Raw genomic sequence first — 72,089 nt, forward strand, 5'->3', positions numbered from 1 at the left:
CATGATACAGATGTTGGAATTCAAAGACAAAGCCTCTAAAACAGATACTATAAACACATGCCAAGATTTAAAGCAAAAGTTGTGCATAATAAATAAACAGATGGACTTTCTCCAAGGAAAAATAGAGATTATATTAAAAAGGAAATTATGGAACTAAGAAATGCAATTTCTGAAATAAAAATGACACTAAATAGGCTTAACAGAAGCTTTGACATCGCAAAAGACTAGGTAAGTGAAGAAGAAAAGAGTCCAGTCAAATTATCAATGCTGAAGCATAAAGAGTGAAAGAAGACGAGGGAAGGACCTCACTGAACTTTCTGAGACATCAAGAAGTCTAATAAGCAAATAACTGAAGTCACAGATGGAAAAAAAGAGAAAGATTTGGACAGAACAAATATTTGCATAATGGCCATTTTCCAAATTTGATTGAAAATTTATCTAATAAGTTCAGAAAGCCCCAAATAAGAAAAAAAACAGGAAAATTACACCCAAAAATATGATAATTAGTTGTTAAAAACCAAAAGTAAAGAAAAATGGCTTAAAAGCAAGCAGAGTTTAAAAATACATTATATATTGAGCTTACTGACTAGTTACTTGAAATAATGTAGGCCAAGAGACAATGGGACCATATTTTTTTATGCTGAATGGGGAAACCAAAATACCTTCAACCTAAAATTCTATATCCTTCACAAATGTTCTACAAAATAACCTTCAACGTATTGTGCAAAAATCCTTCAAAAATATTCCTTAAAAAATTCAATGAAATGAAAACATTTTTAAGTAGAAACAGCTGACAAGCAGCTGTGTTAAACATTAAAGAAAGTTTCTCATCTTAAAGAAAATGATACTAGACAGGAGCTTTGAGTCATATAAAGGTGTGAATAGTGCCAGAAATTCTAAATATGTGAGTATACTTATTTTTTAAATTTGTTTCTTGTATCTTTATTTAAAAGAACAGATTGTTAAAAACTAATATGATATCAATGTATTTGTGGGGTTATAATATATTTAACAAATATATATGAGAAAAATAGTACCAAAAGAGGGAGGGAATAAATGGAAGTGTTATATTGTAAGATTAGCATGTTACATTTGAAGTGATATAATACCAATGCACTATTGACTATGATGATCTAAGGCAAAATATCATTAATCCTAGAGCAACCATTATAAGAATAAAACAAAGAGGTGTAGCTAAAAATCAGATAGATATATATGAAACACTAAGTATCCTTAATTGAGAAAGGAGAGCAAATGATATAAATACTAAATGGGACAAGGAGAAAACAAGTAGCAAGATAGTAGACGCAAATTCAACCATATCAATATTTAGAGTTAATGTAAATAATCTATGTTCCAATGAAAAGATATTTCACTTTGGGTTTTTAAATTTTTTTTTTCAACGTTTATTTATTTTTGGGACAGAGAGAGACAGAGCATGAATGGGGGAGGGGCAGAGAGAGAGGGAGACACAGAATCGGAAACAGGCTCCAGGCTCTGAGCCATCAGCCCAGAGCCCGACGCGGGGCTCGAACTCACGGAGTGTGAGATCGTGACCTGGCTGAAGTCGGACGCTTAACCGACTGCACCACCCAGGCGCCCCCTTTTTTTTTTTTAATTTTTTTTTTCAACGTTTATTTATTTTTGGGACAGAGAGAGACAGAGCATGAACGGGGGAGGGGCAGAGAGAGAGGGAGACACAGAATCGGAAACAGGCTCCAGGCTCTGAGCCATCAGTCCAGAGCCCGACTACTTTGGGTTTTTAATAAAGCAAAAGTCATTATATGCTGTCTCATTAGAAATACACTTGAAATATAGAAAATGACTGGTTTTATGTAAAAGGATAGAAAAAATATATATCAGGCAAACTAATACATGAAAGTTGAATTGTCTTCATTAATATCAGGCAAAATAAACTTCAAGGCAAGGCATATAATTAAACAAAAATAAAAATATTCCATTATGGCAAATAAATCAATTCTTCAAGAACACATAACCCACCTAAATGTATACACATCATATAACTGAGCTTTAAAATATATGAACAAAAACTGAAAGAAGTAAAAGGAGAAATAGAAAAATAAACAGATAGAATTAGATTTTAAAGTGTCAAGATTTCTGGAGTGCCTGGGTGGCTCAGTCAGTTGAGCTTCTGACTTTGGCTCAGGTCATGATCTCACTGTTGGTGGGTTTGAGCCCTGTGTCGGGCTCTGTGCTAATTGCTTGGAGTCTGGAGCCTGCTTTGGATTCTCTCTCTCCCCACCCTCTCTCTCTCTGCCCCTCCCCTGCTGTGCTCTCTCTCTTTCTCAAAAATAAATAAACATTTACAAAATAAAAAAATTAAATTTCAAGATTTCAAATGACAGAATCATTCATACATTTAGCCTAATTCGCATTTATTATTATAATAATTTTTAATGTTTATTTACTTTTGACAGAGAGAGAGAGAGAGAGAGACATAGCATGAGTGGGGGAGGCGCAGAGAGAGAGGGAGATACAGAATCTGAAGCAGGCTCCAGGCTGTCAGCACAGAGCTTGACGCAGGGCTCGAACTCATGGACCGCGAGATCATGACCTGAGCTGAAGTCCGATGCTCAACCGATTGAGCCACCCAGGCGCCCCTAATTCACATTTATAGACTGTCTTACCCAGTGATTGTAGAATCCACATTATTTTTGTATGGAGCAATCACCATTGTGTGCTATATGTTGTTCCATAAATAATTTTCAATAAATCTCAGAGTATTGACATAACTCAGAAGATATTCTCTGACTAGAACATAAGAGAGTATTGTTCAGAGCTGCATTCATTACAGCCCCAAACTGGGGGGGAAATGCTCATCGGTAGGAACAGAGACCAGAATGTTGTGGAATATTTACACAGAGGAATACTAGTCAGCAATAAAAATTATTTTTAAATGAATTTCAAATGAATTTCAAAAATATTCTAAGGAAAGAGAAACAGGAGGAGCGAAGAAGAAAAAGAAAGAAATGAAACAGACTGTTATGGACTGACTATGTCTCCCCTTTACCCAAGTTAATATGTTGAAGCCCTAACCTCCAATGTGATATTTGCAGATCAGAACTTTGGGAAGTAATAATAGTTGGATGAAGTCATGGGATGGGTTCCTTACGATAGGATTATAAGAGTAGTTCCCAGAGAGTTCTCTTCCTCTTGGTCCCCTGCCAATCTCTCTCTCCTCTTGTATGTACCAAAGAAAAGCCATGTGAGCACACAGTGAGAAGGCAGACATCTGCAAACCAGGAAGAAAGACCTTACTAGAATTCAAAAATGCTGGCACTGTGATCTTGAAATTTTAGCCTCCAGAAGTATGAGAAAATAAATACCTGCTGTTTAATCCACCTATGATATTTTATAAGTAGACTATAAGTCACAGACAAAAGCGTTGTATATGAGTTCATTAATATAAACTTTTTAAACACTCAAAATATCCTGAAGGAAATGAGTACAATGGTTGTTTCTATTTTGAGGGTGTAGTAGAATTGCCACAGAAAGGGCTTAAGTGGAATTTCAGGGGTAATGGAAATGTTCTGCATCTTGGTGGGGTGTGGTTAGATGGATAGACATATGCATTTGTCAAACCCACTTAACTGCACACATAGCTCTGTGCATTTGACTCTATGAAAATTATACCTCAGTAAATTTAAATATATTCATAGTGAAAACCAATGTACTTTTATTTAATGTTCAACTTTTCTAAAATATTCCCAACTTTATTTCCTTTATTTTTCAGTTTCATGTTTGAACTGTTTTCTGTTCTGAGAAAATGTCTATAGGGTTAACACAAATTTAATACAAATCACAGAAGATCTTCTTTTACAATAGAAATCAACATTCTAAAATGTATGCAGAAATGCAAGGGATTTAGAATGGATAAAACAATCGTGACCAAAAAATTTGAGGATTTATATTAGAGACTTCAGTACTTTGTATAAAGTGACAATAATTAAAAGATAGTATGGTAGAAATCATGGTTGGACTCCATACCATAACAAATCAGCTGAAACAATAATTGTGAGTTATTGAGTTAATCATTATTATATTTCATTTTTGAGAAATATTTAATATATTAGTTTAGGACATGTATATTGGCCTAATGATGTAAGACATAAAAACAGAACACACATTTTGAATATACAATAACGTGATTTATGGACCCCACTTTTATTTTATTGTATTTATTTATTTTTTAAAATGTTTATTTATTTTGAGAGAGAGCATGCACGTGAGTGGAGGAGGGGCAGAGAGAGAAGGACAGAGAGACTAGCAGACCCCGTGTGCTTTCAGTGAAAGACTGATGAGGGGCTCTATCTCACAAACCATGAGATCATGACCAGAACCCTAGTCAAGAGTTGGGCTCTTAACTGACTGAGCTACCCCAGCGCCCCTGGATCCCATTTTTAAAAGGATGAACACAATTAAATGATTGTGGTATATAGCCTTTTTTTTAATTTTCTAATTCATATCTCTCTCAAATACTGCAATTAATTTTCAAAACTTCTTTTTATGGTGATGAACAAAGACACTCGGAGGTATTACAAATATTTAAAAAGAAAATGTATTATTCAAGGCAACCCATTTTCTAGATGTCAGTACAGAATTGTTCTAAGTAAGGTGAAGGAATTTATTTAAATTTCTCAGTAGTAGATATGTTCTTAAAATGCTACAAAAGCATGACATAGATTCCAATGGTAATAAGAGATTCAAACACCTGATGTGAAAGATTCAGGATGTTCTAAGTAAACATTTAAAAAAGCAAATATAAGTAAATGTCTGTATACTACCTGTTCTGTCAAATGACAAATTTTGATCTTTGCTCCGAGAGACCAGAAAATATGACTTTTTCCTAACCTCCGTATCTAAAGTGACAAAATACAGTGCCTATTATCAATTTCTTTCTTCATTCAATTAATAATGATTTATCAGATAACTACTATCTACTGGGCACTTTCAGGCACTGGCATTATTAATTACATAGAATGCACTCAATAAATGGTCTTATTTATGAATAAATAAAGGAGTACATATGCATACTTAACCTAGGCTGAAAAGCTAACCACAGAAACATGGTCAGAACTAAACTTAAAAGGATACAACTGTAGTGAACAGTTTTATTAATGATTACAGTGTCCTCTGATCTCATGCTACAGATCAGCGTAAGCTGAGAAGTAATTTTTAAGTATATTTTTATGTTCAACTTGATTACTTAGTGAGAGGATTGTGGTAGCTTTGAAATTACAGGTTTTTATTTCTTTTTCTATGAATTTTTCTGTTTAATAGGTTTCATTGACATTTATTAACATATAATAAGCTGAACATTTTAAATGTTCTAAGTTTTAATATATCTATATACACCTATAAAAACAGCACCACAATCAAAATAATAAACATATCCATCACACCCAAGAAGTTCCATATCATCCTTTGTCATTCCTTCCTCTTGATTCTTCTTCTTCCTATTCACTCCATTCCCTACCTCATGAAATCTACAAAAATCAATCTGAAATGAATCAGTGACCGCTAAAATGAATCATATGACAGCTAAAATTATAAAGATCTTAAAAAAGAGTAAATTTTCTTAAGCTTAGATTTTTAATAGGTTTTTATTTGACACCAAAACAGAAAAAAAAAGTAGATAAATTGGACTCCATCCAATAAAAAACTTTGCATTATTTGTAAATCAGATATTTAAGACCTAATATTCAAATTTATGAATTTATGAAGCACTATAACTCAACAACAAAAAGACAAATGACCCAATTTAAAAATGGATAAAGGACTTGAACAGATATTTTTTTCAAAGAAAATCTATAGACTGCCAATAAGCAATTTGATAATCTTCGACATCATTGGTCATTAAGGAACTGCCACCATTTTTGAAAGGCATGTTTGCTTGATATAGAATTCTGGTTTGGGAGCTCCACTTCTGGCATAACAATGTGAGGAGTTTTTCAAATACACTGCCATCAAAACTAGAAACGTTTTTTTGAAAAGCAACAATTTGAAGTCTTTGGAAATGGCCTTAAGGGCATGTAACTAATGAAGAAACATTTATTCAAGAAAACCTATTTATTCAAGAAAATATACAACTCAGTAAGAACTGCAAGGCTCTGTGGTATATGAACTAAAGCCCACATGCTACCTCCCATTTTCCTGCTTAAGGTGGCATGTCCACTCCAGATTGGTATGGAAGCACAATTGGAACACAGAAATCCTTCTTCATCCAGCTCCCAGTTAGAAGCTTATCTTCCTAGGGATGGCAGAACATTCTTTCTTATGTTGTCCCTAGCTACCTGTTGCTAAGACTAAGTTCCAATGCAACTGAGAAATAGGGGCTCCCTTCTCTGCCCAGTCCCCTCAGGTGGGACAGAGGTTCTATATTAGATGTGGCACTTAATAATAGACTCCCAGTCACCATTGCTTTGAATCATGGAATTGGAGTACCATCTTAAGAGAAGCAAGACAAAGAGACTTGGGGCTTGTGCTCTCATGTCTACTGAGAGCTTAGCTCCTGAATGGGGGTTATCACTCAAATACATGTACATTATTGACCCATCCCAAGCACCAGAGTGGTGGTTCAAAGATTTTGCCTGGGAGAAGAAAAGGACATAGGAGAGAGACCACCAAATCTCTCTCCAAATTAATTGACTTCATTTGCAGCAGAATTTGGAGAACTTTAAGACCATTCCTCAAAAACAGTGGCTATTTGGATGCAAGGCATTGGAAGGAGATTGACAGATTCATTGGAGATGTCGTCTGAATTGCAGGCTGGCTAGTTTGCCAGAGTGGACTGGGAAAGAGCATCCTAGAGTCACAAAAATCTCAAGCACTGGTTTATGGAACTATCACTTCACTGCTACCTGGATTTGATTGGATTGTATGCTTTGCAGTTTACGTCCCAGTGCATTGTTGAAAACAAGAGAGCAATGGTGAAAATTAGAGAAGTTATCATACAACTGGAAATGGTAATAAAAAGATATGGCCAAAATAAGGTCCTGCTAAAGCCACTGCCATCCCAGTTTGTGTGTGTGTGTGTGTGTGTGTGTGTGTGTGTGTATACCCATGGCTGCTTGCCCTAAGAGTCAACATCATAGTTTTGACACTGTAGGTCAGAGGTGGTGGAGGGAGTAAACTTTGCTAAAGTAATCCAGCCAATCACTAAAGATGTAAATAAAGAAATAACAATAACAAGCTGGGAAAGGGGAGTGCTGTTACTGATATCTACAGTTGCTACAATAACCTAAATATTACCTAAATGTCCAATTCCCAAGAAAATATAAAATCAAGACACATGTAAAGATACAGGAATGTCTGACCCATCCACTGGAAAAAAAAAGCAGATGATAAAAAATTTTCGTGGGAGCAACCAGATACTAGATGGAAGAAGACTTCACAGCAGTCATTAAAAATATAGTCAAAGAATTAAAGTAAATGACACTGGAATGAAATTAAAATCAATAACAGAAAGAAATTTGGAAATCTCCCAAATGTGAAAAATTCAAAACATACTCTTAAAAAACCCATGCATCCAAAAGTAAATCAAAGGGGAAATTTAAAAAACTCTGAGATGCAAGTAAAACTACTTTAAGGTGAATGAAAATAACATAGAGAAACTATTGGATACAGCTAAAGTAGTGCATAGAGGGAAATTCATAGCTGTAAATTCTTCTGACAAAAAAGAAGAAATCTTAAATAATAAGCTAACCTAACCACCATAAGACACCAAGAAGAAAAAGAACAAACGAAACCTAAAGCCAGAACAAAGACAATAATAAAAATGAGAATGAAAATTAATGAAATATAGAACAGAAAATACAATGGGGAAAACACCTATGAAGATAAAACCCTTCTGAGTGATCTTCTGGATACCCCTTGAAGTATGAGCTTTTGTGCAATGGCTGGTGGAAATAGGTACTATTCCCAGCCCTGTGTAAGCTCTAAGAATGGTTACTTCTAATTCTTTCAGGTAGCTCTTTTCCAGCCTGCTGTAATTTCTTCATAGGCATACATGATTAGTAATCAGCTGAAGACTTGAAGGTGACCTTCCTGCAGATCTCTATTCTTTTCTTTCTGTGAGATCTCCTTTTTCTGATATTCTGCCCTTTAGTACTAGCTTCTTTGGTCTCCCCACACTCCAATCTACATCTCCCAAACTGAAGGTGACCACAGGATTCCACTCGAACCTCTCTCCATGTGCCACAACCTGAAAACTTCCTCCAAGACTCAAACTGGGAGCACTATAGGGCTCACTTGTTTCCCATCTCAGGATCACTGTCCTTTGTTACTTTGCGTTCATATATTGTTTCACTTATTTTGTCTGCTCTTTATATTCATATATTTTGTATGGATTTTCAGTTATTTTGTATACTTTGGTTCATTAGTTGTTGTCTCTTTTACGTTATTCTGTGTAGAAGCAGAAACTAATATAAGCCTTTTGATTTCTGGAATTATATTAATTCTTCTTCCTCTATTTTCTACCATAACACATTCATAACTACTATGAGGATTATGCACTTTCCCCAATTCTTTTAATTTTTCTTGTATAGCAGAGTGGTAGCTGAGTCATTGGGAGCACATTTTTTGGTGAGATTTTTAAAGAAAGTCATGCATTGAGGAATTTCGAAATGCCACTTCTTTAACCATCTCCTTTGAGCTTGAAATTTTACCTGAATCTTGAATCCCATAACTTGTTGGGTGTTCTATTTTTAAAACATTTAGGAATTGACATGACACTACCAACTCATTAATACTAATAATCTCTAAGTCAACTCCAGTTTCATGCAATTTTCACTCTTCTTTGAACCCACTGTTCCCCCAGCATGGTTCCTACATTCTGTGTTGTCAGTGTGGCAAATCTTTGACTCTGAACATTCAGCATAAGTGGTATTTTGTCTGTGAGGCTGGTCCTGATCATGGCTAAAGATGGCATTTATAGTTGGAGAATAGAATATGAGTGAGAGAGCATGCTTGCTCTTTTGAATATAAGTGTAGAAGTAACATTACATATCCCTCCTATTGTTTGTAATATTGGAGAACAAGATGGTCATTGCAGAAGACCTTCTTAAGCTTTGCAAGGATTTGGAACTACTGAAAATTTTATGATTAGACATAAGTTTGCACTTGACATACTACTGTCAATAATTTAGATGTATTCTTTCTATAATTAATTCCTTTGATTACTTTTCTATCCTTCAACCCAAACCCAATTTTTATTTTTTAAATGTTTTTATTCATTTTTGAGACAGAGAGAGACAGAGCATGAGCAGGGGAGGGGCAGAGAGAGAGAGAGACACAGAATCGGAAGCAGGCTCCAGGCTCTGAGCCATCAGCACAGAGCCTGACGCGGGGCTCAAACTCACAGACTATGAGATCATGACCTGAGCTAAAGTCGGATGCCCAACCGACTGAGCCACCCAGATGCCACCAAAACCCAATTTTTAAAATTTATTGCCTCAGTTTTCATATTCTGAACTCAAAGAATGTAATTTTGTTTTGGGGCTTAGTTTTCTATTTTATTTTGTTTTATTTTATTTTCCTCTTTCTTTGCATACCATATTCTGGAGTTACAGTAATGTCCAGTAAAACTTACAAATTAATTAAAAATGCTTTTTCTGAACTTAAATGTTAACAATAGCAGACTGATTAGCAAAGTTGTGGTAATCCTTTCAACAGATCAACAAATCATATTTTCTAAAATATTTATAACATGGAAAACTTATCATAATATATTGCTATGTGTGATAATGAGAGAAATATATGATTTGATATTCTATTATTAATATATTTTTCTTTTTTAAATACCATGTGTTTATTTTATAAACAGTAAATTTACAAATTCATAAGAATTCATAAAACAATTTTCAGAAATTGGTAGTGGAAATATTGTTTTCCTATATATCCCCCTGTTATTGTGGGAACATTTATTTGGTATCATGTGTGGAAAAGTGTGAATTTTCAAAATTCATCTGAATTGGTACCTATTCCAAACATTTTCAAGGGGCAGTTAAGTCAATTTGGAAAAATAATAACTGTATTTTAAATCATAATCTTCATTTAGTAATAGGGTGACAGGTTCTGGGAAATTAAATATTTGGAGCTAATGGAGAAGACATTAAAGTCTAAGATTGGTATTCATTAACTAAAATTATCTTACGTGGAATTTGCTTAGCCAATATCATGTTTAATATTCCTTTGAAAAGAAGTTTTAAAAATTAATTTCTATCCTCTGAGCAACACACCTTTACTTATCTTCTACCTGCTTCATATCTTGAGTATTTTAACTGCTATACAACCAATCAGTCTACTGCATTTCAGTATAAGCTCTTTGAGTCTCTTTTCTGCCTTAGTTTCTATAATACTGAACATCACTGATACAACAATGAATAAATTCATCCATGTGATTTAAATCAACAAGTACCAAAGCATTAATGTTGGACAAGCCACAATTATTGAGTTTTAATATAATTTATCTGAAGTTTGTAAAAAGGCACACATAACTGATTTCTTACCCTCAATTCTACAAACCAGAAACACTGGTTTTTTGTTTCAGAGAATTTCACAGAGGATAAAATGAGATTAGAAAAATAAAATTAGAGCTATGGGTTTAGATTTTGGCACTTGATTAAAAAGATGATAGACAATAGCTTAGAATGTATTTATTTTTATAAGAAAAATTTTAGATATTAAAACTGTATGACTGATTGTTAGTTTGTGTTCATTTCATAGTCATGCCGAGTAAGTAACATATTCTTTCCCAGTTTAAACATCAATTCCATCAGAGGCTTAGTAAAATTTTCTTGGTTTCTTCCCCTACATCAATAAGATAGAAATAAATACTTTTGTCAATTGATGCCTGAAAGCTTATTTGGACTAAATGATAAAGTGGGATGTCAATAAGCATTTATCAATATTCTGCCTGGTATTAATAAGCTTTCCTTTAAGCAGAATTCCATCAGTCTGGACTCATTCGATCTTACATGCGAAAAAAGGTAGAAAATTGCTCCCAGGTAGACATATTTGTCTACATTTTAGGTCAAAGGGATTTCAAACTAAACAAGTAATTCCAAAGTTGTAGTTTTCACTGTTTAGGACTTAACAGGTAACATGACAGTGAAGACATGTTCATACATGTTCATACATGACATGTTCATGACATATTCATAATATGAACAGATAACATGACAGCACTTCACCTCTGCCATGGCTTTTTCAAAGTTCTAGAGACTAGCTTGTGAGTTATGGCAGGTGCTCCCTTGGTTATATTCCAGCAATTCCCAAATGGAAGCGTAGCCAGAATGACATTAGATGCAGGTGTTACTCAGAAATATTTGGGGGAAAATTATGAGCATGTGTATCAGGGGCATCCATTTAGATGAGTAGCTTGATGAATATTTGCATTATATTATCTCATAAAACTTTGATTGATGGTTAATTGGAAGAAGTTAAGAGATTCTTTGCAACTTCACATAAATATCTTAAGGCACATCCTGTACAGAATTTCAATATCCTAAATTTTAAAGTAAATTTGGTCTCATTCAAAGCATTTGCTTGTTGTTTTCCTCAGTGAATAATTCCCACAGAAATACTACTTTACTCCAGGGACCTGACTAGAAGCTGTAAACTAGCACAGATAGAATAAATGCCAGCCCTATAAAGCACTTAAATCAGAGAATCAGAATATAACCAAGGTGTGATGGGAGAAGGTTAATTAAGTTGCAGCCCCATTTCATGGATAAGTTAGCAGAAAACTTAACTAAATGAATTCTACAACATCTGATTGTGTGGGTGTGTGTTGAAATCAAAGATTTAAAAGAATAGCAGAGTAGGCCAAATCAATCTCTTTATTTATATGGGAATAAAAATGTAGAGACCATCTTTTAGTGCTTAGTGGGTCTGATTTTAGAAACCATTTTTTTAATGCACTATCCTTATCTGGTCTTGTCCCAATTCAGTGTTGAAAACACAGTGAAGATGACCTATTTAAAGCAGAAGAAACTATTTAGAAATCTATTTGTCTTGTTTGAGCATTACTAATGGCTTTTTTAAATGTTAGTTTTAGTTTCTTTTTTTTTTTAATGTTTATTTATTTGGGGCAGGGGGAGGAACAAGTGGGGGAGGGACCAAGGGGGAAGGAGAGAGAGAATCCCAAGCAGTCTCTATGCTCAACACAGAGCTCAACTTGGGGCTTGATCTCATGACCATGAGAGCTTGACCTGAGCCGGAATCAAGAGTTGGATGCTCAACTGACTGAGCCACGCTGGTGTCCCATTAATTTGCGTTTCTGAAGAACTGCACCAAAACAACTCTCCACCAGAGTAAACAATATGGTAAAAATATCAGTTACTCAGAAGATGAAGCATTCTGATGTTTTTCTTTGAATTTGGGATTAGAAGATAGAACTTAATGTTTTTCAAAATATGAATTCTGCAGATATGAATGCTTACATTCAAGGAAACTATACTTTAGAGACAGATGTCAGAATATTTTCAAATATCTGATATCAGCTTTTGATGTTTTTGATTTTCTTCTAAGAGCAACCCATACCATTGTCTCCTCACCTGCCAACCTGTAACACTTATTGATTATGTTGCTTGTTTGACCTGTGGCAATAAGCAGACTTTTATTACGATCTATGGAAATGCTTATGTTTTATGTGGGCCCTTCTTGATGTCAAGAACAAAGTATTTATTTCTCTGAATCTATCATTGCACAGAATGGTATCTAATGTGCCGCAGTAGATTGTACAACTTGCTTTTTTTCATCTTTAGTATCTTCTTAGAATCAAAAAACACACATTACACAAAGAACCATATTTGAGTCCGAAATTCCAAAGAGCACTTATATTATTTGTTTTAAAAAACAGAGGCTAAAAAATTTTCCTTTTTATCAAACAGTGGGTGGGACTTCTGTCTTTGTGTAACAATTGCTTTCTTTAATTGGTGGACCAGCATCATCCAATGTGCTTACTGTATAAGTAAAGTTCATATCATTCGCAAAAATTGCATTCTTAATCGAAAGTGCTCAAATGTTTCTGACAAAAAGAAGGCTATAATAGTGTATTATTCTGACATGAAGATGGTCAGCTGACAGCATCATGTTTTATTTTAATGGGTGGCAATAGTGCATTAAATGCTATTTTATTAAAAGTTAATATTTATTTCTGAATAAGTGGATTTAGGTAGAAAAAAAATCCTTACTTAGCTATTAAATCACTTTTATATTATCCAAAGCAAAATCTTCACACTAAATGTATGTAAATCACTGATTTTCAGAGCACCAAAGGGAATGTACTTTATACTATAACATAAATACTAATGAAATCAACTGAAAATGATAGTCATTAGTCAGCCATGGCTTGATAGGGCTCCCTGTGGACTGACATAAAGTCACTATTAAAAATGGATTTTTTTCACAGTCTATAGTGTCATTTTTTTCTTCAAAGCAGATTTTAATTTGACATTTATTGCATTTTTTTTAATTTTAGAGGGCATATTTTTGCACTTGCAACTTGTATTTAATCTTCAAATGCTATGAGTCTATGTGAAATGTATAAAATAGATAGTATTAATCATCAATGGAAACATACTAATTATTTATAAAGCTCAGACCAAACCCTAGTGGGAACAAAATATATTCATATATGTAACTTGAATCAGTTTAGAAGATCCTTAGATCAGTTTAGGAAAGTCAGTATGCATAATCTTAGGACACCCTTCAAAGTTAGGAAAGAGGTAAACATTTTTTAGGTTTTGATATTAAAAATGGTGCTAACAGAAGTGGAGATGGGTGGGGAGGGATGAAATAGATAAAGGGTATCAAAAGTACACTTATCTTGATGAACACTGAGTAATGTACAGAATTGTTGAATCACTAAAACTAATAACCTAAAACTAATACAATGCTGTATGTTAACTATATTTCAATTTTAAAAAAAGGAGATAAATGGTGCTAATACTCACAAGTTCATTATGTAATAACTCTATAGCCATGCAAGTATATGAGTATATACATAATATGTTGTTTTGGGTGTGATATGAGATATCAATTTGAAACCCATTTGTTCAAATATATTGAGAGTAGATAAGGACAAGAGAAAAGGTAAAAAAAAACATTTAAAAATTATATATAGTTGTCGTCACAGAAAATAGATTAATTTGAAAAATTAATGTAGCATGTCTTGCTATATAGCTACCAAAGAGTATTCAGTGGCAGTACCCAATCTTTGACATTGTTCAGGAAGTTTAGCTATCAGCATTTCAGTAGAAAAAGTTCACTATGAATTTGTAACAGAGAATGTCAGCAATTGAAATTTAGGGGAAAGTGTTGTATAACATTTTCCCTAATTTTTGCAATATTTGTACTGTTTCTATAAGTTGCTAATGTAAAATAGTCTGTTAAATTTCACCATCAAAGAGCAACAAATAGTGAATTTTTTTTCACAACAAGTTGGAAATAAACACAAAGAGGCAAATAAATCAAAGGGGTGAGAAAGTAACTTATAGACAAAGAGATACAAACATATTTAAAAGATTCATAATTTTAGTTACATATTAATACAAATAAAGTCTTTTTAATTTTTTTTTAATGTTTGCTTAATTTTTGTGACAGAGAGAGAGACAGAGTGCGAGTGGAGGAGGGGCAGAGGGAGAGAGTGGGACACAGAATCTGAAGCAGGCTCCAGGCTCTGAGCTGTCAGCACAGAGCCAGATGCAGGACTTGAACCCACAAGACATGATATCATGACCTGAGCCGAAGTCAGAAGCTCAACCGACTGAGCCACCCAGGTTCCCCTAACACAAATAAACTCTTAAAGAGACAGTAGTTATAACTATTCATTTATACATATTTTTAAATTACTAGTATTTAATTGCTAGGTTGGTTGATGTATATTTAATATGCAAACACATATACATATGAATTTACACATAGAATTGATGACAAGTTTAACTGAATAGACATTTTTTGAAAAGTTATTTTTACTTTTTAATTCCCATGCTTGAGAAGTTTTCCTGAAGAAATAGGAGTTGTCTACTGTCATTGGTTTCCTTACAACATTCTTTATTTTTCAATTTATTTTTCAATTTTTTGAGAGAGATAGCATGAGCAGGGGAGGGACAGAGAGAGAAAGAAAGAGACAGAGAGAGAGAGAGAGAGAGGAGAGAGAAAGAGAATCTTACGCAGGCTCCACACCTAGCACAGAGCCAGACGCAGGACTCCACCGCATGACCTTGGAATCATGACTTGAGCCTAAATCAAGAGTCAGAAGCTTGGAGCACCTGGGTGGTGGCTCAGCTGGTTAAGAGTCAGACTTTGGCTCAGGCCATGCTCTCACATTTGTGAGTTCAAGCTTCGCGTTGGGCTCTGTGCTGGGCTCTGTGCTGAGCCTGGAGTCTGTTCCAGCTTGGAGCCTGGAGTTTGCTTCAGATTCTGTGTCTCCCTCTCTCTTGCCCTCTCCTACTCTCTCTCTCTCTCTCTCTCTCTCTCTCTCTCTCTCAAAAGTAAATAAATGTTAAAAAAACATTAAAAGGTCATATGCTTAACGGACTGAGCCACCATGGTGTCCCTCCTTACATTTTTTTTTCTTACAACATTTTTAAGTCTTTTTTTTTTTATTCTTAACAGAATTACATGAAATTTTTACATGGGGTTGTAATCTTTTAACATAAAACAAGGGGAAAAAAGATAAAATGACAATAAAGAATGTTATATATGTCAAATTTGAAAGCATTATGTCTAGGCACTCTACCCCCAGATAAGGGAAGTGCTTGCTTGGCCCAAATTTCCAAATTCCACACACTTCACCTACAGAAGCCACCTGAAGCCCTCTGAGATCACAGGTAGAAAGCCACATTACTGATGAGAGGCTGTTTTATTCCTTGTGTGTTCTGTGAGGGACAAAAGTAATTAACTCAGATGACAGGTCAGGACACAAGCTTTGTCCACACTGATGCCTTTATCACACAAGACAGAACTTCCGGCAGCTGTTGAAAATCAGAGAGGTCCTGAGTGCACCTCTGTGCTCCCATCCATCCCCCTGAGCACCTCTCTATTTCCTCCTGTGTCTCCTTTCTGAGAAACCTGTTGAGGCATTAAAGTGATATATTTGCGAAAATTAAGAGGAGACCAGGAAAAGGATGAAGTGACCAAAAATATGATCATATATTATGAGGGATAGAGGGGAGACCCCTAGATATTTGACACTGGTTAAAGTTATAATGTCTCAAATATCATAAATTTCATGGTCTATTAATGTCTACTCTGCAGAATCTACACGGAGGAGGCTGTGCACATTCTAATTGTGGTTGTGTACAGGGGAGAGTAGATACAGAAATAAAGGCCACAAAAAAACCCTTAGTTTTAGGACGATGTCTGTATTAGTAAGGAAAACAAGAGAAATATGTTATGAAAATCAGAAGCTTCTCTGCCTGCTGGAGCACAATTCTTGTAGTTCCATTATAATAAGGGATCATTTCTCCCAGGGTTTGAAGATGATTGTATTTCATTTATAGTAGGCGTCCTTTGAATCATCTGGCCTCTGCCCCTGGAAAGCTGCCTGCAAAGGGGAGAATTGAAAAGATGACAAAATTTCAGGAAGAATATTGAATATTTGATAGTCTTATTTTTCTCTCCTCCTCATATTTATAGTTCATTCTAGATTTTCTAGAAGGAAAAGACAAAAACAAAATCCTGCTTGTTAAGTGTCAGAGCAAAAATGCTCAAGTATGGGTTGTGCGATGGTGAATTTCAATTCATATATCATTAAGAGAAAGTTTCTAGTGAATGAATCAAGATGAAATTAATGCTTTTTTTTTTTTTTACAAAATAGAAATCTGATAGATATTAGCATAGTTTAAGTCCCAAATATTCATTGGTTCTTTTGTCTTTCATGAAGCATATTATACTCTGGAAATTCGTAGTGAACCAATATATTTTGTTATCAGCAATACCTCCTTTTTTTACTGCTTATTTTTTTGAGAGAGAGAGAGAGAGTCAGAGAGAGACAGAGAGAGACAGAGTGAGAGCAAGGGAGGGGCAGAGAGAGAGGGAGACACAGAATCTGAAGCAGGCTCCAGGCTCTGAGCTGTCAGCACAGAGCCCGACGCAGGGCTTGAACTCACGGACCGAGAGATCCTGACCTGAGCCGAAGTTGGATGCTTAACTGACTGAGCCACCCGGGCACATCTGAGCTGTTAGCACAGAGCCAGACGGGGGCTCGAAACCACCAACTGTGAGATCATGACCTAAGCTGAAGTCGGACGCTTAACAGACTGAGCCTCCAAGGTGCCCTAGCGATCCCCTTTTTGAGTTAGCTTGTCTACAAATGTGGGACTTGAGTTTCTAATAGCTCTATTTCTGAATTAAGCCTGATACCTGAAGCAGTGGTGCGGGGCTCTGAGGAGAGGTGGGGAGGTGTTTAAAACTCAATGTGAACCATCGCTGATGAGAAGGATACTGAGTAATAACACCCTCAGCTCCTCATCTGACGATTCGTTTGGTCATGACACGAGGCAGAGTGGCGTGCGGGGCACCCTCCCTCCCCAAGCCAAGCAGTCGAGTCCACTGCTCATGTCAGTGAGCTAAGCGGATAAAACTGGGAAGACCCAGCAAAGCAGAGGTGTTGGTACCAGAGCAGCAGTTCCTTTTTGTCTGTGACAACAGTGAAATCTACCTTCCTAAATCTCACACGTGTGTGGCTGCGAACATCCCCATTTCTCCTTCAGTTTACTATCTCTGTGGTTTATGTCCATGCGGCCTTTGACACTTATTTCTGCTGTTGCCAATAGTTACTAAGTCTAGCTGCTTTAAAAAATGCTTTTCTTCTTCCCCGCTTTAAAATATTTCCGTTCACTTTTTTATCAGTAGAGTCAAGTCACGTGACCCTTGGAAGAAGCAGCTTAGGAAAGCTTTCCCTTAGGAAAGCTTTCTGCATTGGCCTGCGGACCACTGTGGTATGTGCAGTGTAATGGAACATAGGAGCCATGCTGGTAACAGGATAGGGGAGAAAACTGCCCTGGGAGCATATGCACAATGTGTAAGAAAGAGACAGAGAGACAGGCACCAGGTCCTGTAGAGCCGCAGCCTTCACTTCCCCACACTTGCTTCAGTAGTCAACTGCATTACCTCCTCAGGACTGTGAGCCACTTAAATCACCTTCTGTTAGTCTCATGTCATAACAAAATTGAAAATGGGGACTTCTGAGTTATAATAGAAATCATGAATTCTCTGAATAGGTCAGAACCTGGCACTAGGCAGGACTTTGCATTTTCTTTTGCAGTAAATTGCCCTGCACCAGAGTGAGAAATCATGTCATATTTTATTACTAAACCTGGGAACTCAAATCAAGAATCAATGAGACTTCAAAAAGTATACTTATGAAGAGTTGGCAACAGCCACAAGGCCACAAGGCTTCAGAAGCTTTACCTTACTTTCTTTGTTTTTCTCAACTTTTTCATTTCAGATTGTCTTTTCAGAAAGTGGTCGCAAATATTAGAAGAGGCAGTTACTAAACCTAGGTGGTCAGATAAAGTCAACCCAACACTCTCTTAAACACAGACTTTCCCAAAGGCCTTTTGAAGAACTCTACTTGAAATGACAATATTTTCATTGGCTGCAGATGAAATGACAATAATTATTTTTTAAATCATTGCACAATGACTGAACACATTTAAAACTATGTAAGTACCACTTAAAGACTTCAAAACATTTCCACAAGACACTCAATTTTGTGATTTGACTCTCTTACTTTGAGTTTTTAATATACGTTAGGCCATTATCAATGTGTTATGAAATCGTAATATAATCCTTTTTTATTCAGATTCCGAAGTTTTGTTTCAGTAATCCAATAGGGTTCAAAATATTAAGGTAATAGTAGAACATCATTCATACTACATGCTGATGAGCTATGGAAAGCAGCGGCCTACTTTTAAGTTTGTCTAATCTGAATGCTTCCATTCCTGTAAGGGTTGATTATACTTTATTCATAGAGAAACGCACAGTTGATTTGGAGAAATCTTATGATCGGTTTCCATATTTACTCATATATATGCACATATATTGGACTATACATACCTGCCTGTGTATATTAATTTATTCCCTTGGTCAAAATAAAGTCTTGATTCTCATACTTGCTTACAGCTTCTAGTATGCAAGAGGAGTGTCAAATACTGTCAGTTAAATTAGCAAGCACATTTTCAGGGAAATTGATTTCTAGAGTCCGAAATCCCTGAAATCACTCAAAGGCCTTGTTGCTTTTCAGGTGCCCCATTAATCTTTATAGCACTCTATTGACGTTGGTGGCAGCTGCTTGGCACGTAGTGCTTCGGGTAGATGTGAGCAGAACAGCACGGCCCAGGGATTCAGGTCTAATTCCGCAGAACTCACATTAGACCAATAAACTAAACAAAAAATGATATAGAAGGGATTTGTAAAGACAGGGGTGTAAATTACAGCAGTGGCGCTGAACCATTCCCTGATGGAGCTGGTTTCAGGGAAGAGCTTGTTTCTTGAATTACCTCCTTTGCCATTTTAGGCAGCTTGAAATTTAATAACAGCATGCCTCAACGCCGAGGAAGTGCTTCTCATTCAAATGCTGCCTCCTCTGCTAGATGTTTCAGAGCTTGGGTAGCAGCTAGGACTGGAATTGTTGGTAGAGGGGAAAAAAAAAAAGAAAAGAAAATGGATTCAAACCCATAGACCCTGAATTTGGAGATAGAAGGAGCTATCAGTGACATTGAAGTTTAAAGTACTATGTAGGGTGAAACCATATAACGTGCTACAGTGTGACAGTGTTCTATTCTCAAACCCAAGGTGGAGCTGCATTGGCTAGTCTGAGCCCTAATTTGATGGTGGTTCTACAAAACAGTCCTCTTCTTTTGAAAGAAAGACAAAGATAAAAAAGTTGCTCTGGAATGTCAGAACTTTTAATAATAGCTGTAGTTCTGTCACAGGTAAGAAGAATAAAAGTAAAATATTGAGTAAGAAGCAGGTTTGAAAATTGTTGGAATTATCTCTAGAAAAACAAAGGCTGTGGCTGGTTTCCTCTCTGGCTTACCACTTTCAAACTGCATGGCCATCGTGGCCTCTCAGATTCAATTCCCAGAGTTTATCAAGTTTTGGCCATCTATTTGCAAATCTAGGACAGCCCAGTGGACTCTTTCTGATTTATACGACAATCTAGATAGTGTGGTTCAAAAATATTGATGATTTACTGAAAATATGAGCAATTCTACAGCAAACATTTAAAAATACCCGAGGCAAGGGGCACACGGGCGGTTCAGTGGGTTAAGCATCCAAATTTGGCTCAGGTATGATTTCGCAGTCCATTGGTTTGAACCCCATGTGGGGCTCTGTGCTGACAGTTTAGAGCCTGGAGCCTTCTTCAGATTCTGTGTCTCCCTCTCTCTCTGCCCCTTCCCGACTTGCGCTCTCTCTCTCTCACACACACAAAAATAAATACACATTAAAAAAATTAAAAATAAAAAAAAAATAATTGAGGCAAAAGTAATGGTTCGGGTGGTGAATAATAAAAGACCATAATGATTGTAGTGATGACATTACCCTGGGACATTATGGCTGGGAAATCAGAATAAGTATGTTAAACCTTGAGATACAATCCTTTTCTCCAAAGCAGCATCCTCTTTCATGTGAAAATGAGAGAAATTAAATATAGACAGACAGATAAAAAGGATTTACTCCATTTTCAAGGTAATTTATTTTCAGTGCTTACTTTCTCAGCTTTATTTTCTGTATTAAACTCTATAAAAGCTCTCTTGATTAAGTTCCCCCAAGCATCTCTGAGTGAAGCAGTCCAAAACATACATGGATTTGGTCATAAAGTGCATTTTATTCGTCTTGTCAAAACAACAAAAAGAGTCAGGAGGATATCTGAAATCACATAAAACAGACTCGAGGGAAGGAGAGATGCATTAAAATCTTCTAATATCTGACACTCCTAGTGAATAACTGTGAGGGTGATTCAGACACTTATGCTTGGAATTAACCTGGAAAAAATATTTACTCTCTGTTTTAAGAATTATGTATAAATAGACTTGATTTACCATTCTTCCTCCGGGTACACGGATAACATAGACAGGACAAAACAATGGAATATTCAAATTTACTCACCATTTTGCCCAAAAGGATGTGGATGTTAACGTGACTTTTATGGCACCGCCACTTTAAGTAAATGCTGGATAAAAGAAAATTTGGATGTATGTTCTTGTTGAAATTTTTTAATATAAAATTTTTTAAATGAAAAAAATTTTAATATAAGCCTTAGGGGCCCCTGGGTGGCTCAGTCGGTTGAGTGTCCCACTTCAGCTCAAGTCACGTTTGAGCCCCACATCGGGCTTGCTGCTGTCAGCCTGTCAGCACAGAGCCCATCTCAGATCCTCTGTCCCCCTCTCTCTGCCCCTCCTCCCCTTGCACTCTCTAAAATAAATAAATATTTAAGAAAATAAAAATAAAAATTGTACCCATTGGCAATGTTTTTTTTAAATTTATTTGTTTAGCGTTTATTCATTTTTGAGAGACAGAGAGAGACATATCGTGGTAGGGGAGGAGCAGAGAGAGGGAGGCACAGAATCCAAACCAGGCTCCAGGCTCTGAGCTGTCAGCACCCACAAACCGTGAGATCATGACCTGAGCCAAAGCCAGACGCTCAACCGACTGAGCCACTCAGGCACCCCAGCAAGGTTTTCTTTTTTTAACAACTGAAACATTGATCTTCATACACCTCCCCCGGTGCTGACCTATGACTATTATGGGCTGTGTGATCACCCTAGATGTGATGGGCAGGGTGTGGATATGATTTAACAGAACTCTACCATAGACAAGAAAGGCCTTATTTAAGTGAGAACCACAGCCTAAGTTCCAACCTTGGATGGATCATAACACTTTCAATGAGCTTTGCAGTACACAAAATAAATGGACTTGAGTTTGTACAATCCTTGTAACAACTCAATGGGGCAGCTTAGATGGTTGGTACTTGTCTTCCTGTTACCAATGAGGAGGAAAAACAATGAGGTTTGGGGATATAGTAAATGTAGCATTTCTTTTGTGGTCTCGAACATGAAACACGTTCATGTGTAAACTTATTATCTCAGGGCACTCTGAGACTCACTGTACCCTAACCATCCCACTTACTTCTGGGAAGACAACCTTCCTTCGCACACCCATGCCAATTTGACAGGTTTTCTTCTGCTGCTTATGATGCCTGGGCAAGGTATTGAATGAAAGTAGAGGGAAACAAATGATTTCAGAGCGACTAGCTGCCTGGTTAAACATTGCTGGGGGCAGGGAGAAGAGTGAGATACTGCATACTTCACAATTTTTCCCAGTGCTGACCTTGCTTCATATACAAAATGAAAAACAACAATGTGACAATGATCATAATTTAATGACTAATGTGACAGTGATCATAATTTAATGACTAAAGTAAATAGTTCACTGTAGGTCAGACAGGCTATTTTTAGCCTTCATAACGAGCAAATGAAATCATTGCCTGATTCATATGGGCAAATGATACATACTTGACCGTAAAAATAACTGAACATGACAGATAATTTGATGCCCAGTTAGCAACTACATGATTTTGTGACAGATTTATAAATCTATCTTGCTATAGACCTGCAATGGCAAACTTCTACATAGATGTCAAAGAAGTAGCAGGCTCAACCCTCAACCAGAACATTCTGAAAATGCAGTATACTTAATAATAATTAGGAACATTAGGAGGTTTTTGACTGATACAATTCTGGTCCTAATATGAAGTTAGGAAATGTAAATATACTTTATTAATCAATTAGGTTTTATGAAACACTGTTATGTCTTTTTTTTAATGAAATTTATTGACAAATTGGTTTCCATACAACACCCAGTGCTCATCCCAAAAGGTGCCCTCCTCAATACCCATCACCCACCCTCTCCTCCCTCCCACCCCCCATCAACCCTCAGTCTGTTCTCAGTTTTTAACAGTCTCTTATGCTTTGGCTCTCTCCCATTCTAACCTCTTTTTTTTTTGTCCTTCCCCTCCCCCATGGGTTCCTGTTAAGTTTCTCAGGATCCACATAAGAACACTGTTATGTCTTAAGTTAGCAATTAAATTCACACAAATAGATCTGATATTCACACACATTGCATACATGTTAGCTTTATGGTTTTTGCATTTTCTTCGGTACTTTTAACAATTTATATTTTATACAATTCAGGTCTTCTATAATGGATTGCCTGATAACCACTATTGTCTCCTTATAAACACCTACTTAGTTTTACAAAATGACATGAGATTCCCTCAGTCTTGCCTTGTCACTTCATGTCATCGCATGTTTTCCATGGGATTGTCCGTCTTCCCTTTAAGTGCATCACATACTTATCAACTTGATGAATCCCTATTTATCATTCATCATCTTCTTTGCAAAGTCTTTCATTATTTCTCCCCTTTCTCTGCACTCCAAGCAGAGTTAGATATGCTCTTTTCTTTAATCCTATGGCATTTTGTTTTTAAATAGAGAGCCTCCTTTATGGTCTTTTCCCTATTTCATTAGCTGTCTACAGACTGTCCCTTCCCCAAATCCAATCTCAGAAGGAAGGAACCATAGTACATTGGTTTCTGAACCCCTGGAGTTTAGTTTAAAACCTGACACAAAGTAGGTGTTCAATAAATATTTGTTGAATAAGTGACTTAGTTCAGATTCCCTAGAAGCAGAGCCTGAGACCGATATTATTTTGCAATGATTAACTGAGGGAGAGCTCTCAGGAGAAACTACAAAAGTAGGAGACGAAGCAGAGAAAGGAACTAGCAAATGTGATTTACTGAGGTCTTACTTTAGCAGCTCTCTGAGGGACACCCCACCATTGTTCTTTCTTGAGGCAATAGGATTGACCCTCTGTATCCTGTACACCTCCGTTATTAACTGGGAAAGGGGGAACATTAAAAATCCTATACATTTCCCAGGAAGACATCTCAGTCCATCCAGCAAGTCTCTGGAGAAGGGGTATAGTTGTGTGAGGTTAGCGCCACTGAGAGCAAGCACGGGGTGGGTGTACTGGCCAGCAGATGAGCCAGGATAGGGTAACAAAAGTGTTACCTAAAAATACAGACTCATTCTCCAGAGCATTGTGGATAATGATTCATGTGGAAGAGAATGATTCATGTAGAATACCAGCAGGAATTCAAGCTTAGGACTCAGCCACCAGGTTCAAATCCTAGTTTTGCTTTATGAACCAGGGGCAGATCACCACATCAATCTGTCTGTTTACTTTTCTGAAAAACAGTGATATCACGATCTGTTTCATGTGATTCCACTAAAGATTAGATGGAATGTATATAAAGGAATTTACAGAGGGCTTAGCAAGGAGTTAGGCTAGGATTATATATCATTTCATTTTATTCATCTACCATTCTCAAAAATGAGTACAGGTTTGCCAGAAAATTCTACTGAGATTTTTTGAAAGCAAGGGTCCTCCTCCATGTGTTAGGAATATTTTTAAGATATAGGGCGTACAGCAGAGAAAAAACTGGCCGATTCTGTTTCTACTAAAAAACCACATCTAACAACCTCAGATAAAGTTTCCCCTTCCTCAAATCACTCGTCATCATTTTTATTCTTTGCTTTCTTCAGAGCAGTATTTGCTATTTAAAATTGTCCAAATTTATTACCTCTTTTGTTTTATCATCTGCTTCTCTCAAGTAAAATCTAATCTCTCTATGGGCAGCTACCTTCTTTCTTGTTTAATGCAGCTTTTTTTTTTTTTGGTGTGAAACCCAGCCTGGCATATTGTTGGTAGTAAATAAATGTCTTACTGCTATTTTAAATTATTTTCTCAAAATATCATGCTTGTTTTAACTTACAGGCAGGACTAAATGTGTTTCCACTTAGCAGAGATCAAAGGCCACACCTGCTATAGCTGTTCTGTGACCTATGTGAGCACACTTGGTCTCAAAGAGATATGTATGTCACTAGTATTATTATTCACTTACTTAGCCGTTAAATATGACAACTTGTAACTGATGCATATTTCAGATTCCCTATTCCAGCGAAGTTTCAGAAGTTCTATGCATTTACAAATACTACTACTGCTCAATGATTATAGTCGAGACAAGACAAAGAATTGTCATATAGTTCTTGATAACATAAAAATGAAACTACATATTTGTATGGCATTTCTAAGTGCATTATGTTACTTCAGCCCTGTGAATGTCTCTGGGTATAGTCATATGTTATTTATATTCATTTCTGTTTCAAAATTTACTTCCAGCCTCTAACCTACTTTTTTCTGACGTCTTTATGTATATATGAATATATGAATTCATATTTTTCTAAATTATGAGATCTTTTTAATGTTGTGGATTCTATTTTTTGAGTTTATTTATTTATTTTGAGAGAGAGGGAGAGGAAGAGAGAGGGCAGAAAGAGAGAATGCCAAGCAGGCTCTGCACCATCAATGCAGAGTCCAACACAGGGCTGCAACTCACAAACTGCAAGAAATCACAAACTGCGAGAAATCACAAACTGCAAGAAATCAAAAGAGTTAGATGCTTAACTGACCGAGCCCTCCAGGCACCTCTAAATGTTGTAAATTCTTAATTTGCTTAACTGTGCTCCAAGTTAGATGTGAATAGCAACCCATCCACTTTTTTTCCTATATTACTTGATGCAGTATACCTGAGCTTGGAACCCTGGATGACTAACGTTTGAGTTGTTACCAATGCCGATATCCATCTAAAGAACAAAGAAAGAAGAGGTTGGAGGTTTTATATAGTAATTACATAAATGCATGCATGGATACGTGAGGACTTCTGATGTTGACTTGTATTTACCACTGACGCAGTCACACATGGGTATAAATATGTCCGTGGTAACACATTCTCATTGCTTTGCCTCCTTCCTCCTCTACCTGCTGATATACCTGCAAAAATTGATTCAACTCTGATGCAAAAGACTATGAAAATCAAAGAATATGGAATAATTTCCTGAGAAATAGAGTTTTTCTGTCATGTTTGATGTTACCATGTTTTTTATAGTAATGTAATATAAAGGGTTATATTCCTTTTAATGTGTTTTAATAATTTTTCGGATACATATGGAAAATCTGGCAAAATTCAAGTATATTAAAGACCAGATCAAATGTGGCATCATGTATTACCAGGTGATTTATCAAATATTTGTTGAGAAAATAAAATGTTTTCAATGATTTAAGGATTCCATGGAGTTAACTCTATTTTCAGTTTAACATCTAAACTTGAAATACGCATGTTGAACAACTAGACTCTATTTCAATTAAAACCTAGAATGTCTGCTCATTGCAGAGTGATGGATAAATTATGTAAAGTATAACTGAGTCCATAATTTTTGAGTGAGAAAATTGTTTCTCCTTATATACCAAATTAGCTCTCAATGACAATTTAATGGGTAAAGGGGGAAAAGAAACACTAAAAAGGAAAGTGAAAGCTTTCTTAGGCTCTCAGAATGAATGAGAAAGGACTTTTGCAGATAAATGTCTTGGACTGTCAATGAAAAAGCACCTGATTTTTAAAAAAATGAATGTTTAATGCTGGAATAAAATTAAATTTCCCAGATCCCTGCTAAAAATTTCATCGTATTTCCAAATTAAACATCTCTTTTAGGGACTGCTCAATGTGTCAGTCACCTTTAATAATTGAATTTGCTCCAAGAAGTAAGCAAATGAGGAGCTTATGATTTTTATTCTATGTCTTCATCACATTGGAAAACTTCAAGTTCTGAAATGTAATTTGATCATTTGCTCCATAGAATCTCTTCTTGGTTTTGTGGGCTTAAAATAGTTACTGAGTTTATCTAACATTGACTTTATCCAATGATGATGGTATAGATCAAACCATAAAAGATTTTGGAATTCTGTACCTGCAGGCATCAGTGACAATTTGTGTTATCCACAGCTTCAGAACACCTCTTTTTACATCCCACCTTTAAATTTTTCTGTGCTGTGTTAGCATGCTAAGTTAGCTTCAGAATGTCCCTTGCATCTCAAAGACAAATACTAAGAAAAATACCACACAAACGGTACACATGTTTGGGGATGGTATTTGTAGTTTTTTAAATATAAATTTCTACCCTCCAAGTAAAACTCATGTAAAGGGATTTCATTAAATTTTCAAAACATGTACCTACTAGATCTTGTGATTTACAAGTTTGTTGGTTTATGTTGAATAGTACATGTTTGGTTAACACTAATCTATATTTACACACCCAGTAAGCATATTATTTTGTAGGCCAAGTAATTTTTTCAATAATGAAAGTTTTTAGTAAATAAGTCACTACACTTAATTTGATTTTCTTTCATTTAACTAATACTACTCCTTGCTTTTCCATTATTAAATGAGATATAGGCAAGAATAACAACAAATTGAAAGGAGAAAAAAGTCACAGATATGAGTGCAAAGGACACTGGCCACACCACATTAAGAGTTTTCTTTTCAGGAACAGCTGGAAAGCTATGTTTCCAACACAGGCACATTTCTAACTCATTTCACTTCCCTTCAAGTTTTTATCAGTCCTACCTAGATTGAAATAGTTCTTCTCTATCTGAAGAAATTTTGCACACTATTCAGACTGACAATTGATTATGTATGTATGAATGTATATATGTATGTATTTTTCTTTGAACTTTTGTTATTATTATTGTTTTTTTTAACTTAAATCCAAGTTAGTTAACATATAGTGTAATAAAAATTTCAGAAATAGAATTTAATGATTCATCACGTACATATAACACCCAGTACTTATACCAACAAGTGTCCTCCCTAACTCCTTTAGAACTTCCCTCCACCCACCATGCTTCCAGAAACTCTGAGTTTGTTCTCTGTATTTAAGTCTCTTATGGTTGGTCACCCTCTCTGTTTTTATATTATTTTTTCTTCCTTTCCTTTATATTCATCTGTTCTGTGTCTTAAATTCCACATATGAGTGAAATCATATGATTTTGTCTTTCTCTGACTTATTTTGCTTAGCATAATATGTTCTAGTACCATCCACATTATTTTGAAAGGCTATATTTCACTCTTTTTTTAAAAAAAAAACGTTTATTTACTTTTGAGAGACAGAGAGAGACAAAGCATGAGTGGGGAAGGGGCAGAGAAAGAGGGAGGCACAGAATCTGAAGCATACTCCAGGCTCTGAGCTATTATTACAGAGCCTGACAAGGGGCTTGAACCCACGAACTGTGAGACCATGACCTGAGCTGAAGTTGGACGTTTAGCCAACTGAGCCACCCAGATGCCCCAAGATTTCATTCTTTTTAATCTCCAAGTAATAGTCCATTGTGTGTGTGTGTGTATATGTGTGTGTGTGTGTGTGTGTGTGTGTGTGTGTGTACTCCATCTTATTTATCTATTCATCTGTTGATGGGCATTTGGGCTCTTTCCATACTTTGGTTACTGTTGATAGTGCTGCTATAAACATTGGGGTGCATGTGCCCCTTCGATTCAGCACTCCTGTATCCTTTGGATAAATATCTAGCAGTGCTATTTCTGGGTCATAGGGTAATTCTATTTTTAATTTTTGAGGAACCTGCATACTGTTTTCCAAAATGGTTGCACCAGTTTGCATCACCACCAGCAGTGCAAAAGGGTTCTTCTTTCTCCATATCTTCACCAACATTTGTTGTTGCCTGAGTTGCTAATTTTAGCCATTCCGACAGGTGTGAGGTGGAATCTTATTGTGGTTCTGATTTGTATTTCCCTGATGATGAGTGATGTTGGGCATTTTTTCATGTATCTGTTAGCCATCTGGATGTCTTATTTGCAAAAGTTTCTATTCATGTCTTTTGCCCATTTCTTCACTGAATTATTTGTTTTTGGGGGTATTGAGTTCAGTAAGTTCTTTATAGACTTTGGATACTAACTCTTTATCTGATATATCATTTGCAAATATCTTCTCCCATTCCATCAGTTGCCTTTTCATGTTGCTGATTGTTTCCTTCTTTGTGCAGAAGCTTTTTATCTTGATGAGGTCCAATAGTTCATTTTTGCTTTTGTTTCTTTTGCCTGTGGAGACATGTCACGTAAGAAGTTGCTGTGGCTGAGGTCAAAGAGGTTGTTGCCTGTTTGATCCACTAGGATTTTGATGACTTCCTATCTTATGTTTGGGTCTTCTACCTTTTTGAGTTTATTTTTGTGAAAGGTGTAAGAAAGTGGTCCAGGTTCATTCTTCTGCATTTTGCTATCCAGTTTTCCCAACACCATTTGCGGAAGAGACCGTCTTTTTTCCACTGGATATTCTTTCCTACTTTGTCAAAGATTAGTTGGCTATATATTTGTGCATCCATTTTTGGGTTCTCTATTCTGTTCCATTGATCTCTGTGTCTGGTCTTGTGCCAGTACCATACTGTCTTGATGATTAAAGCTTTGTAATACAACCTGAAGCCTGGAATTGTGATGCCTCCAGCTTTGCTTTTTCTTTTTCAACATTACTTTGGATTCAGGATTTTTTATGCTTCTTTCAAATTTTCAGATGGTTTCTTCTAGCTCTGTGAAGAATGTTGGTGTTATTTTGTTAGGGATTGAATTGACTGTGTAGATTGATTTGGGTAGTATCAACATTTTAGCAGTATTTGTTCTTCTAATCCACGAGTGTGGAATGTTTCTCCATTTCTTTGTGTGTTCTTCAATTTCTTTCATAAGCTTTCTATAGTTTTCAGTGTATAAATTTTTCACCTCTTTGGTTAGGTTTATTCCTAGGTATTTTATGATTTTTGGTGCCATTATAAATGGGATAGATTCCTTGATTTCTCTTGCTGCTGATTCATTATTGGTGTATAGAAATTCAACTGATTTCTGTACATTGATTTTATGTCCTGTGACTTTGCTGAATTCATGTATCATTTCTAGCAGTTTTTTTGGTGGAGTCTTTTGGGTTTTCCACAAAGAGTATCATGTCATCTGTGAAGAGTGAAAATTTGATTGCCTCCTTGCTGATTGGATGACTTTTTTTTCTTTGTGTTGTCTGATTGTTGAGGCTAGTATTTCCAAGAAAGGTTTTAAATATATCAATTAACCTTACACCTACAAGAGCTGGAAATGAACAGCTAATAAAGCCCCAAATCAGCAGAAGAAAGGAAATAATAAAGATTAGAGCAGAAATCAATGATATCGAAAAAAAACAACAACAGAGCAGATCAATGAAATCAGGAGGTAGCTCTTTGAAAGAATTCTCAAAACTGATAAACCCCTTGGGGAGCCTGGGTGGCTCGGTGGGTTAAGCGTCTGACTTCGCCTCAGGTCATGAGCTCACAGTTCGTGAGTTTGAACCCTGAGTCGGGCTCTGTGCTGACAGCTCAGAGCCTGGAGCCTACTTTAGATTCTGTGTCCACCTCTCTCTCTGTTCCTCCCTTGCTCATGGTCTTTCTCTGTCTCTGTCTCTCAAAAATAAATAAACATTGAAAAAAATTTTTAAAAACAAACAAAAAATGATAAACCCATAGCTGGATTGATCAAAAAGAAAAAAAAGAAAGAGCCCAAATAAATAAAATTACAAATGAAAGAGAAGAGATCACAACAATGCAGACATACCAACAGTAATAAGAGAATATTATGAGCAATTATATGCCAACAAATAAGGCAATCTGGAAGAAATGGAGAAATTCCTAGAAACATATAAACTACCAAAACTGAAATAGGAAGAAATAGAACATTTGAACAGACCCATAACCAGTAAAAAAATTGAATTAGTAATAAAAAATCTCCCAAAAAACAAGAGTCCAGGGCCAGACGGCTTTCCAGGGGAATTCTACCAAACATTTAAAGAAGAGTTAACACTATTTTTTTGAAGCTGTTCCAAAAAGTAGAAATGGAAGGAAAACTTCCAGACTAATTCTATGAGGCCAGCACTACCTGGATTCCCAAACCAGACAAAAACCCCACTAAAAAGGAGAACTATAGACAAATTTCCCTAATGAGCATGGACATAAAAATTCTCAACAAGATACTAGCAAACTGGATTCAACAATACATTAAAATAATTATTTTCCATGATCAAGTGGGATTTATTCTTAGGATGTAGGGCTGCTCCATTATCCACAAATCAATCAATGTGATACATCACATTAATAGAAGAAAGGATAAAAACCATATGATCCTGTCAATAGATGGAGAAAAAGCATTTGACAAAATACAGCATCATTTCTTGATAAAAACCCTCAAAAAAGTGGGAATAGAAGAATCATACCTCGAGATCATAAAGCCCATATATAAAAGGCCCACTGCTAATATCATCCTCAATGGGGACAAACTGAGCACTTTTCCCCTAAGGTCAGGAACATGACAAGGATGTCCACTCTCACCACTATTTTCAACAGACTGACAATTTATTTTAAGATATACTTTTTTTCTTATTACAAATGCAATATGTATTTTGTCAAACATTTAATAAACATAGAAAAGAACAAAATAGGAAAATGTACTCTCATTACTCATTGCCCTAGAAAATCACCATTAATGTTTTCATTGTATCACTTTCTCTTATAAGCACCCATACTTTGTCAGAACAGTATTGTGTGGCATGTTCTGTTTTGTTAACTATCTTTGGAACCAAAACTATTCTGAAGATGTTTTTGATTCAATTAATTGAGTCATTCATCAGTTGGTATTTATTATCACAACTCTGCATGGTCCTATGGTGACTAAATCATCTTTGAAGGAACCCTGGTAGTTCTTTTACCAGCACCTAGATCTTATATTCTTGTTTTTTGCCTGATTTTGTTTGGTACACTTTGTGCCTTTCCACTTGAATTCTCCGATACCTTACCCGCCAGGATATTTGTACTCTATTCTTTTTTGACTATTAATTTGTTTCCATGTATTCTGTATTTTCTTCAGACCAATAGACAATCGGGTGTTGAATCTCTTTTGTCACTTCATTATCACATGCCCTCAGGTCTGTCATTTTTGTGACCCTTTACTCCTGCATCTCAGAAAAGCTTCTTAAATGTGTTTCCTCTGTGACAGATTTGTTTTTGTTTTTGTTTTTGTTTTTATCGTGGTTGATTCTTTCAATGCTATTTCTAATATAATTTAAAGTTCTACTAGGACATTTTCCCATTTCTTTCTCGAACTTTTTCAGACCTTTTAAAAAAATTATTATCAAAGCCTTCTAATGTCTTTTTCATGGAAATCATGTACACCTAATTCCTTAGAGCCAAAAACAAATTCCACCTAATTTGACTTTCATTTCTTATTTAATATATTTTTAGAACATGTTCTTTATCAGTTTTTACTTTTATTTTTTTATATTATAGAATAATTTTAATAATTCCACTGTTACTACTTTCTCCGATGCAAAGATAACACTTCATCTTACATTTTGTTCTTAAGAATTGTAAATGCATAATCTTTACGTCTGCTCACTCTATTGGTATCTTTGTTTTTAATGTTTATTTATTTTTGAGAGAGAGAGAGAGAGCATGAATGGGGGAGGTGCAGAGAGAGAGGGGCAGAGGATCCAAAGCGGGCTCCAGCCGACAGCAGAGAGCCCAATGCAGGGCTCAAACTCAGGAGCTTGAGATCAAGATCTGAACCAAATATTTAACAAATATTCTTAAACTAAATTATAAAATTATACATTATGATACGGGTTTGATTCACTGATCATTACACACATAATAAATTATAGCTAGTTTTGTGAAAATTGTAAAGCTAATAATATTATGCCCCTTAAGAAAATATTTTATTCATTTATTTATAAGTCACCCTGATGATCCCATGTGATAAGTCTAAAGGATCCAAGATAAAGTTTGTAAAGGATAGTAATAGTTCTGCTACCTGAGGTATAATTTAACATATTTATTGCATAAAAGATGAGGTGGCATAAAATTAGCTGAACAATTGCCAGGATGGCAGACATCAGATATACATGCGTACTTACTTACTATAATCTAGCTCAGTGGTTCTCAAACTTTGGTGTGCACTTGTAAAAACTCAGATTTCTGGCCCCATCCCCAGAGTGTCTGATTTAGTAGGCCTAAGGTGGGTTCTTGGAGTTTGCATTTTAAACAATTACCAGATGATCCTGATGCTGCTGATCCCAGACCACATTTGATAATTACAGTTCCAGGGTATTCTGTATGGAGGAGATTTACTGAGACAATAGTCTTGGAGTTAGTGTGGATATATAGAAGTAAAAGAATATGCTAAATTCACAGGGTCAGTCCAAATTTATTTATAGCAGAAAGCTTATATTTCTTTTTTTCTTTCTCCCTACAACTAAAGGCATATGAAATACTGAGTTTTCTAATGCACTAAGTTTAGGACAGTGTTACATTGGATACTATGAAGCAATGGCTCCTTTACTCCAGACAACTGTGCTGTTTTCCCTCTTCTGTAAGCCAGGGTTGACGCTGTGGGAGTCAACAAGCTTTTGATAAAAGTAAAGTACAAAAGATGCCAAGGAAATAGTAAAATATAAAATTATATCTCAACTGGAAGGGGAAAAAAAGACTGGCATGAAAATAGAGCGCTATGTGTGACTTTGCAAATATTCAAGACTATTGTGGATGTGGTAAAATGTGTTCAAATCTCCTTATTCTACTCTATAGTGTAGGCAAATGGATTCTATTACATTAGAGGAGAGGGACATTAAAAAAGAGACGGGGGGGAGAAAATGACTTGCCAGCCTGTGAATAGTGCCAATGGCCATGCAGGTAAAATCAGTTAGATTATTAAACAGTTGGGTTTGTTTCAGTCTACCATGCTAGATATGAGTTTATACACATTTTAATTTCATTCTATGTCTTCTGAAGTTGAACAAAGCATATTAAATTAAATTACAGTTGCAAAGTTAAGGGATTTCTAACAACCATAGATAACTCCTATTTTTTTACATGAACTGTATGAAGTATTTGATTTTGGTGTTTAATATAATCTTAAAGTAGTAAAATATGAGATTGGTATGTCGCTTTAATTTATTTACATTATGTTGAGAAAAAGTGACAAAAATTCATAATTACGCAAAAAATAGGGACTAAAGTCAACATTACTCAGCTTTCTACATGTGCATTTCGGATTTGCCAATTTTTACTCTATTTTTTTCCATTCACATGACCATCTTGCAGATAAACTGTTAACTCCTAGAAAACAGGTATCTTTGATATCCCTAGCTCCGAACTTTTAGGACTCAATTTATGTTTATTGAATGAGATGAACATGGTTGGATAATTTTAAATGGTTCTGTGTTTCAACTGGGAAGGGAACTATACAAGTGATACAACAGGAAAACAAATCTTATGAAAGAGAGCCTCGGTCTTCTGAATTTGAGTCAGGTTCTAGAAACTAAAAAAACTAATACTGGATCTACTCAAGATTGATTTTGAATGTTCTGTATGGAAGCACCATTCAGAATAGGCTTGACTGGAAAGTGGGAACATATGTAATTCATTCAATACCTGAACCCACATTTCCGATTGTTTTTATATTATTGGAGTGGCTCTTAAAATTTCTAATTCTGACAAATAGCCCTACTTGGACACCATCCAGTGCTCAAGTTCAAAGCTCTGGCCTTTGTGTTTGCTCTCCGTTCCCCTTCCTTCACTCACATACATTTTTGGCTTGTTCTTTCTCTCTTCCTTCAGGTCCCTGCTCAAATATTACCTCAACCAAAGTCTTTCCTGATCATCCTGCCAAAAAGCATCCCTTCCCTGCTTGATTCTTTACCCCTTATTCTGCTCTCTTTTTTTTTATAGAATATCACCCCAGGGTAAATGTTTACCCTGAAGTAAAAGTCAAAATATTTAACTATCAGGAATAGCGCAGGAATGCTGATAACCATCAATCAGAGTGGATGCTTGACAGGCTCCTACTGGGCCAGACATTAATCCTTTAGTGCCTAGATCAAAAGGAAACCTGGAAGTTCCCCAGGAAGGTCTAGCCTGACCTGTGCAAGAGGAATGCACTTGAGGAACTACTTGCTATATAGTATAGAAATATTTCAATATTTTAGCAGTGTGCCCAGTCATACCAACCCAGCCCAGTAAAATGTCAGCCTTGTATTTATTTAACATTTTTGTTCGTACTTTAGAATCTGGATCCCCTGTCTCTGAAATGTAATCTCTGTAAGATTTGAGATTCTATCTTGTTCATTCATATGGCCTCAGAGCCTGGAACAGTGTCTTCCATAGAGTAGGTACACAATTAATATCTGTTGAATGAATGAATAAATGAATGATATGTAACAGATTTACATGATACAAGGGAAAAAACGTTTCTCAGAATTTTGCATTTCTTTCCTAAGTATTACAGACATATACCTCACAAAGATCTATTTGTAGTAGCTTAATATTATTTTCTGATATTTGAGGACAACATTTTCTATTTTAGGAATATAATGAATTCTCATTTCTCGATGTGCAGATGGCTGCACAGCTGACTTCTGAAAGAAGTGAGAGCCAAACACTTTAATACAGTATTCCAAGGGGACGCCTGGCTGGCTTCATCAGTTGAGCATGTGACTCTTGATTTTGGGATTGAGTTTGTGCCCCATGTTGGGTGTAAAGACTACTTACAAATAAAATCTTAAAAAATTACGACATTCTGTTATTAAAATGTTTTGAGCCCACAATATATGCCTACATATTTATTTAAAAATCATAGGTGTTTTCTACTAATCATGTATGTTATATATGCCAGCGTATTCTACCAATTATTATGTAAAACACATCCCAGGGTGCCTGGGTGGCTCTGTTGGTTGAGCATCCAACTTCGGCTCAGGTCATGATCTCACCATTTGTGGGTTTGAGCCCCACATCAGGCTCTGTGCTGACAGCTCAGAACCCTGAGCCTGCTTCAGATTCTGTGTCTCCCTCTCTCTGCCCCTCTCCCACTCCCACTCTCTCTCTCTCAAAAATAAATAAATAATAAATTTTTTTTTAAATCCCAAAATAGAAATATTAAAATATGAGATAAAGATGAATTGACATTCAACATTATATTTTATTTATTACTGTTTTAAATATTTTTCATTTTTAAAACACTATTAATTAATACCCAATAATAGTAACTTTTAGTGCCAGGCAGTAGTATTATTTACTTTTTCATTTTTCTGGAAAATAGTGCTACAATACTTTGTGATACTGTTTTTTTTGTTTGTTTTTTTACCTTGTAATACTATTGAACAAAACTGGTTGTGGGGTGCCTGGGTGGCTCAGTCAGTTAAGCGTCTGACTTCAGCTCAGGTCATGATCTCAAAGTTTGTGGGTTTGAACCCTGCATCAGGCTCTGTGCTAACATCTCAGAGCCTGGACCCTGTTTCCCTGTTTTGGATTCTGTCTCTCCTCCTCTCTGCCCGCCCTCTGCGCCCCCCTCCCCCCATGCTCTGTCTCTCTCTGTCTCTCAATAATAAATAAACGTTAAAAAACAAAGAACAACAACAAAAATTCTGGTTGTTAGTTAACTTAATCTTTGATTTTCATGGCTCTCATAGCTGAAAGAGATAACCTTATACTGACATAAAAATCCAAATACAAAAATAAATCACCAGTGACATTTATCAAATCATATTTATTTTTAAGTTTCATTTATGTGAGCAATTATGGAAAGGATTTTGTTGAAATTCAGGTTGTCAATTTCTTCCCTAATTTCCCTGATTTCTTCTCTTTTTTTTAATTTATTTTTTTAAAATTTTTTATGAAATCTATTGTCAAATTGGTTTCCATACAACACCCAGTGCTCATCCCAAAAGCTGTCCTCTTCAATACCCATCACCTACCCTCCCCACCCTCCCACCCCCCATCAACCCTCAGTTTGTTCTCAGTTTTTAAGTCTCTTATGCTTTGGCTCTCTCCCACTATAACCTCTTTTTTTTTTCCTTCCCCTCCCCCATGGGTTTCGTAGATGGAACTGGAGAGTATGATGCTAAGTGAAATAAGCCATACAGAGAAAGACAGATACCATATGTTTTCACTCTTATGTGGATCCTGAGAAACTTAACAGAAACCCTGATTTCTTCTCTAATTTCTTCCATAATGTCCATTATTTGTTGAAACGACTTAGAATGGGTTAAATGGTTATAGTTTTATCAAATGGGTTTAAATCCTTCTGAAACTCCTCACTTTAAAAATCTGTTTTTCACTGGTTTCATACTGATGCATAAATGATGACACCCTTAGGTAAGCTTTGAAAATTAATAACTTAACTAGGCAAACTTCTCCAAACTGTTTTAAAAGTACTCTCTTCACAGCATGGACATTTCTGGAAAAACCATTACTTTCTTATAATTTTAAACCATTGCTGTTAACTTGAATGGACAAATTAAGTGTGTTCATTTTTTTCTAAAATATCTTCTAGGTACTCTGTGATGGGGTTCAGACATATACCCCAAAATATGGCACCTTGGCATATATATTAAATACCTTAAGATGTTGGAATGAAAAAAATCCAGCAGAAGCAGTAAGGTCACTTCTGACTCCCCTAACATCCTCTGCCTTTCATCCCTGAAACATCACAAAACTCCCCCGTGAAAGGTCCTTCCTCATATCAGGAGGAGCAAAAATATTGTTATCACCAGAGATGGGGAATTGGGGACCAAGCACTCTGCAAAACCAAACCTTGTTAAGCTAACTCTTATCTCCCTAGTTGCTTCTTCCCCATCTACCACTCCTTGCCCAAACCCTTTGTCTTGCCGATTCTTTTATTATTATTATTATTAATTTTTATTTTAGAGAGAGAAAGAGAGTGCGAGTGGGGGAGAGAGAGATGCCAAAACAGTCTCATGCTCAGCACGGAGCCTGACCCGGGGCTCCAGATCACCACCCTGAGATCATGACCTGAGCCGAAATCAAGAGTCCGACACTCAACTGATTGAGCCACCCAGGTGCCCCGCCAGTTCTTTACAAATTTATTCTTTCTTTGTTTAAAAGATATAAAAGCTTTCTGGTCTGGCCATGCCTTTGAGTCTTCATTCTCGTGTGAACTTCCCATGTGTAACATGTGCAAGTTCAGTAGAATCTGTATGCTTTGCCCCTGTTGCTCTATCTTTGCCACTTTAATTTTCAGACCCAGCCAGGGACCTTAAAGAGGGTGAAGGAGAATATTTTCTTCCTCTACAAATGCTATTGTCCACCACTAAATTTGAAATATTGCCTTACGTAACATTAAATAGTTATCCCTTATCTTATCACAAAGTGTTATAAAGAGACCATGATTTAGGTTTGTGGAATTATGAAGCCATAGAAACTGGCATAGATAATCAGCAATGTGTTACCGGGCACTGGAGGGGAGTGGCTGAGACACTGGGTGCCACCAACGCCTTCACCCTCCTCCCAGCCCCTTCTTCCCTCCGAGAAACTTGAGTGTGGAGGTGATAAGTGACTCTCTGACAAACAGATTCATTTCAGAGCATCAAGATCAGTGCATGAATTAAATTAGAATGAAGCTTCATTCCTTCCTCATTTTCAGGAAAAAAGTAGAAATGGAATTTCTAGCACTTACTTCCCATACTCTGAATGAACACTTTGCACATACCTCTGGGAGTGTGCACCCCGTTGTGGAGATAGCCATCCGGAATCTAAAGATACAGCCGCCATTTGCCACCACTAAATATTATGACTTTGTGAACATTTGAATTAAAAATGGGCTCTTTTTCTTTCCAAAATAAATCCACTTGGTAAAACTAAACATTCCGTGTTCTTTCTCTCTAAAATGTTAGCTAGACAACCCTCCTCTGTATAAGGAAAAAGAAAATAGATCCAGACCTATGTTTTTAGCCTTTGTAAGAGATTAATATGTAATATTAATCAACTTCATTAGCTCCAGGCTACTTATTTTGGTTTCCATACCAAAAAAAAAAAAAAGTTTTAGGAAGATTAGATTAGATGGAGACACTGATAGGTACTAATGTCAACTGTTATATTCTATTCTTATTTAAGTTTTCCCTTCCAATATCTCTTCAGTTTAGCAAGCTTTAAAATTTTCAGTGTCAGTGTCATCATACAAGATACTAACATAAATATCTATCTAAATATGGATCCCAGCTGTATCTTTTGTTACCTTTGGCCTCTGATACTTCAGTGTTTTCAAGTCAATTTTCTTTTTTTTTTCACTTACATATATTTCATCTATTTTCAATATCATGGTAACTTTCATATTTTATTAAGGATGTGTAAGACTGTAGGTACAAAAATATCTCAAGTTCTGAGTAGGTAAGATCCCTTTATCCCCTCTCTCAGAGCTTCCACAGGAATGAGAAGAGGAAGCTATTTAATTGACAGGTTGTTGTAAGTCTCCAAACTGTCAGAATAATTTGAAGGCAGATTAGTTTTACAGATTGTTTATTAACATATTGGCAAAAGGGCGATGACAAGGGGCCTTTTTCCTGCTTGGGTCTGCATAAATTGGATCTTCTTGTGAAAATGCTTTCCTGTGAAATTGGGAGTGGAAAGTGGGGGTTAGGGAAGAACCAAAGCAAACATATTCTGCCATTCCAAGCAGCACTGTGGGGCCTTCACTCAAGATCTTTCGCAAGCAAAGCTAAACTCAAACTTTTTCTGAAGAACTCAATCAAATTCACATTTTCGCCTTGGCTATTTACATAAAAACATGCCTATGAGAGATAAAAATCTCCTGAAAGAAGTATTTCTGTTTTTATCAGTGTGTGCACATACTCTGTGTGCTCATGCCTGTGTAGGAGGGATGTTTATGCATTTAGTGGGAAACTTATTTTTTCCGATGTGGTTTATACAACCCAAGCCAAGACAAGCACAGAGTTTAGCAAATCTATCTTCCACTACCCAAGAAGACAATGTACAAAAATGAAAGCCACACATTACACCTTGGGTAGATATTAGTTGAGACTGTTTTACGTTATACTATTTCAGGTTTCTATTTTGCCCTATGCCCAACCCTGGGCTTGCCTTGGAATTTCTGCCTATTTAAACATTGTTTGAGGTAACAGTGACAAACCAGAAAGATGAAGTATTTTTCAAATCTCTGCTTAGGGTTTTGCAAGTCTCTATAAAATTTTGTTTCAATGTGAACCCAGAAGGTGGAGGGGGTACACCAAAAGTCATGGGTCAGCAAGGAAGTTAACTCCTGGTGGTCTGTATCATGCTGCTTCCATTCCATGCTTAAGCATTGATAGAATCTACACTCACTTTGAACTTGACTATTTCCCAAGCATATCATCAGGTATTCATTTTTTATTAACTTTTTTATATTTATTTGACCTTTACTATTACATAAAAAAACAGCTGCAGACATTTGTCTAGGAAGGTGACATAGCACTAACATAAGAGGTGGAGAAGTTAGGCTCTCTTCCATCCCAGCCAAAGCATTAGGCCTTGTTTATAATGAGAGTCCAAGAAGGGAAGCTCAAATATATGGGGGAAATTAGTTAAAAAGAGACTAGAAAAAAGAAAAGAGACTAGAGTGGGGGTTAATGGATTACAGACTTAGGGAAGATTTTTCATTCAGTCCAGGGAACTAAGGCCAGATTCATGGGATCTATCCAATTGTAGTGCTATAGCAAAGAATCTATAAAAAATCATAAAGAATGTGGTAGGGACGTACAGTTAGGCACAAGCCAATTTGGGGAATTCTACTTCGTGCTGCTGGGCTTCTCTTTTCCACAGCTTAGTATGTTCCAAGGAGATCCAGAGTAGGACCTTATAAGGACTAAACTAGCCTTAAATGGGTCACCCTAGGCTTTGTGCTAATTCAGTCAATAAACTTCATTAAGTTGTTTCAGCTTTCTGTTCCCTAGTTCTGATTCCTGCTTTTAAAATAGTATTAATTGGGGTGTCAGGGTGGCTTCCTCGGTTAAGCGTCCAACTTCGGCTCAGGTCACGATCTCACAGTCCATGAGTTCGAGCCCCTGTGTCAGGCTCTGGGCTGACAGGTCAGAGCCTGGAGCCTGCTTCAGATTCTGTGTGTCCCTCTCTCTCTGCCCCTCCCCTGATCATGCTCTATCTCTCTGTCTCAAAAACAAATAAAAACATTAAAAAAGTAATAAAATAGTATTAATTGCTTTTAGCTCACAGCAGCACACATCTGAGGAGAAAATAAAAGATGTGACAGAACTTTAGGTATAACATTGCTGAGTTCAGTAAAAGTGCACATAATCTTCCAAGAACCTGAACAGTTGAAGGAAAGATATAGGAATATCTATATATCTATCTATATCTATATCTATATCTATATCTATATCCATATCTATATCTATATCATCTATATCTATATATCTGTCCTCCTAACTAGGTTTTTGAAATATCTGTGCTTAAAATGAAGCATATTACTTCTCAGTTCTTCATTAAGTACCTTACCGAGTCTTTCTAAGTTTAGTCAGATTACATTTCTACAAAATTTGTATAACATTTTTCAGCATATAGAAAGGACTCGTCCAAAATGTAGGGAAGAAGTTTTCAGGAGCAGACACAGTGACAGAAGAAATAACACTTCCTCAAAAGAAAAAGCATTAAAAACTAAAAAATTAGCATGGAAATGTACTACAAAGAGAAAAATAGCCATGTTAGAAATCTTGACAAGGAATCACTAAAAATATTAAAATTCTACATAGCATTCTTCTTTGGAAAAAGGTTAGAAATGTGTAACATATTTGCATTAAAAATAATTACAGCTTTTAAGTGACATTTGAGTTTTTGAATACTTTTTTTAAATTCTGAGAGATTCAGGTGCGTTGACCTCAATTCTTAATGGTTGCATGAGTAATGAAATATCATTGAATTATTAAAATAGTCAGTTATCCTCATAAATCTTATACATATGGATTATCTATGACAAATTCTTAATTGTGAATCAGGTTTTATATAGCGTCCAGAATTGTTCTAACCTCCTTTTCTCCTTATTCAAATAAAATGCATTCAAGAATGTAAATTTGCCTTAATAGTTATCGAACAAATACATTTAAAGGAAGTCAGCTGCCTCTGCAAATATGTGACTTACTACTCTAAGTGATTGAAAATTGATTTTACCAATAACGAAAGCATCATTCTATGTATGTCTTTAGTCTTCAGTCTTCTCCACCTGGGCTCAGTTGCCTCCCAAAGGAGTGGTCAATACAGAGTCCTCCTGGACACAGTGAGGATGAGACTTGTGGGTCATTACCTAGGAGATGGATGTCTCCTCACTTACATGCTATCCCAGGAACCATCAGACATTATGACAGTGGTCATATTTTGAACTTCCCATATATTGTCTGTTACTATAAGCATTATAGTAGTAGCTTAAGGTCACAGCTCTAGAAATGATCTAACTTAGGGTTTGTCAGCCTTTAAAGCCTGCATTCTTTGTATTCTTCAACTATGGGACTTTTTCCTGGTGGGATTGCAGAATAGTCTGTGAACTTAATGCAGGGAAGAAGAGACTCAGATTCAACAATACCTTTCTTTATGTGAACATCCTAGCGTGGTTAACATGGAGATGGGAAATGATGTTAGGAGAAAAATGAAGCATAGGAATCATGAGTAATTTTAAGGAAACAGAATAAAAGAAATAAAAAATGGGAAATCTCATTATTTTCTTTATTATTTTTTCTCACAGAATGACTACATGTAAGATAAAATGTAGGTAATATTGGACTGTCTCTGGAGAAAAACTGCAATATAAGTACAATTTATGATGAAATGGACAAAACATAATTTTAAATTTTTCAGGAAAATTAGATTAAGTACAATGAAGTTAAAATTAAGTTCTTCTAATAAACTGTACCTTATATAGACTCACGATATGTTTTATATACAGAGCTTCCTCACCTTACGATGGGGTTATTGGAAGCTGAAAATATCATAAGTCAAAAATCATTTAATATACCTAATTTACTGAACATCATAGCTCAGGCTAGCTACCTCAAATGTTCTCAGAACACTTACATTAGCCACCAGTTGGGCAAAATCATATAACATAAAGCCTACTTTATAATAAAGTGTTGAATCTCCCATGTAATTTATTGAAAATGGTACTAAAAGTGAAAAGCAGCTTGGCCGTGTGGGTCCGAACGGTTGTAAGTATATCATTGTTCACCCACGTGTCTGCATGGCTGATGGGAAGCTGTGGTATAACAGGAGTATTACGCCACATAGCACGAGCTCAGGAAAATATCACAATTCAGAATCTGAAGTATGGTTTCTCAGAGTACATATCTCATTTACACCATTATAAAGTCAGAGAAGTGTAAGTTGAACCATCCTAAGTCAGGAAACACGTCTGTACATATACCTCATAGATATAGCTTGTGTTTAAAAACACAAATTAGCAGTAATTACTATTTTTAAAAAATCATAACAAGGATTTATTGAATAGTGTTTACATGTTAAACGCTTCTAAGAACTTTACATGATCTTTCATTTAGTATTCATGATAGTCATATGAAGTAGGTACTTCTATTAGTATCTTTGCTAAATGTAATGAAAATGAGGTATATTGTACATGGACAATTTACGTAGGTTCAAAACAGATTATATGGAACACATTCAAAATTTGAAGTCAAGTCTGTTAGATTTCAGAAACTGCACTCTCTATTTTTTTGTGAATGACATTTTATATACATGACTAACGACCTAGAACATCAAAACCAGAGTTAAGAATATAAAACTGTATGAGGTGCCTGGGTGGCTCAGTCAGTTAAGCAGCTGACTGTTGATTTTAGCTCAGGTCATGATCTCATGGTTTGTAAGTTCAGGCCCTACATCGGGCTCTGTGATGACAGTGCAGATCCTACTTGGGACTCTCTCTCTGCCTCTCCCTCACTTGTGCATGTGCACACACTCTCTCTCTCTCTCTCAAAATAAATAAACTTAAAAAAAAAGAATATAAAATGATGGATGTTGTAGGTACTCAAAAACTAGTTGCTGAATAACTGAGTAAATGTTTGAATGAATAGTGGCATTAACCTTTTAAAAATGTCAAACTTTATACAGAGAGACACAATAATACTCATATAAATAATAATAGAATTTATACATCCTTCAAGTTTCAAAGTGCTTATCATACATTTAATCTTACTTGTTCATGGCAACATCCCTGTGAGGTAGGCACTTGTATTCTCATTCCATATCATTGATGAAAAACCTGAAGCTCAATGTTGTTACTAAGCTAATACATGACTGAGTGGACAGAATCTGAAGTTGAGTCAAGGTCCACAACTGATCTTCGTTCTAGTACACACATTGGCCTTGGGAATCAATCACACCAAATTCATTATTTTATTCTTTTTTGACTTCTGACTTGTTCTAAACATATTTTTTAGAAGCAAAAAAAAATCTTTTTACCTCCTGTTAGAATTTTACGTGGTCACTCTGTTTTATAATCCGAGCCATTATATCATTGCTTTGTGAGTCCTTCTCCACTGTTCAGAAGCCCAAAGCTATTCTGGGACTATGTTCCTGCTCTATATATAGGCCATTCCTTTGAAAATTAGATGAGTGGTAACCTTATTAATATTTCATATTCTCAATCCTGCTTGAATTGATAATGTTGCAGTAATTTTAGTGTGAAATAATGTAACATAATATGCAGAGGGAGTAAGTAGCCCTGTCAGAGAATTAATAAAACTTAGTTGTGAGAGGAAAAAACTTCTCACTTTTTTAACCCCAATTCAGGAAGATTTAGCCTTTCTCTCTGCCCTATGCAAGCTGCCACATTACTAAATAAAGCATCTTTTTGTGCTGGAGTGTGAAGAAGAGCTAACATCACTATTCTCCATAGCTGAATATAGAATTGCTGTGTCCTGAGTATCTCTGCAGAAGTTCACTGGAATCTACAAACCAAGGTGGAGTTAGTGGAGACCAAGAATAGGGCTGTCTCAGCAGGATCTTACCCCTACAGCGGAGGTGGCTGCAGTGAGGGGCAAGGATGTACCTATATACGTTATTTAAGATAAATATCAGTGTGCTTGGCTCTGGAGACTATCAAGGTGCCAACTCCCAGTGAACAGAGGGGCAGAGCCCTCTTCTGTTGTGAAAAAGCATATAGGAGGCGATCTTGGACGCATACACCCTTCTGTCCCTCCAGCACTGCATCCCACTCTTGTGAGCTCATTTGAACCAGCAGAGAGGCAACTTCCTCTGCTTCCTGTTTGCATTTCTCATCTTCCTCATTTTCCACTTTCTTGGCTCCTGTTCCTTTAGTAGCTACCAATTTCTGATCCCTCTCCATTTTTGGGTGAACTCTTTGACTTTGAACTTCATTTTATTCTTATCTCTGGACAGCCCATTGATTTTTGTGTTATTTTGCAGCTTTTGGCAGATACGAGTTGCCTTTGCCAAGCCTGTCCACTCAACATAATACCTCTTGCAGGGCTAGCTCCTAACATCTCGCCAGGAGAGAGGGTGGTCTCCTCCAGTTAGAAAACAATGTAAAACTTTTTAAAGACTTGAAAAAAAATACATTATACTTTTTTAAATTTTTATTGCAAGTCCTCAGAAAGTGTGGAGAAATTTAACACTGACAGGTATCTTATTACTTTTATGGAATTCTCATTGCAGGTAGAAATTGTTTATTCTTGGGACGCCTGGGTGGCTCAATCCGTTAAGTGTCTGACTTTGGCTCAGATCATGATCTCATGGTTTGTGAGTTCAAGCCCTGCATTGGGCTCTGTGCTGATAGTGTGGAGCCTGCTTGGAATTCTCTCTCCCTCTCCCTCTCTCTTTGCCCCCTCACTCTCAAAATAAATAAAAAAAATAAGTAAAATGTTTATTCTTTCCTTCATTATTCCTTAATAAAGTCCCAAACACTCAGAATAATTTGGCAAACTTAAAGATCAGTTAGTACTGATACATAGGAAATTCTATACACAAAAGTGTTCAGAAAGTAAAACATACAAGTCATCTAAATTTATAGATTCTAACTTTCATATAGTATGTCAGAATTTGTTTAGAGATATGCCAATTGATTCATTCAAAGATCGAAACACAGATCAAAGTATACACTTAGTTTGAGTATGGCTCAAGCTCAAATTTCTGTGCTATGTTTCCATACTTGAAATAAATAACAGTCATTAACAATGAATTTTAAATCCTTTTAAAATAGAAATATCTGTTTTGACTTGAGTGTCCTCTGATGCCAGTGGTATTTGTTTAGATATTCTTTTTTCCCGTGCATTCCTTAGTTTATATAGTCTCTCCCATTTATAAGTTTATCATATATTTATCATATATTTCTGAATAATGAACATTATTCATGTTCAATTTTCTGTCATATCTGATATTCTCTACATATTGAAATACTGTATGTGTCATCATATGCCACATATTTCTACATTAACCCACATTTGAGCCTTTGGATGTCAGAAGAGAGAGGAAGGGGAAGGGAAGAGTAACTTCACTAAACTGTTTCACACAGAGAACCAGATAGCCGCTGTGAGCTTTAATGAAGCAGTGACAGGAATGCTGAAACACTACCTGATGTTCAAGAATCTCCAAGGCTGATACACCGAACGGCTACAGGATTCTTCAGGAGAACAAGGTTATTGCACAAAAGGGTTCCAAGTGTTCCCCTAGAAGATATTAATTTGTGGGGCACCTGGGTGGCTCATTCGGTTAAGCGTCTGACTTCAGCTTAGGTCATGATCTTGCGGTTTGTGAGTTCGAGCCCCGCGTTGGGCTCTGTGCTGACAGCTCAGAGCCTGGAGCCTGCTTTGGATTCTGTGTCTCCCTCTCTCTCTGCCCCTCTCCCACTCACACTCTGTCTCTCTGTCTCTGTCTCTCTCTCAGAAATAAACATTAAAATAATTAAAGAAATAAATTAGAAGATATTAATTTGCTAAATTATTTTAGTGATTTAATTTTGATGTCTCACCTTAGAAGAGTTCATTTCTATTCTCTAGTCTCTGTCAAGGTCTTCTGCATAGTTGGGGTTGTCTAAGTCTCAACTTAGAACTTGTCATAAAGAAGTCGTCCTTTCTTATGATGTCCTAAAAACTTGAAAGAACTGATATGTAAGTTTTTCCAATTACCAAGTGCAACTTAGCCGTTGAAGAGAGAAGGCCATGCAGGGAAGCATGGAGAGCTTTCCAAATTGTTTACTGTATTTGATTGTTGCATTTAACAGTTGGTTAAAATAAACTGTGGCTTTCTACTCCTTGTAACCAGAAGAGCATTTCCTTAGCATTTTGCTCCTTGATACTCCTGGCTTTCTTGTGGGTAATGGACCCAACTACAAGACAATGAGATATGCCAGACTATTTAATTGCTAATGCAAAGCCATCCAAATTTATTTTTGCTGTCTTCTAAGGACCTAGAGTTTCAAATAGTGTGGTTCTTCCATATGCCAGCGTCTTCCACTAGGGACAAGCCGTGCAGGGAGATCCCTAGTCAACCCATGTAAACATGTATCATGAGTGATAAATAATGTCTTGCTGATACTGAGAATTGGGTTTGTGGTTACTGATGCATGCCCCATCTATCCTAACTGATACAACATGTAAATCAAGCATTCATTACTTTTTAAAAGTTGCAATTTTATCCTTTAAAACGTTTTAATCCAGCAACATTGCTCACCTGCTAATATCTGAATTCTGTAAAGACACTTTCAATTGTTAAATGTTTTCCTATTCATGGATAAAAGACCATGAGTTTTAACGATCTGCAGGGTTTGTCCTGAACTTTGACAAGGAACAATGACATTAAACATCAATCACATGGTAATTTGCAGTTATCATTGGGATGTTATTGTGTCTGTTATCAAAGGAGAAAACTTCAAACACATGCGAGAAATCATTTTTGCATTCTAGTACTACCATGCTTGTGTGCTCAAAAATAAACTTGGGAGCCGATAAATTCTACTGGGAAATAGTGATTAAAATACATGAGTACATGCTGCTGGTTCAGGATTTTGACACAAGTTCATTTGTTTTTTCCATGTACGCTATGTTTCGGAGCATGTTAAATATAGTTTAGTGCATGCATGAGACTCTGCAAACAGGGACATTTTGGTCAGGCCATGATGGCTCTATGATTCCACCTCCACACTTGATTCTACTGATGATGCAAATCACTGAATGCGGTCTCCTTTCTTTTCTGGGTAGGGGAAAGCGAAGCCTCTGGCAAGCACTTTTCCCTATTATGTCTAAAAGCTCCCCAGGGGGGCGCCTGGGTGGCGCAGTCCGTTAAGCGTCCGACTTCAGCCAGGTCACGATCTCACGGTCCGTGGGTTCGAGCCCCGCGTCGGGCTCTGTGCTGACAGCTCAGAGCCTGGAGCCTGTTTCAGATTCTGTGTCTCCCTCTCTCTCTGCCCCTCCCTTGTTCATGCTCTGTCTCTCTGTGTCTCAAAAAAAAATAATAATAAAATAAATAAATAAACGTTAAAAGCTCCCCAGGTATGCCTCTACATTCAAATTGTATCTACCTTCTCTCCAAACTCTTGTGCTTTTGAATGAAGAAACACATCCAAACAATTTCCATCTTACCCTAAATGTAAGGATTTAAAATTCAATTTTGAAGCTCTTTTGAAAGGTATTGTGGGCCCTGTGAATCACACTTCTTTCCAGACCCAAAGTAAGTTCACCAGTCTGTTAATGCTTGCTTTCTAAAATCACGTGGCATTCCTGACTTCTGATATTTGAAGGTTTCTTCTTCAATCCACGGTGGAGGCAAGAAGGTAGTGGAAAATAAGAGGATTGAGGGTTAAAAGCATCGGATCTTAGGACACAGAAAATTAGTTATAATTTGATGGGAGAAAAGTTGAAGTACGAGGTTGAAAAGAGCAAGTGATAATCTTATGCTGAAAAGCAAAGAGTAAGAAGCCTGTTGGTTAAATCAACACACACATGGGTTTGGTACAGTTGCCATACGATTTTTAATTTAATCACATGAATATTAATATTCTGAGATCCTCTGAAGAGGTAGAGTGATGCCAGGCACAGTGAGGCCTCGTGAGGTGCTGACTCATGCAAGACAAATGGTGCATTCATTGTTAAGGTAAATTTCTTGAGAGAGAAAAGGAAAAAAAAAGATACTAAAATGAAGTTCTCACATTTCATTTTCCAAGTGAGAGAAAGCATATACAGTAAAACCTTGGTTTGTGAGCATAATTCTTTCAGGAAACGTGCTTGTATTCCAAAGCACTTGTATATCAAAGCGAATTTCAGGAACTATTGGCTCAGTTGTGATCATGTGACATTCAGCGTCATGTACTACTCCTACTGCAAGACATCGCTCGTTTATCAAGTTAAAATTCATTAGAAATGTTTGCTTGTCTTGAGGAACATTCACAGAACAAGTTGCTCATAATCCAAGGCTTTACTGTGTATTATCTTCATTTCCTATCAGTTTCTAAAAATCAGATTCTAATTTGTGATATGTGCACTGTGATGAGAAGGGTAGATTAAGGGCACATCACGCACTTTATAAAAGAAATTAGAGACACTTAATGGTGGGGAAGTGACCATTGTAAAGATGATATTTCAAAATGTCCTTTTATGCAAAGAAAAAACCTTGGTAGTCCTCTTGCTTCTGTGGCTACAGAACAACTCTGTAACTCATAGATGCTGCTGTCATCACAGGAAAGGCAGGCTTCTTTGTGGCAAATCTAATAGTATGGAACCCATCTTGATAGAAAAGGCAGAGCACGATACAGAGAGCAGGGTTATAATTTATGTGCATCTACGAGGCAATTTTATTATGAGAGTCACTAGGATCCATGGAAAACACATGCTTTTTGAAGACTTCTGCAACAGAAGTGTGTCTGGCATCAAGATATTCCTGATCACATCTCAAGATATTATTTTACCTCTTAAGATGTCCCTTTAAGATCTGACCTTTCAGGGGTGCCTGGGTGGTTCAGTTGGTTAAGCATCCAACCTCAGCTCAGGTCATGATCTCATGGCTCGTGAGTTCAAGCCCCACCGTGCTGACAGCTTGGAGCCTGGAGCCTGCTTTAGATTCTGTCTCCCTGTCTCTCTGCCCTTCCCCTGCTTGCACTCTGTCTCTCTCTCTCAAAAATAAACATTAAAAAAATGTGATCTTTCAGAGGCCCCTGGGTGCCTCAGTGAGTTAAGCGTCCAACTTCAGTTCAGGTCATGATCTCAGGGTTTGTGGATTGGAGATCTGCATTGGCCTCTATGCTAACAGCTCAGAGCCTGGAAGCTGCTTCAGATTCTGTGTCTCCCTCTGTCTCTGCTCCTCCCTTGCTTGTGCCCTGTCTCTCAAACAAACAAACAACAACAAATAAACACAAAACAAACCTTAAAAAAAAAAAGATGTAACCTTTCATAAACAATGAGGGAATCCTGAGCCACTAAATGGATCTGGTCCTGTTAGCTGTGGTGGGTGTGGCGAGTTGATACATTTTCTACCATAGTTAATACTCCTCTGTCCCACTGCTCTTCTCTCTAGAAGATCAGGTCTCCCTACTGTGTCGAACTCAGGCATTGCCATTCTACTTATTTGAGTCCATGGACCATGAGTGTTAGTGAAATGGATCATTGTCAATCTCTTGGAATAAAGAAAACATCCATCAGAGTCTCATTCAACCCAAGGTGCCTGAGAAATAAATGTATTTTTTAATTGTAAATTGTAATTGTTGGGACTTATAAAAAAGAAGGAGATCTTGTCATTTGTGACAACCTGGATAGAACTTAAGGGCATTATGCTAGATGAAATAAGACAGAGAAAGACAAATACTGTATAATTTCTCTTATATGTGGAACCTAAGAATGGACAAAGAAACAAACAACATCAATAAACTCAGAAATACAGATTGGTCGTTGGCAGGAGGGGGCAGTGATGCATGAAGGTGTTCATAAGGTACAAACTTCCAGTTATAAAATAAATGAGTCCTAGAGATGTAATGTACAAAATGGTGCATATAGTTAATAATACTGTATAGCACATAAAAAGTTGCTAGAAGAGTAGATTTAAAAGTTCTCATTACAAGAAAAAAAATTCTAACTATGTGTGATGATGGGTATAACTAGACTTACAGTGATAATTTCATGATATCGAATCATTATGTTGTACACCTAAAACTAACAAAACGTTATGTGTTAATTATATCTCAAAAAATTGCCACAAAATTAAAAGCCTTTTTTTAATGTTTATTTATTTTTGAGAGAGACAGACAGAGGGAGACAGAGGACCCCAAGCAGGCTCCACCCTGACAGCAGAGAGCCTGATGTGGGGTTCAAACTCAGGAACCCTGAGATCATGACCTGAGCCAGTCAGAGGCTTAACTGACTGAGCCAGCTAGGCTCCCCCAAGGCCTTTTTTAAGGGTGCAGTTGGAGCTCGCGTGGTGGGTTATGTGACTTTGGGTGTGTAGGGGGAGTAAGTGAGGGTCTTGGTAAAGGGACAGGGGGAAAACAGGATAGGCTGAGATGCTGAGCCTGAGGGGTGGCTCAGAGAATAGCTAATGAGGACAGAACCTCTGAAGCTGCAACCACTCTTCCCAGAATCCTCCTGAAAGGAGGGATATTGGGAGCTCTCTGGGCCTGGCAAGAAAGTCATAGTATAAGAAAAACCTCCAGCCCCGGTGCCAAAGGCCCCTATTCTCAGATTCCTCCATAAGGAGTTGGTGTCACACCAACTCAAAGCTCTTGGCTGACTCCCCCCACCCCCACTCAGTGTCACAAGGTGGCAGTCCCTCCCCCAGAGGCCCTGCCAGGTGCAGCAGAGGGACTTCCCAGGCCAGAATGGAGGAGGGAACTGCTGCATCCAGGCCACATATCTATAGCCTTACAGCAGCCCAAAGGGTTCCAGACAGACTGGCTTCTGCGGAAGAATCTCAAATTCCCAGTCCTACTTCTGATAAGGTCTAAGGCTATGGCAACCTAAACTTGACCTTCCATAGCACATCCTCAGGGCCAGTTGGCCCTTCCATCAGCTGTGTGCAAGAAGTTTATAACTGTGGCGTAACCTACCTACTCTGCTGAGAAACACGGAAATCAGCAACAGAAATGGGATGTTACAACACAACAAATCTACACCCTGTGGCCCTGGCTTTGGAAATGGGGCTTCTACAGCGGGGGAAAAAAAACCCACAAAAAACAAACAAACAAAAAAAAACAGTTATGTGAAACTATAAAAATCGTTATTAATGTTGCACTGTGGGAAATCATTTAAAAAAAACTATTGCCGGGGCGCCTGGGTGGCGCAGTCGGTTAAGCGTCCGACTTCAGCCAGGTCACGATCTCGCGGTCCGTGAGTTTGAGCCCCGCGTCAGGCTCTGGGCTGATGGCTCGGAGCCTGGAGCCTGTTTCTGATTCTGTGTCTCCCTCTCTCTCTGCCCCTCCCCCATTCATACTCTGTCTCTCTCTGTCCCAAAAATAAATAAATGTTGAAAAAAAAATTAAAAAAAAAACAACTATTGCCTGAAATAAAGTGGAAGGTAGATAATGTCCTTAATGAACTTATTAGTTTAGATTTTTGTATAAAAGGGTAGGAAAACAGACTACTTATACCATGAATTAGTTTCTATTGGATGTTTTTTGCTAAAGGTAATACAATAAAGAGGTGATCTCAGAAAACAAACAAAAAGATTGGCTTGTTTACAGAAAGGAATACAAGAGCATTTGACAATTCAGAAATCCAGGGATGTGCAGGGTTGAATGATGCCATTGATTCTCATCAAATCAGTACAAGATAAAATTGAAGGTCCTTTGAGTGACAGCCTCAGGCAAGGACTAAATCAAGATTTTGCCCACTGCATCTTTAGCTAAATTCATAAATGAGTTACATGGAATCCAGGAAAAGCTTTCAGGTGCCTGGAGAAACAATGACGTAGGGAAAAGATGTTTTCCCATAGAAGCCTTGTAGGTTTAAGGTATCCACAATTACATCCACAGAAAGGGGCATATGAGTGCCCATACATGGGAGAGATAGAAGGAATCAAATACTGAATATCCAATTATAGTGGATATTTTATCGATTACATTGTACATATTAGCATATTATTATCTTGTCTGTTCCATTATTGGATAGTCTGTGTGTGTGTGTGTGTGTGTGCATTCTGCGGCTTGTCCTTTTGGTCGCTGAAACAGGAAGAGACATAGACAGACCTGACGAGATGTCACTCAGTGATCCTGGTCTTTGAACTCAAAGCAGAGACTGCATGGGGTCCTTGAGTTGTTTGGGTTTGTCAGAGGAAGGAAAGAAAATATTAGTGGTTGATTCTGGTGCTTATAATTTACTCATCATGGTGAAGATAGAGAAGTATATAATACAGTCTATCTGAAAATATTATCTAATTAAGAAGAAAAAGTTAATTTTGAGGGTTTCTGTGATATAGATTTTTAAGCAATCAGTAATTCCAGAAAGACATATTATCTGGGTCAGCGGGAAATCTTCTTACTCATTTTGATGCTGGATAATATTCAGTTCCACTCCACTTGTTTTTGAATGCTCCTGCTTTACTAATTAAAGATTGCTTTGATGTATGTCAAGATTTCAACCCTGGATTACCTACTTATGAGAGCTCAGTGATCAAGAACCTGGATTCTGAGAAGGAGAAGCCTTGAGCAATAGAACAATAGGAATTCTTAGCTTCTAAAAATCTGATGGCATATTGTTACATAAATCATGTTTGGTTCTAACATCAGAGTCTTGACACAAAAGTGAATTTTAGAATAACTAGAACTTATTGCAAATTGTGCTTTTTGAAATGGGTTTTGTCTTTGACTCCCCTCAAAACTTGGGAACTGGACAGCTACACTCACATAAAACTATTGAGAATACCAACAGGATATTTACCAGCAACTAAATGATCAGAGAAGGTATAAATCAACATATAGACCATGTAAAATATATAAACATGATAAATCACTGATTAAGAAGTGGCTCAGGAAAAAGCTGAACTATAAAGGATGAATAAGAACCACATGGGCATGGAAGACACTCTTCAGTTACCAATAACATGAATCAAAGCATTGACAGGCATGAGCATAGTAGAAGGAAAAGTCTGCAGACACCAGTTATGCAGGGATAAAGAGTCTAGGGTATGCTGAGCACCAGATAAAAATGAAATATTTATGGGGTGCCTGGGTGGCTCAGTTGGTCAAGCGTCCAACTTCAGCTCAGGTCATGATCTCGTGGTTGGTGAGTTCGAGCCCTGTGTTGGACTCTGCTGACAGCTCGGAGCCTGGAGCCTTCTTCGGATTCTGTCTCCCTCTCTCTCTGCCCCTCCCCCACTTGCACTCTGTCTCTCCCTCAAAAATGAATAAAAACATAAAAAGTGTTTTAAAAATATGCATCTTTAAAATTGTTTAATGTTTATTTTTGAGAGAGACAGAGAGAGACAGAGAGAGACAGAGAGAGACAGAGTGCAAGTGAGAGAAGGGCAGAGAGGGAGACACAGAATCTGAAGCAGGCTCCAGGCTCTAAGCTGTCAGCACAGAGCCCAATGCGTGGCTCGAAATCACAAACTGCAAGATCACGACTTGAGCTGAAGTTGATGCTCAACCAACTGAGCTACCCAGGCGCCCCCAAAACTATGCATCTTTAAAAAAATTAAGTATTTACTATTATAGGACAACATTACTTTCGCAAAATTTCGGGCTTTAATTTCAGACAACAAAACAGAGTCTCCAATATATCTATCAGGGCAATTGTAGTAATGCTATGTATGGAGAGAGTAAGATCACGTTCCTCTCAGGCTCATTAGTATGAAAATTATTTCATTAAACAGCTATTTTTCTGAATTCCCCCAGCAAATATTTACATTCTAATTCATAGAGCCATGGGGCCACAGAGAGCCATCAATCACACAGGAGACAATGTGACTGGATGTCCTAAAGCTGTATAGTGTGGAAACCCTAATTCTAAACAAGAAATGAGAATTATTAATGTATATAGATGGGGAGATGTGAGGCTAAAAATGGCAGAGGCCTGAGAACATTAAATACAAGGAATACAAATAGTGACTGAACTTATGATATACTGGAGACTCTGGTAAATTGCTTCTACCCCAGGAAGGGATGCTGTGTTTTATTTGCATTATACAGATGAGATAACTGAAGCACAGAGAGATTAATTCATTTGCTCAAGTTCTCAAGTTAGGAACTATGGAGCCAGAACCTGAATCCATATCTATTTTAAATCCTTGCATTTAGTTGCTATGAACCATTGTTTTCCTATAGTCTTATAGTCCTATAGTCCATTGTTTTCCTATAGTCCTTTTTTGGTTTGTTTTTGTTTTTGTTTTCCTATAGTCTTAATCCTTTTTCACCTGACTTCAAGAAGTAGGCCCAAGATATTTCTGAATTACTATCATGCACCACTTAAAGCTTCAATCTTGAAGGGGATACTGGGTAACCTTAATTATAATTTTAATTATTTCACTCTTTTCTGGATTTCTAGAACTCTGTCAAGGAATAATATATAACCAATTTATGTCTATCCTATACTGGTAGCTTCATACACCTATATGGATATAACACTGTGCTCTATAGCTTTACTTAATGTCAATAAATATTAAAATTATGTTTAACTTACCATTTACCTACATGATAACAGGTTTTTAAAGTTTTTTTTAAGTTAAATTTTTAAGTGATCACATGGTTCATGAAAGAGCTGAACTGGAACTAGAATCCAGAACTTCTAAATTATGGACTATTTTTTTTCCTATGCAATATGCTTTCACCATATCCTATGATACAATACCTCTTACTCCATACCTGCCACGTTTCTAAGGTGAACTCTTCGAAGTATATAGCCCATGCTAGTGATCTCTTATAGGTACCTTAGAATAAAGTTTAGAGAACCTGTTCCATACCTACTTTTAGGAGATTTGTGACCATTCTTAGAGATGAGTTTTGGATGAGAATTGATGTATTTAGGCCAAAATGTGTATATTGCAGCATACACATTATAATATGTATATTACATTGCACTGATGTACAGGTTAGCAAGGTATTTCCTTTTCCCCACTCCCTTAACACCGTTAAGCAGTATGCCATTACTAATGTAAAATGTGTGGAAGATGTCATAGCTCCTAAGGGCTGTTTTGTTGTGGTTTTGTTTTTGTATTCCTGAATTCTTATATGTTCAAACTTTCAGGGACATCATTCTGCAGCTCTGGAAGGCTTGTTTCATTTTTTTTTTTTTTACCACATTTCACATTACCCCTATGTCACCAAACCTTTTATAAAAGAAGGTAAATTAAATAGTCACTTACATGGAGATGATAGGTTTTCCTCATGCATACTGAGGTCAAAACCTGGAAATCATTTAATACCAATCAGTTCTGCTAGAATAATATGTTAATCTTTATAAAATAATTTCAAATACATTTGCTTTATTATAACTTTATTAAACATTATTTAACTTCATGCAACTATTGCATTAAGACATTTAAAGGAAAAGAACCTTTCCTTTTCTTGTTCCTCTATTTTTTTCATTTCCTCTATTACTAATCATCTGATCCCTAGAGTCCCTACAATAGTATGTGAAATGCATGGATATTGTGTCTTGCTGTCATTTCATGCCTTACATGAGGACCATCTTTGGATCTCTTCAGATAAATAAATTTGCTGCCATCTCACTCCCAGTCTTAGAGGCAGGTCACTGGAATATCACTTTTTATATTTTAGCAAACTAATCTTTCTGCATTTATTGCAGGAGAAAGAGGCTGGCCACGCTGAATATCTATCCCTTTCCCTTCAGACTGACTGGGAATACTCACATAATTGTGCTTACAAATGAGTAACGTATGGCTGTATTACTCACTTAATCACCAATGCAAGACGGTAAGCAGATGACGAATCTATTATATTACTCAATTTTCATGCCCCTTATAAACAATGATGATTGGTCTAGATATTCACAATTATTCAACTTCATAGATAGCATTGGAAAAAGCTGCAGAACTGATCAGTATGAAATAATTTCCAGGCTGTGACCACAATATGCAGGAGGAAAACCTGTGATCTCCATGTAAGTGACTCTTTAATTTACTGCATTCACAAAAGGTTTGGGGACTTTTGGGTAATGTGGAATGTGGCTAAAAAGCAAAACAAAGCAAAACAAAGCAAAACAACCCAAGCTCCTGGAATTGGACAGTGAGGCACCCAGAATGCACTTGCATTCTTTGAGTATGCAAGAATTTAGGAAACCAAAACCAAAAAAGTTGTATTTGTTTATTTTAATATATTTTTTATTTGAGTTTTTTAAAAGTTGCCAGCATTGAGAACACTGAAGATACCTGTGAGTGATTTGCTTGTATTTTGAATACGACACATAGCCCTGCTAATATTTCTGACTCAGTTAGCAACCTCAGCTCGACCAAAAGATACCTCTTCTATTTACCAACTTGTGTCATTGATTCCATAATGCCTCCTTTCTAAGGGTAAAATTTTAAATACTAGGAAAGATTACAATTATTTAAATACAATGGTTTCATTTTTAACCTAAGATATTTACATGCCTTAAAGTAATATATATATATATATATATATATATATATACACACACACACACATGTACACATATATATATACAGATCTATTCATACATGTTTTGCATTCTATCACTAAGGCATGTTGGAAAATAGTGCTGAGTAACTCTGATAGCTCTGTATTACAGAACCTATGTGAAGGTGCATTCTCTGTATGGTAATAGTTACGCATCAAGTCTATTTTTTACTAGAAACAGTCATGTTTTAGCAAGTATGTACTTAAGCCTAAATGTTAGCAAAAGTGGTATATAAATGCCCACGAAATATATGTAAAATGGAGTAGTATTAACTGTATGGCTTTATGTGTTAGAGCTTGGGCTCTAACTCCAGGCCAGATAACTCCATTCTGAATTCCAGTTCTGCCACATACTAATTGTATGCCCTTGATAAAGGGCACTTAACCATTTAGTGCCTCAGTTTTCTACCTTTAAAATGAGGATACTAATAGTACTTACCTCATAGGGTTTGTGTAAAGATTAAATGGGTTGGTGTCAGGGGTGCCTGAGTGGCTCAGCCAGTTGAGCATCTGATTCTTGATTTCAGCTCAGGTCATGATCTCAGGGTCGTGAGATAGAGCCCTGGATTTGGCTCTGCACTGGGCATGGAGCCTGCTTAAGATTCTCTCTCCCTCTGCCCCTCTCCCTGCTCACATGTGTTCTCTCTTTCACCCTCTCTCAAAATAAATAAATAAAATAAAATAAATGAGCTAGTGTTAAATGAGTTAGAATGTGTGAAGTGTTCAGAAGAATGACTAGCATATAGGAAATGCTACTTAGGCATTTACTACTATGAAATAAACAGACTTAAAATACCAAATTAATCAATTCAATTTAAAAGCCAGTCTATATGAATAACAGTTTAGCCAGCCAATTATCTGCTGTTATAGAGTGATTTTTTTCTTCTTCCCTTACAAATTTGATAAGGACTGTGAAAATAGTATGTTGGTAAAACTGGTGATGTATATTTTGGGGTGAGGATTGCTTCTGACCAGTAGTTCATGATTTATCCTCTCCCAGTTCCCTCCTGAGATTCATAACAAATGAAAAACCCTAATGCCATGAAAATTAACTTTGATAGACACCCTATTGCCAAAACCCGCCAAGAATTTCCCACATATTAAAACCAATGGAGCCGAAAGACGAATTACAGTCATGATTTATAATGACACACACTTTGCTACTTTAGAGCAAACCAGCTCACTGGCCAGAAGGACGATAAAAGAAGTCTCATTCTTTTCCCCACAGGCTGCAATCTGATGCAGAAGCCTTGGCTGTACATGTGACACAGAACTCAGGAGTCATGTCTCTATTGTACCCATGTTTATTTTGAAAATCAAAACAGAACACAGTTATTTGCTTTTATTGTTTTCTATTTCCCTACACAAACACACGCAACTTTCATTTTCCAAAACTTAGCAACAAAAATTCCTTAAAAATAACTGGGTGAGGGGCAGGCGGGTACCTGGCTGTCTCAGTTGGTAGAACACACAACTCTTGATCTCAGGGTTGTAAGTTCAAGCCCCATGTTGGCTATAGAGATTTCTTTTTTAAAAAAGTAAAATCTTAAAAAAATAACCGGGGAGAATGGTAAACCTTTATAATAATGTATGTTAGAGGATATGATAGATTTGATAATGAGAACAGCAGCAGAATTTGAGAGAAGTGAGCTTGATACTTGATTAGATGTCAGTGTTTCAGGAGAGGGACAGGTCAAGAAGGATTCCTGGTTTTCTGTCAAGAGCTATTGACTATTTGATGTAACAGTTTACTGAACTAGGAGAGCTAGATGAGGGAATTTCTGGGGAAAGGATCATGTGTTACATTATTTGGCATACTGTATTTGTGGTGTCTAGGAAATAGCTGTGTTGAGTTTTGACTAGAAACATAAGGGTCTGGGGTCAAGACAAGAGGACTGGGCTGGAGGGTATGAATTGGGAATCGTTAGTAAATGAATGATAATCTTTTCTAAGTGAATATATGAAATTGGAAGAAAGTGTACTATGAGAAGAAAATAGACTGAGAACCAAGTTTTGATGAAACAACATTTAATGTTTGCATAAACAAGGGAGAATCAGCAAAGGGGACTGAGAAAGATAAGGCAGGCATAGGAGAAAAAATTTCGGAAGCATTGTGAAATACAGAAAAAAAGACATGAGTTTCACAAAATTTTAAGAATAAAGCTCACCCAAGAATATTTTTCCTAGTGTCTGGATGAATTCAGACATGTGATAAAATAGCTTAGCAGGATCACATTAGTTATAATCAAAATAAAGTAGTTACATATTCTCTGCCTATCAGAGCAGTAGCATGAATGAATTTTGAAATCCTGTAACATACATTTGACTTTTAAATTGTAGAGAAATTACCTAAGAAGTAGATATTTTTATTTTGTAACCAAATTGGTCTATTCATTTTAAAAGATCAGGAATGTAATAGCTACCACTTACTGGGCACCTGCTACTTGCTGTATTTATTTCTCATGTTTAAACAGCTATAAATATTATAATCATTTATAGTTGAGTGAACTGAGGCTCAGATAGTTTTGAGAAACTTGATACAAGACCATGAAGCTAATCTGTGGTAGTTTAGAATCAAATCTAGATCGGGGATTCTTTGTCCAAGAATTCACACTATTTCTATTATACTGAAGTATCAGTAAGTTTTAATAAGGACAAACACAGGGGTGAAAAACTCTCATAAAAGTAGAAGGAAAAGAATATCTTTAATCCTTGAATGTCTCTTGAGAAATATGAAACACATCTTTCAATCCCAAGCAGCATTTTTTTAATTCCCTAAAATTATTTTCTAGTATTCATCAGCTATGTTCTATCTATCTTTTTCAGCAGTGGATGTGGATTTGTAGTTTATCTTTGTTAAAGTAGGACACCATGGAAAGTATTAAACAGATGTTAGGGTGTGAATTCACAGGAACTAACTCACATGCTGGTCATTGATAGCAAGACACCAGCGTGCATGCTAGTCCCCTTCCCACACAGTGTATCTCAGTATGTTTAATGTGAGGGCTGAGGTTATAAACTATATTTTCTTATGAGCTTGTCCAATAGAAGGACCAATGCTATGTGTATGGAGAGAAAATACATGTTTTCCACCATGTTAATTCAGTCAGTAGAAATCTTTTATGGTTTATTTGGGAATTTAAAAAAAATCCACCGAGCACAAATTGAGCCAGAAATATTTACTTAATTAAAGACAAATGAAAACAAATTACCTTCTATTCTAAAGTTTAGTTCAGAGATGTATGCAAACAAGTGCGAGAAATGTTTCAGATCATAAAATATGAATACACAAAGCATCGAAAACAAAATTAAAAAGGGAAATATTCAGTTGCTGTGAGCATGTAGCTGAGACCAGAGCGTGTAGTAATACACAAGGAAGGCAGGATCCGTGGCAGCCATAAACAGTGAAACAGGATAATGAATTCTGGACACCAGCTCTCCATTTCTCTCCTGTGCTCAGCTTAAAACCCCATGACTTCCACATGGCTCACTAGACACCCAGAGACATGATTCTCCTGGAAGTTCATTCTTGCCTGCAGGCAAGAACTTTGCTGGTTGAAGCTGGAACGTAACAGGCACAGAGGGACTTTCATCATCAGGCGTGAAAACAAGAGCAATTGGATCAAGATCTCAGAGGGCTCATTCACCAAGCCTGAATTCTAAGCTTGGGAATGTCCTCAGTCTGAGAATATTTTCTCCAGTTGCTTCTATACTATCTCAGACGTCAAAGTCATCAGTTCCAGTAAGTGGAGTTACTATATTTCTTCAAAAACTTTCTTGGACTTACTGACTCTCTATATGGAGTTCATGCTTTGGGATGAGAAAAAGGAGACCAGTCTCGATTGATTTTGTTGCTTTATTCATTTATTTGTTTGTTTTATGAGGGTAGTGATCAACATGGAAGATTTGGGAAATGCAGAGATGGACTTTTCAAAGTAGTAGAAAACATTTAGAAAAGCACACAGAACAGATGGGACACCAGTGGGAATACTGGGGAGAAAAAAGTTGTTTGGAGGAAGAATGCTAGGCATGTTAAATAATTAGTACATATCTGTTAGACAGGCCATAGGTTCTAATTATGTGATTACCAATGCTTAGAAATATTCTGTATATTATGTTATTAGAAGTGGAATCTAATGAATTGTTGGGTTTAGAAAAACATCTTCAGTAAATTTATTACCTAGGGCTTTGTGATTGTCAGGTACAGAAATTAATCCAAAAACCTTAAGAGTAATGGAAATGTAATGATTTTAGGGGTAAGGCTTTTCATCAAGCCCTGATTGGATGCTAAAATACTACAGGACACTGAATTTCACTCTGTTTATCGCTCAGTTATGCTTTCGTCTTTTTGGCTTTATTTTTATGCAACGTCTCTATACACTGAAAGGCCAACCCTAGACTCCTCTTTATAGCGACTTCTGGAAAAAGCGTTTCTTCCTCAATAATGGCCACAAATTCCTAAAATCGTGTCATGTGACTTGTATCACATCTCCAGCCTTGAACAAATCACTCTGTCCAGGGTGGAATATGAGGTTGGTTCTCCTGGATAATTTGAACATCCTTATTTTTGAAGATGTGAAGCAACCAATCCCACTGAACTATGTGGGCTGGAGATAGGGAAATTGGGGATAATGGGAGAAAGGCAAGTGGATGCTAGCCACACAGATGGCCAGCCCAGGAAGAAGTGTTACGATACAGGAGAAATGATGAGAAGGTTGCTGAATGATTTCATCCTTGTGGCCAAGGGACTGAGGTACACCAAGGACACTGTTTTAATTTAACCAACCATAACAGAGGGACTGGATGAGATCAAACTGCACAGTTTTCCTCAGATGCAGAGTATCCTATTGTCATGAGAAATATGCAGTGATTTAGAAGAGTCTTCCTGAGTCTCAAAACAAGCTCCAAAACTTCCTAATTCTATGATTTTGAACAAGAGCCTTACCATTGCTGTGCCTCACTTTCCTCCCTTGTAAAAGGTGTGTAAAAATACATTACTTCTCTCCTGGTGCTGTGGGGAGGAATATTTGACAATATGAAGCTCTTAGGACGGCACATGACACACAGAATTATGTAAGTGTTTGCCATTCTTGTTGGTTTTATTAATGCAAAAATTATAATTAGTAAAACCACAGGCTAATAGGAACATGTGTAGGAGGCGCACTGTGTATGATACTAGAAGTTCATCTATAGAGGGGAAGACAGAAGGGATTTGAGTTGAATACAAAGTGTGGGGTCACATGGGGAATCATTAACAGCTACTTGGCTGTGGTATTAGCTGGTTCTTCCTCCCTGTTGTGTGTTTGTGACCAAAGTAAAACCAAATATTTATCAATTAAATTTTTCTAACTTTTTGCACTGTGGGCATCACTTCCGGGAAGAAGTTTATAGTTAGCAGCCTCTAAGATGGCTTCCAATCATTCCTGCTTCTTGATATTCATGCCTTTGTGTAATTTCCACACCTTGGATGTGAGCTGAAATCATTCACTTACTTCTAATGAATAGAACATGGCAGAATTTGTGTCACAGATACCACTTCTGAGATTTGGTTATAAAAATGCTATGGCACCTGTCCCAGACATGCTTTCTAGCTCTTTCTCTGTCTCCCTCTGTCTCTGTCTCGCAAAACTGGAAGCAAATCCCTCCACCTCCAAAGGAGACTTTACGTGAGCCCATAGCTCTGGGTGACAGCTTAACTGTCAGTTCATCAGGAATCTTCAGCCAGAGGTAGTTAAGTCACATCCTGATCCCTGACCCACAGACACTGCACAATAATAAATATTTACTTAAAACAATTAATACTGGGGTGCTTGGGTGGCTCAGTTGTTTGAGCATCAGACTCTTGATTTCGGCTCAGGTCATGATCCCCAGGGTCCTGGGATCAAGCTCTGCATTAGGCTCCACACTTGTGCCTAAGATTCTCTCCCTCCCTCCTTCTGCCCCTCTCCCCTGATCAAGCACGCTTTCTCTCTAAAGTAAAAAAAAAAAAATTAAAATTAAAAAAAAATACTGTTATCAGCTTCTACATTTGGGAGAAATTTGTTATACAGCAATAGATAACTTATAAATCATTTCTAAACTAAAACTAGTAGAGCATAATTAGCTAGTAGCTTTTGTGACTTGGCATAAGTTGCCAGTAAATGTGACAACTTTGCCTCAACTGATCCCCATGGCTTTTAGTATTATCAAGGAGAGATGAACCCACCCCAAGAGAATGGAGGAAGGTGTCAATTAATTTACATAATTTTAAAAATAAATGTATTTTAGTGTATTCTGATCATAACTTTTCTTTTTTTTGAGAGAGAGAGAGAGAGAGAGAGAGAGAGAGAGAGTATGCTCACACATGCCTGTGAGCAGGGGAGGGGCAGAAAAAGAAGGAGAGAGAATCTTAATCAGGCTCCATGCTCAGTGTGGAGCCCTACTTGGGCTTGATGTCACAATTCTGAGACATTACCTTAGCCAAAATCAAGAGTCTGATGCTTAACCGACTGAGCCACCCAGGCACCCCTAATCGATATATATATATATATATATATATATATATATATATACACACATATATACATATATATACTATATATATAGTATATGTATACATATATATGTATATATACATATATATGTACATATACATATATGCACATGTATATACATGTATATACATGTATATGTATATGTACATATATACACATATATATACTATATATATATATGTAGTATATATATATGTGTATATATGTATATATATATATATCATGCCCTAGAAAGGAGAACAAGTAAATGCAAAATTATTTTGGATGTTTGATTTCCATGAGTTTAACTTGGGGATTAAAATGCATACAGGTAAGTCATTAAGTTAAACCACAGTGCAGTGAATTAAGTGCCTGAATGACTTACTTTGACTGAATAGTCACTCCAACTAATTTGAAAAATCACAAACTTACTTGCCTTTTCTTTTTTTATGTAACTGAAAATTTTCATACGCCTTTCCTGCTCAGCTAAGGAGAAATTATTTTTAGCCCAACATGGCAAATTCAATCCAAACCGATAGCTTTTATTCTACCCTGGGCAATAAAATATCAGATTCTCTTAGGAAATATGCAATCACATTCAAGTATTATCCTCTCAGTCATTGCTCACAATCCAAAGTTCTCTTTCTGAGCTTCTTCCTCGATTTGCCACGCTTGCTCTTTGTCTGAAAACAAGGAAAACAGGGAGGAAGGGGCATCTGCTTCTGAGGTTGAGGGAATATGAAGTTGTATGGTTTATTCATTGTCATCTTCTGTGACTTCTGGCATCTGGGGTTTTCATATTACCCTCTGTTGCCTCTGTTGCTGATAACAAAGAATGCAGACGATCTCATAGAAAATGTTTAATAATTCTTGAGGTGGGCAGCCTCAGTAGCCCTCCAGCACAGGGAATTCTCTGTAAAACCACCATATTGTTTTTGCCTCTCAAGTATCTTTTGGGTGAGCTGCAAGCTGTTTCAACTGCTAGCTTCTGTCCATTTTCTATGAGCTTATAGAAATCTTGGAGCCAGAGTCACCTCACCTAGGACTCTCATACCTGAGCAGGAGTTCAGCAGTTTCTAAGTTGCAGGGGAGTAACCTCTCCCCCCACCCCTTTCCTTTCCTTGGACTGCTTACTCTAGCAGAAGTCATGTGGCATGTTGGGTGTCAGTCCGATGGAAATGCACATGCAAAAGGCAGCAAAGAGTTCAGAATGTACAAGGATTTCACTCAGTCCAACGTTTCATGATGAACAGAGCCCACGTAAATAAGTTTGGAAGTGGACCAAAGCCCAGTAGAGGCCACAAATCTTCAGTAAAGTCAAGCTGACATCTTGACTCCCACCTCATGAAAGACTCTGAGCCAGAGATACCTACATAGGCCATGCCTGGGTATTTGAAGAACAGAAACTATGATAATAAATGTTTGTTTTGTAAGAGCCAAGTCTTGGAGTAATTTGTTAAATAGTAATAGATAATGAGTACACCATGCCACTTATGAGTATTTATGTTACTTCTCTTGAGCCTTAGAATCATTGGAAATCCCTGTAGGTCATGCATATATCAAGTTCCAGATTATAAACTGTGAGCAAACTCTTCTCAGAAACCATCCCCAAACTACAATGGAGATAATCTTGGTGTGCCAAGCCTATATAGGGAAATATATTAAATATTAAATATTCTGTCTGAATATAATGTACCTCTGAATAAAAAATAAAATAAAATATTACATTAAAAAATAAAATAAATATTAAATATTCTACCTGAATATAATGTACCCCTGAATAAAAAAGAGGAAGAAAAGACCGATTTGGCATTTGGCAATGTCACTATTTTTTATTTTAGCCATTTTGATAGGTACATAGAAATAATTCATTGTGGTTGTAATTTTCACCTTCTTAATGGCTAATGATGTTGAACATCTTTCCATATGCTTATTTGCTATCTGTATGTTCTCTGTATATGAAATATCTTTTCATGTATTTTGTCTGTTTTCTAATTAGATTTTTTATTTTAATGTGTGTCTTGAGAGTTTTTTGGTATGTTCTAGATAAATGTGGTTTTGCAATTTTTTTTCCTCCCAGTCCATATCTTGGCTTTTTATTCTCTCTTTCTTTCTTTTTCAAGTTATTCATTTATTTTTGAGAGAGATAGAGATAGCACAAGAAGGGGAGGGGTGGAGAGAGAGGGAGACAGGGAATTCCAAGCAGCCTCGGTGCTGCCAGCACAGACTAAGATGTAGGGCTTGAACTAATGAAACCACGAGATCATGACCTGAGTTGAAACCAAGAGTCAGACACACTTAACCAACTGAGCCACCCAGGTGCCTCATGGCTTTTTATTCTCTTAAAAGGGTCTTTGACAGAGAAAAAAGAAAAAAAATATATATATATACATATATATGATTAGATCTAACATTAACCTTTTATGGACCACGTTTTGTTTTGTTTTGTCTTGTTTTGTTTTGTGACAAATCTAAGAACTCTTTGTCTAGTCCTAGATACTGAAAATATTTTTCAGTGTTGTTTTTGAACATTTTATAGTTTCGTATTTTCCATGTCAGTTCATGAGCCACACTGAGTAAATTTTTGTATGACATGAAAGACTTAAGTCCAGGTTTATTTTTTTTCTGCCTATAGAGGTCAAATCACTCCAGTACCATTTACTGAAAAGTCTCTCCTCCATTGAATTAATTTTGTATCTTTGCAAAAATCAGTTAGCAATACTTACATGGGTTGATTTCTGTGTTCATTGACTGTGTGTCTATCCCTCTGACAATAACACACTGTCTTGATTACTATAACCATATAATAAGTCTTGAAATAGATGAATTCTTTTACTCTTCCCTTTCAAAAAATGTTAGCTTTACCTTTGCCTTTTTATATAAATTAAAAAAATCTGTTTATATCTATAACAAATTTTGCTAGGATTTTGTTTGGATTGCATTAAACATGTATTTAAATTTAGGGACAATCGGCATTTTTGCTATTTTATATCTTCCAAACAATGAACATGTTGCATCTCTCCATTTATATGGATTACATTTGACCTTGTTAATTAGCATTTTTTTAGTTTTCAAATCCTATACATGCTTATTAGATTTACACCTAAGAATTTTTTTCTTTCCTTTTATCCCCCAGTGATTTAAAATGGTACAGTAGACTTTTCATTTTGTGTTTATGTATTCATTACTGATAGAAATGCCTTTCTTGCCTTGCTACACTGGCTAGAACTTCCAGCACTATGTTGACTAGGAGTGGTAAATGTGGACATTCTCACATTGTTCCTGATATTAAAGGAAAAGCACCAGTCTTTAACCTTTAAGTATACTGTTATCTGTAGATATTTTGTACATGCCCTTATCAAATTAAGTATGTTCCCCCTTTCACCTCTTTTTCTGAGAGATTTTATCTTGAATGGGCATTCAATTTTGTCAAACACTTTTTCTGCACTGATTAATATGATGTGATATCCTTTTTCAGCCTTTCAGCATGAGGGATTATACTGATTAATTATGGAATATTAAAAAAGGCTTTCATCCCTGGCATAAACTCTACTTGGTTATGGAGTATAATCTTTTTTATATCACTGAATTGTGTATACTAATATTTTATTAAGGGGTTTTGCATCTGTATTCATAAGTGCTATTGTCCTTAGTTTTCTTCTTTTTCTTCTTTTTGTACTGTCTTTTACTAATTGTGGTATCAAAGTAATAATAGCTTAATACAATTAATTGTGAAGTGTTCCTTTCTCTTCTATTTTCTGAAAGAAATTGTGTAAAATTAGTGTTAATTCTCTTGGTATTTTGTAGAATTCTCAAGTGAAGCCACACTGACCTAGAAACCTAGAGGTTTCTTTGGGGGGAAATTTTAAATTATGAATTAAATTTCCTTTATAGTTATAAAACAATCAAACAAAATATTTAACATTTGGTGAGCTTTGTGTTTTTCAAAGAATTTCACCTAAGTTTTCTACTTTATGTGTATACAGTTGTTTCTGGTATTATTTTATTATTTTTTTGGTATCTACACGCCTGTACTTATATCTCTCCTATGTCATTTCTGATGTTGGCAATTTGTGTCCTTATTCTTTTATTCCTTTTCAATCCTCCTAGAAGTTTGTCAATTTTAATCTTTTCAAAGAAACAGTTTTATCTTATTGATTTTCACTATTATCCTTTAATTTTCAATTTCATGTGCATCTGCTGTTATCAGTATTATTTCTTCTTTCTGCATCCTTGAGTTTATTTATTTATTTTCTTTTTCAGGTTCTTAAAGTGGAACTTAGATATTGATTTGAGACTTCCCCTCTTTTCTAAATATGCATTTTAGGGCTATTGATTTCCCTCTCAGTACTGCTTTAGCTGCACTGATAAATTTTGACATGTTGCATTTTCATTTTCATTCAGGTAAATGCATTTTTTATGGCCCTTGAGATCTTCTCTTTGATTCAAGGATTGTTTAGAAGGGTTTTGTTTAGTCTCCAAATGTTTCTTTGTTATCTTTTTGTTATTGATTTCTAATTTGATTCCATTTTGGTCAGAGAACATACTCTGATTTCAAATCTTTTAAAGTGATGAGGTTTGTTTTATGGCACAGTATATAGACTATCTTGGTATATGTTTCCTGAGCTTTTAAAAAGAATATGTATTCCATTGTTGACAGTGGTCTACAAGTGTCAGATCCTGTTGGTTGATGGTGTTGTTGAGTTTCTTCTATATCCTTGCTAATTTTCTAACTGTTCTATCGCTTGTTTAGAAAAGTGTGTTAAAGTTTCCAACTATGTTTGTGGATTTGTTTATTTCTCCTTTAGCTCCATCATTTTTTGCTGTTTTGTTTTTTGATGCATGTGTATATAGTATTGCTATGTCTTGGTGAATCAACACTTTTATCATTATATAATGTCTCTTTTTGTCTCAAACAATTTTCTTTGCTCTGAAATCTAACTTATCTAAAAATTATATAGCTTCCTTTGCTTTCTTTTTATTAATGCTTAAATGATATGTGTGTTTTTACTTTTGTTTTCAATATCCCTCTATCCTTATATTTGAAGTGAGTTTCTATGAGACAACATATAGATGAGTCACCATTTTTAATCTCCTCTGTCAATCTCCTTCTGTCAGACTTTTTCACCAAGTCTTTTACTTGGTGAAATTAGACATCTACATTTTACGTAGTGATTGCTCTCTTAGAGCTGAAATCTGCAATTTAATTTTGTTGCTTTCTCTCTGTTTCGTGTTTCTTTGTTTTAACTTTTCTGCTTTCTGTGGTTTACATGAACATATTTTAAAATACCATTTTGATTTATCTTAAGTGTTTTTGAATGTGTCTCTTTGTATTGCTTTCTTACTGGTTGCTCTAGGTATTACATTACATATAAATAACTTATCATAGTCCAAGAGTATCATGATTCTACCAGTCAGATAAAGTATAGAAACCTCATCTCCCTCTATGTCTCCTTATTCTCCTACATTTATAATTGTGTTAAATATTTCCTCTATCTACTTTTAGAACCGTACCAAAAGAATTGTATATTTGTATCACTCTTTAAATATAATATAGAAAACTCAAGAGAAGATGAATCTTTTACACTTACCCATATTTTGCCTTACCAAGTTGTTTTTCTTTTCTTTGATGTTCCAAAATTCCTTCACCTATGTTCCTTTTGTGTTTAAAAGTTTATTTTTTCCATTATTTTAGGATAGGTCTGCTGGTCAAAATGTGTTTGACTTTCTCTTCATCCAAGAATGTTTTGATTTTTCCTCTTATTACTGTAGGATACTCTCTATGGACATTGTATTCTGGAATGATAATTCTCTTTCAGCACTTGAAAAATGTCAGGTCACTTCCCTTTGACATCTATGTTTCCTGATGAGAAGTTCTCTCTCATTCAAAAATGTTCTCTTTATGGGTAATATGTTATTCCTCTTTCACAGCTTTCAAGAATCTTTTCTTTCTCTTTAGTTTCTGAAATTTGACTGTGATATTTCTTGAGATAGAACTCTTTGGGTTTTATCCTATTTTGGGTTTGTTCAGCTTCTTGAATCTTTAGGTTTCTTTAGGTTCATGTCTGCCAAATTTGGGGATATTTCAGCCATTATTTCTTAGAGTACTTTTTCATTTTGGCACTCTCTCTCCTCTTCTTCCATGAGTCTGCAATGTATTTTAAGGGGTAAGTGGGAAACAGTTTATAAGTTTTAATCAAGAAACTTGTATAATTAATCTTTTAATGAGAAACAAACCAACCACCGTAAAACTTAGTGGGTTAAAACATCATTTCATTGGTTCATGACTATGGGTTGGCAATTTGGGCTGGTCTCACTAGGGCAGTTACCCCCTCTACCTCTAGTTCTCAGCTGGTTTCACTCATGCATCTTTGGTGAGTTGTTATAATAGCTGGAGGCTGATTGGTGTATAAGGTCTGTCCTGGGATGGCTTGTCTCTATTCAAATGTCCCCTCACCTTTCAGCAGACTAAACTGAACTTTCTTACATGGAGGTGAAAGTGTTACAAGAGCTGTGAGGAACAAACTCCAGTGTGTTAAGAACTTTTAAAGATTCTGCTATTAGCATGCCTGTTGATGTCCCATTAGCCTCAGTTAGTCACATAACCAACCCAAATTGAAAGGATGGAAAAATAGATTCCAACTTTCAATGGTAGAGAAAGATTTTTGTAATCTGGCTCAGAGCTATAGTGATCAGATTCACCTTTAAAAAAAAGTATTTTATACTGTGAGAGGTATGAGTTGGAGGAAGAAATAGTTGAAACTGAGAGATCAGTTTTAGTAGGAGGAGAGAGAAAATTGGAGATTTAAAATACACTTAGGGACTAGCATTGACAAGTGATTGATTATGCGTGATTAGAGAAAGAAGGATGTGTCATGCATTACTGTTAGATTTCTGTCTCAAGCAATTTGTGAATAGCAGTGACATTTATTGAATTGGGAACCCTTGAAGTGGCAAGATATAGACAAGGTAATGAGTTCAGTTTTGGAAAAATATTATTTGAGGTGCAAAAAATCATCCAAGTGGAAATATTGACTATGTAGTTCAATATAGGGCCAAGACCTTAGAAATGAGTTCTGAATGAAAAAAAGTCTGTAAGTTACCAACTTATTGACCATAGCTTTGGCTACAGGGGTGGGAGAGTTAAATGTTAATATCCATAAAAGTTGTATGGTTCTGAAAATATAAAGGACTGAATCAATTCATGGTTCCATTGAGTTCAATAATCTTTAGCATAGTCAGAAAGATATTTTATTTTACTATTTTATTAAGATGAATATCTTTAGTATTTGTTTAAAGAATTGTGTGTCTATCAAGAGATAAATAATTACAAACTCCAATCTCAGTTTTCACCCATGGTGGGAGCTACAGACTTCTGTATGTAGGAAGAAGGGTCAGATGATTGTATATTGGTAACAAGGAGTCAGGGCTATATGATCACAGGATCATATCCTTCATGGTATTATGCAACTATTAATATAACAACTCCAAACAGAGTCTATTCTGTCTGCTCAGGGTTGCCAACAAGAATTCACTCAGTAAAATAGTGATGAGACAATACTCAAAAGTATCTGGGATGATATTTGACATTTCAAACAGTGAGAGTTTCAGTGAGAATTGAACCACAATTCTGAACTCCAGAGATCCTGACCAGCAAAAATTTCTGGCCATATGTCCCTTGTGCCATATGCATGTATTTCTTAGTGTGTTTGTATCTTTCAACTTTAGAGTTAATTAGAATAAAGTATAAAGATATTTTAAGAGAATTAAGTTAAGTTACCATTATCTTGGGATATGATGTATGATAGAACCCATCCTATACATTGTTTTTAGTGTATGTGAAATTGAATAGAATCTGGTATGTTTGAGTGACAGCCCTGTAAATCCAATTTAAAATTTTATTGAGTAATTGATTCATATTGATAATGTAAGTTAAAATCTTGCTAAGTTTATGTATAGTGCATTATAAACGTTCATACAAACTTAAATTGTGCCATATTTATGTTAATTTATTGGATTTATAAAAGTCCCCAATACTTGGGAAGGATTTTTCTTAGAAAATCAAAATGCTTAAAATTAACCTAAAATATATTTCGCTTATAAATTCTGTTTAAAAGGTTTGAAGTCATATTCAAAGTCCCTTTAAAGATGACTGTTCTTCTAGATTTGTAAGTTGAAAAGAA

This window comes from Prionailurus bengalensis, chromosome D3, assembly GCF_016509475.1.
Source record: "Prionailurus bengalensis isolate Pbe53 chromosome D3, Fcat_Pben_1.1_paternal_pri, whole genome shotgun sequence".
NCBI lineage: Eukaryota > Metazoa > Chordata > Mammalia > Carnivora > Felidae > Prionailurus > Prionailurus bengalensis.